General features: G+C 53.7%; 4 protein-coding genes across 8 annotated transcripts in view; 3 read left to right on the forward strand and 1 right to left on the reverse strand.

Moving 5' to 3' along the window:
• Nucleotides 1–8,831, forward strand: part of LOC144734384 (uncharacterized) — a 16,598-nt gene extending 7,767 nt beyond the window's left edge. The window contains exons 9-13 of the mRNA XM_078616540.1: nt 347–513; nt 1,774–1,932; nt 2,594–2,741; nt 3,258–3,408; nt 4,043–8,831. Coding sequence (XP_078472666.1) covers nt 347–513; nt 1,774–1,932; nt 2,594–2,741; nt 3,258–3,408; nt 4,043–4,160 — 743 coding nt within the window. The 3' untranslated portion in view covers nt 4,161–8,831. The remainder of the gene's footprint in view (nt 1–346; nt 514–1,773; nt 1,933–2,593; nt 2,742–3,257; nt 3,409–4,042) is intronic.
• A 4,455-nt stretch (nt 8,832–13,286) lies between these two features.
• Nucleotides 13,287–20,746, forward strand: LOC144734379 (uncharacterized). Its single transcript, XM_078616531.1, has 2 exons — nt 13,287–13,762; nt 20,016–20,746. The coding sequence occupies exon 2, from the start codon at nt 20,045–20,047 to the stop codon at nt 20,672–20,674; it is 630 nt and encodes a 209-aa protein (XP_078472657.1). The 5' UTR covers nt 13,287–13,762; nt 20,016–20,044; the 3' UTR covers nt 20,675–20,746.
• A 9,021-nt stretch (nt 20,747–29,767) lies between these two features.
• Nucleotides 29,768–43,339, forward strand: RCBTB1 (RCC1 and BTB domain containing protein 1). Of its 4 annotated transcripts, none has more exons than XM_078616783.1 (11): nt 29,768–30,026; nt 34,150–34,289; nt 34,654–34,804; nt 35,336–35,502; nt 35,882–36,040; nt 36,625–36,732; nt 38,122–38,264; nt 38,928–39,118; nt 39,773–40,051; nt 40,248–40,378; nt 41,216–43,339. In XM_078616783.1, exons 2-11 carry the CDS (start codon nt 34,164–34,166, stop codon nt 41,354–41,356), a joined length of 1,596 nt encoding a protein of 531 aa, XP_078472909.1. In that variant the 5' UTR covers nt 29,768–30,026; nt 34,150–34,163; the 3' UTR covers nt 41,357–43,339. The 4 variants fall into 4 exon arrangements, with proteins under 4 accessions (XP_078472909.1, XP_078472908.1, XP_078472907.1 ...); XM_078616782.1 differs by lacking the exon at nt 29,768–30,026 and adding an exon at nt 30,033–30,273 and having other exon boundaries at nt 39,779–40,051; XM_078616781.1 differs by lacking the exon at nt 29,768–30,026 and adding an exon at nt 30,035–30,273.
• A 6,091-nt stretch (nt 43,340–49,430) lies between these two features.
• LOC144734417 (neuroligin-3-like) lies at nt 49,431–60,693 on the reverse strand. Of its 2 annotated transcripts, none has more exons than XM_078616599.1 (8): nt 60,639–60,693; nt 56,133–56,282; nt 53,797–53,982; nt 53,358–53,485; nt 52,315–52,611; nt 51,429–51,796; nt 51,056–51,212; nt 49,431–50,348 (listed from the first exon to the last, which is right to left on the reverse strand). In XM_078616599.1, the coding sequence occupies exons 2-8, from the start codon at nt 56,251–56,253 to the stop codon at nt 49,464–49,466; spliced, it is 2,142 nt and encodes a 713-aa protein (XP_078472725.1). In that variant the 5' UTR covers nt 56,254–56,282; nt 60,639–60,693; the 3' UTR covers nt 49,431–49,463. The 2 variants fall into 2 exon arrangements, with proteins under 2 accessions (XP_078472725.1, XP_078472724.1); XM_078616598.1 differs by having other exon boundaries at nt 51,429–51,799.
• Between the last annotated feature and the right edge of the window lie 7,259 nt (nt 60,694–67,952).

A 67,952-nucleotide genomic window follows, 5' to 3' on the forward strand; every position in this document is an offset into this window, starting at 1 on the left:
CGTAAGATTTTTTTTCTTCTTTTGCGTAGTTTCCAGCTCTGAGAATAATTAACTTTGTTTCACCGTCATGCCACAAACTTTTCTCTGTAACAGGGCAGTTGGGAAAGATCTGTCTCCCTACCGTGTGAACCAGATTGTCACTTGAAGAATGGATGTCAGAGGTAGTTCTTTGACATCTGTCACGAAGGGTTGTGCGCACTGCCTTGTGAGAGATTCCAATGGATTATTCAACTCTCGTCGTGACGCCGATGGTGCAATCGTGATAAAATCGTGGGGGGGGGGGGGTGGGGGGTGTAAGGAGTTGTCAATTTTACGACGAATCTGCACGTCGGACATTCATTGGCAGCGTTGGACGAGCCCAGGCGGAAGGGGAGCCAGGTGACGGCGCCCAGCGGCCGTCGAAAGACAGACGTTGGTACCCTGTCATACCAGCCGCAGAAGCGCACGTGGACGGACGATGACTTGAGCCTGCTCTACACAGACTACCTCATGTCTCTGTACACATACTTGCAGGTACGGTCCTGCATTGTAACCGCATTTCATCTTCCCTCCGTGTGTGAGGGTAAATGTGCATTTTTATCATATTCACCTTTTCTCCATTTCCCATTCTCTTTCCTCTTCCCTCCCCCCACCCCTATATGTATTCCATCCCCTGCCCTAACCTCTACTCAACCCTCTATCGTGGACGCCCATTCCTCATCCCTTTTCTCTTTGTTTTAAAGTATGTTAAGAATTATCATTATTATTACTAGGCTTGGTTACCCAAGAAGGTTTCAGAGTCTCAAGACTTTAAGGAGATTCCTGCCATGTGTTTGCAGTAGGGGTCGATACTGCCACTGTGATCCCAATTGAGTAATTTTTAGGTAATTTTTCCAGCATTGGGTATATTTGGCTAATTTACTAGCTACATTGTGTTTATTTGTTTAGCTTAATGGGAGTAAACCCATACTCCCACACGGAAAGCTTCCAGAGTTGGAACACAAACCCAGGCCCCTTCTCGCCGTATATGTGCACATACCCAGCCCTCTTGTCAATCCATTGCTCAATGATGGCCTCCCCATGCCACGCGATTTCGTAGGGGTGGGGTGGGGGGGTTGTTTGACCACACTTCACCTCGCTGGTTCGTTGCGGCTTGATGGAGGTGTCGAGCGTAAGGATACAGTACAGTGATTACATTTGCCCGCTCTACCCCCGCAACTTATAACATCGGTCACTTACCTTCAACCACTATCCAGGCTCAACTACTGCTTGGCTTGTGAGACCTGACGAGACCCGGGTACATTTCGGGTGATTTGGTCACGGGCTGTTTAGCTGTGTGGTTTGTTTAGACCCTTGGCGCAGGTCTTCATTGAACACAGACTTGGCGTTTATGGTTTTAAATCGAATCGTTCACTCAGTTTGTACTCTGTGTCTTAAGCACAGACCAAAGTTAAAAGGTGTGGAATGCGGAGGCAGTTTCATGGGTCGCAGTATCAGCAAGATGGGGCTTGAACCATTCACGCGCCATCTCATGTCTTCAACCGGGCCCACAACTTCATCGTCACCTTCAACCGCTTTGTCCACATCTGAGCGAGTTGTTGCACAAGGAGGTGTGGCCACGCCTCTTACAGCAGCATAGCTCCACCCCTTTCTGGCTGGCTCAACCCACCCCTGCCCACATCGGGATTGTAACAACCAATCGCATTTCGCAATTTGCGTCACGCGATGAAACGCGTCGCTAATGAAGCGCTGAGCGGACGTTGCACGCTGCCGGCTGGCCCTGTGCACGGCCAGGCCGACGAGGGGGCGCGGCGCGTGGAGGAGGAGGAGCGCGAGAGCCAACGCGGCCGCTTCAAGAGGAACGAGCGGCTGGCGCGGAAGCTGCAGGGGAAGCGGGAGCTAAGCGAGAGGCTGGAGCACGCCGTGCCCCTTAACAAGCAGCTCGCCCAACAAGTGCGTGTGTGTGTGTGTGTGGACGTGTTCTGCTGCTGCCCCCCGTGATCCCCCCCCCCCGCTCGCTGTGCTGTTGTCCGCCCCCACCTATCATGGTTGACCCTCATGATGCCCCCGCCACCCCAGTGCTGCCCAATGACTATGTTGTCACGTGTCTTGTTGTGTTGTGATAATGTGTTACGTGCAGGGAAGCGGTAGTGTAGTGGTTATGGTGCTGCGCTACACACCTGGTGACCCGAGTTGGATTCCTGCTCACGGTCAACATCGGTGACGATTTATCTGAACTGCTCCTGGGCCTCCCCCCTAGGTTGACTCCACCTTAAAACTGAGTACAGTATCTGTTGGGGTTGTGTAAACATCGGCACTGGAAGATAAAGGCGCGTGATGTTAGCCAACCATCCTCTTGTGCTCGCTAACAGCACTTGTCATGTGTTCAGCTTAAGGGTGTTGTAGAGAGCCAAAGTGATAAACACGAAATGGCGCTAAATAGACGGAGCCCTTTCGGCTAAGGCGATGATGTCACACGACATCGTGATGATGTCTGGCGACATCGTTCAAGGCGCGACGTAGCCTCGACTACGCGTGTTGGAATGCTCTCCACAATTCATTATTTTTTCTTCCTTATAATGTGGTTTAAAGTAACAAAAATATTTCCCCCCAGACGCAGGCGCTGTCTCCGCTGCTGGAGGTGCTGCCGGGCAGATTCAAAGAGTCGTACGGGGCGTTTGGCGAGGCGCTGGAGGCCACGAGACACAGCCTGCCTCTCCACAACATCCACGTGCCCGACCAGGACACGCAGGCTCTATCAGGCGAGCCAAGGCCACGTGACACACCCTGACAAAGTGGAGCGTCTGACAGAAACGCGCCAGTCACCTATTTATTCAAAGGCCCTGGCGGCAGGCGCTGTGCATTTTCGTGATGACCAAATCACCCGCAGTGTGCCCCAACTCGTCAAATCTCGGAAGCTAAGCAGGCTTGAGCCTGGATAGTGCTCGGATGGATGATCACCACGCATACAGCAGGTGTTATAGGCTGCTGCGTGGCTGTGTGGTGGGCAGGAGATGGCAGTGCAGCAGACTTTCTTGTTATACTCTACTATGCTGCAACGTTTATGCTCTCCACCCCCCCTCCCCTTCACCACCCTGAGCCAGCGTGGTGAAGTAAGGAGAAAACAATCCACGCGACCGACACGGCGTGTGGAGGCCCTCATCCAGCAGTGGACTGGAAAAAGGGCTCGAAATTATGTTTACGATTGCTATTATAATCCTATACCGCTGCTGCTGTGTTTGTGCGCACGCGCGCGTGTGTCTTTGCCCATTCATCAGAGCGGCTGTGCGATGTGTTGGCGGAGACCAGCGCGCTCGCGGCCAACGCTTCGGGGTTTGTGCGCGATCGCCTGCCCGGCTTGACCGACACCTCCGGAGCCCTGGCCGACGTCAAGCACGGCACGCAGGCCTGCGTGGAGGAGGAGGAGTGGTGAGCGACATGGCTTGCGGGCGAGCGGGTGGCCGGGCAGACGGCCGGGCGGGCAGGAGCCGGGCCGGACGGCAGACGTTATGACCGGTAGAGGAGAGGCAACGGGTTAGGGACGACAGTTCCCGCCCCCCCCCCCCGTGGTTATGGAAAGGCTGCCCTGAATGAAGCTTTTGCGAAAATCGGGATATTATTTTCTGGTCTCCTTCTCGACGCATAAGGGCAACAATGGGCTGGGCTACCTGAACAGTGGGCGTGGGGAGTACGCAGGGCCCTACGGGCGGTGGGGACGATAAAAGCAAGAAAGAGTGAGGCCACTTGCTGCTCCAGGGCTAGCGGTTGAGTGGAGGTGGCTATGTACGAATTGACGAGGCTGACACGGAGGGAGGGAGGGGCTGCCCGCTCACGGCCATGTGTCCCGGTTGAGCTCTCTCCTGCCCCCTCGGGTACTTCTTTCTATTTCTCCCCGAGCCTCCGAGCATGCAACGACAGATCGATTGAGCAACAGCGATTCGTAAAGCCCGCGACTCAAACGTCGAATCGATTCATCTCTGCATTGATTCGCGTACAGTTTACGCGCATTAATATTCTGACGACGGAGCGCTCTGCGTCTCCTACCCCGCTCTTCTTCCCCCAGCGTGGAGAAGGTGGTGCTGTCCCTCAACGCGCTCAAGCTCAAGGAGCTCTGCCTGCGGGTGCAGGAGGTCAACGAGGCGGAAGTGCTGCTCCTCCTCGACGGGACGCCGTCGATCTGACGCGTCTAAGGAGCCGGACCGCTCACCAGGCGGAGCCGTAGGGGCGCCAGCGAAAGACGGGGGCGGGGGGTGGCGTCTACCGCGATGTCGCTGGGGAAGAAAACGACAAAAAAAATCCGCTTGAATAAGCGCGGCGACCGCGAAAGAAATCTAGTTCCTGTGGAGTCTAAACACAATGACATTTCAAGATGCTTTCCATAAATGAGACGTAACATTAGCATAGAACGGGGGGCGGGAGGGGTGAGGGGAAACAAGTGAGAGCAAAATTGCGGTACAGCTTGAGACGAAGCAACCGCAGCCCAGCACCAACAACGAGCCTCAGAGATACTCGGGGTTGGCGAGCACGCCACGTCGCTCGCGACGACCGCCAGACTTTGCGACAACAAAACAATATTCGGTAGACTGATGGTTTTTTTGGGCAATGGCCCCTGCTTGAGAGCAGAAATGGAGGACACTTTGGCACGACCCTGACTTTGTCGCACTTCTCACAGCGAGTGCGCGAACGCTACGGCTTTTCCCGAGTTCACGTAACCAGTGCTCTTAGCGTTAGAGAAGTGCTCATGTTGTTTGTATGTGTGTGTAACTTTGGCGCTTTTTCCTAAGAATATTCTTGGCAGTTTAGCTCGGATAATGCCACATGTTGTTGTTGTCACCTTCATTGCGCAATGATTTGTGCGGTCACTTCTCGTTGGCCTCATGTGGAGCGACCGAGCAAGGAGAGAGATAGAGCGCGACAGAGAGATGAGAGAAAGATAAGAGAAATAAGAGACAGATGAGGGACAGATGAGAGAGATGAGAGACAAGAGAGAGAGAGATAAGAGACAGATGAGAGAGAGATGATGAGAGAGATGAGAGATAAGAGACATAGAAAGATGAGAAAAAGATGAGAGATAAGAGAAAGATAAATGAGAGAGAGATAATAGACAGATGAGAGAGAGATAAGAGAGATGATGAGAGAGATGAGAAAACAATGAGAGAGGTAAGAGACAGATTATAGAAAGATGAGAGAAATGAGAAAAAGATGAGAGAGATCAGAGAAAGATAAATGAGAGAGAAAGAGATGAGAGGCTCCAACCCCAACTCGCTCAAAGGGGAGCAGCGGACAGCGACCAACTGTGCGTAGTCAGGGGACACGGAACACTGCGAGGATCCAATGCACCCCCCTCCCCCTGCGCCCCCCCCCCCTCCGCTACAAGGTAAATATTGGAGCAGTGGATGTGCCCAGGGCTGCCTGCACAACAACTGCTGTCCCCCACGACGGAGCAAAACATCAACCCGGCTATGACAACGACGCGTCCCGCTGCACGGGTCGCCTCTCTGTCGGTGATGTGAGAAACTGTCCACAGTGTCCCCACAGAGATAAAGACCTCCCGTATAGCCTTCAACAGGCCTTTGGGACAAGTGCTGTTAGCGAGTAGCACCTATGAAGGCCGACTCGGGACACGAGGGGTGGGTGGCCAGAACAATGCCCGGCCGCCTTTGTCTCCCGAGTGGCGATATTTTCACATCGCTCCAGGTACTCATTTTGAGGCTGATGGCCGATTGCGGAATGGGCAGCCAGGTGACGACCGCCACGGAGATGGAGCGGGCAGATCTGTTCGCCGCGCGCGGTGACGAACGCGAGGATGCCCTCATCCAGCAGTGGACGGGGCATGGCTAATGACGTTGATAGATTCCCATGAGGCTCTGCGAGAACGGGTGGCTCAGAGGTCGGGGGTGGTGGGGACCGAGTTTGCAATTAACCCTCCTGCAGGTTCGGTAAATGCACGTGTGCACAATCTAAATTGCAAACAGCTTGGGATTAATTTCAGCCGGGGTCCGCACGGCTCGGCTACTCGGGAAAAATAGATATCTTCGCACCCGGCACACCACGTCCAGTATGCCTGTCGCTACGCCCGTGGGCTACTGGTCAGGTAACCTCTACTCCGCTTTACCGCCTGACAATCGGAAGGTTTCGAATTAAAACTCTGGTTGTGTGGTTGACTCGGCCCAAACTTTCCTCCTGGGTCGATTCAGCAAGTGCGACTTTGTGGGGGCTGTCAACAGTGGGTTGCCCTATGGATAGACTCGCTCCCGCCATAGCAATGTGTAATGTCCACCACTGATTCAGGGCTGTAAAACAGGAGATAAGAACGGCCTAAGGCTCCGTTGAGCGAGAAATGAACTTTAACCTTGACCGGGAGACCACGTGTACCGCCTTCAACGGCACCTTGACACGGAGAGTCCCTGACGTGGGCTCCGCTCGTTAATGATTATCACATCCGAGGCTTTCCCCGTATTGTTGCTGGTTAATCATTAGCTGAGGTCGCGGCCGGGCGTGGTTGCTGGCCACCCACCCCCTCGTGTGCCACAGTGCCGGCCTTCATAGGTGCTCGCTAACCGCACTTGCCCCAAAAAGTATGTGAAGACTAGACGGGGGGCCTTTGTCTTTGCGCCACCGCGCATCACGAGTGGTTACCACGGTGCTCATTGATTGACGCCTCGCCGATAGTTATTCTGATGGAGGCAATATCACAATCAAAACTTTGTACTGGAGGAATCCGATGAACCTCAAAGCTCGTTTACACATGTCCAGGACGTCATGTCCAGGAGCCAGATGCCAATGTCGAGGTGGTCTGGCATACGACGAGAGGGCTTCGGGAGAAAATTCGTCCGTGTAGTTTTGCTGTTTCTACCTCCGTTGAAGGAGCGTAGATTACGGTGGTTCGTCACGTGGTCCATATTTTTTGTTTTGTAATTGTCACAATCGCAGTGCCGTGGCTTGTGGCTTTAAATTTTCCATTCATAAAGTGGATGTGCGCATCGGCCTGGTGATGTTCTGATGCGGTTGATGTCTATCAACGCCAATGTCTTTGAGGAATGAGAAAGCCAGGACGCTTAAGATGTTTGGGCACTCAGCACCACTCTGTCCCCAGCACCACTCTGAGTGAGTTTTGTGTCAGATTCTCGGGTGGTGACAGCAGCGGCGCGATCCCAGAAGGCATTGCACTCGGAACTTGCGTCGCCATGGTTATTAGTTCTGACCGCGTTCTCCGCATTAAATGCATGCAAACCCCTGGACCAGGTTTCAACATGCAGTGCCTCATCAGCAAAGTCAGACTTTGTTTGAGGCCAATGCTGTCGAATTGCGTGGTCAATTTACGGCTGCGTGTGGTGGTGATGACGATATCAGCCACTGCGATGGGCTCTCACCACGTGTGGCCAGGTGGCCTCTGAAAACGAGCTAACAGCTCAATGGGCTTCACCTGGATTAAAATATACCTTTATCGTTGAGTTTAGCCTTGAGTGTTGTTGCCACGGTGATGGTAGTATTAACAATAGCCGGGTACAGGAGGAGGGGGCGGGTGGTTACAGAGGCAGATAACTCTTCAAACATTGCGCTCTGTCGCAATTCCCTTCGCCGAGTCGCACGATTAGGTTACTTCAGCGACTGTACAGGAAGCAGCGCTGGTTCGCGACCTCTCTCCCTACCGCACCCCTCATCAATGCCAATCCACTGCTGGATGAGTTCAGCGGAAGGTCACTGGACACGGACCGAATGGGGTAGTTGGCCGGGTCCGTAGCGCAGTGTGCTAACCACTGCCCCACCGCTCCATATGGTTTACCCCGTATTCTTGTGCGGGGAAGTTGAGTTTTCAGGTCCATACAGCGTACAGCCGTTTCAGTACGGGCAAAAAATGAATTTGTGTCGATGTTTTGTGTTTCTTCCTTGTGATGGGGCTTTGTAGGATAAACGTCGAGATTTATCAGGACACGGGGTGACCAATAGGGTCTGAATTGGTCTGTAATAAGGTCGGGGGCACTGATAATGGGTTCACAGGTTTGATGCCAATGCCAGTCCACTGCTGCACGAGTCCAGAAGGTCACTGGACACTGATGTCAGCCGTGGCCGGAGGAATACGGACCGAAGGGGGTGGTTGACCGGGTCCTTAGCGCAGTGTGCTAACCACTGCCCCACCGCCCCAATGTAATACTAATTAATAAATAATGTACAAGCACAGCGCCTGGTTTTTAAATCCTTTATATTAAGTTCACTTGCTTGCGCGCTTATGACCGTGCAAATCTTTCGGTCGTTTTTTAACCCATTTCTCGTGATCCAATCGAGCTGACATTTTGCACACAGACTCGTTGTGTGTGACAATTTATTTTCGTGAAAATTATTTTTCAAAATTTTACACTTTTTAGGAAAAAAACAATTATATTTAATTACCAATTGCTTAATGGTGGCAGGCAATCATCTGACCCATAGGTGGCAGCCATCTCAAGCCAGAGGACGAGAGGACTCTAGCCGCTACGCATATAAAGGATTTATAGTGAAAAACTTTGTTTTTACGGGTTAATTTTTTTCATCCATCCACTGCTGGGTGAAGGATGATTCAACCGCGCCCGTGTCTGTCACGGCGGGGAAGGGTTGTTTGACCATACTTCACCACGCTGGTCAACGTGGGTTGGTTAAATTGTGATTGGCACTGCAGGCCCGGTTATTGGCATCATCATCAGTGATAATCACTCCACTGCTGGATGAATATGGGAACTATTGTTTGCTTATTAAAAGGGTCTATGTTAGTTTGTGATATACCAGTGATTGTTTGGTTCAGGTTTGAGTGAAGGGCATGGTTAGATTTTTGTAATTAATAAAGGTTATGTATATTTATACATTCATAATCTAAACACCAAACATCCATGGATTCATTTCAGCCGGGTCTGTCCGGGTCGGTTACTCGGGAAAAATCACATCCACGCACCCGGCACACCACATCCAGTATACCCGCTGATATGCCTGTGGATTAGTGGTCACTTGGCACTTTACTCCAATTCTACCAGCCACCGGGGAAATGTTCATTGATTAATTCGTCCCTGGGACGTACACATGTACACACGCTCAATCACACTGGTGACACATAGACGATAGCCCACGCACGCCAAGAATAGCTTTAAGATCCATCCATAAAGGCTGCGCCAAAAGCAACACCCATCATGCTCTGAGCATGCGCCTGTGACCTTAATCACACGGAATACGCCCGAACTCGTCAGCGCTGAGAAGCTAAGCAGGGGCTTGAGCCTGGATAAAGTGATTGGGGATTGGGTGGCCATCGCCATTGCGTAACGGGTGCTATGGGCGGCACGGTGGCGAGATGTTAACTACCTCTCCTGGTACACAGGAGGTCGTGGGTTCGATCCCGATCCTGACGCCTGCTGCTGTATATTTGGAGTGTGCGTGTCTCATTATCATCACGGTGGCTAGGAGATGTTAACTACCTCGTCTGGTGTGCAGGAGCTCGTGGGTTCGACCCCGACCCTGACGCCTGCTGCTGTGTATTTGGAGTGTGCGTGTCTCTCTCTCATCATCATCATTACGGTGGCTAGGAGATGTTAACTACCTCGCCTGGTACACAGGGGTGGTGGGTTCGACCCTGACGCCTGCTGCTGTATATTTGTAGTGTGTGTGTCTCTCTCTCATCATCATCATTAAGTTGGCTAGGAGATGTTAACTACCTCGCCTGGTACACAGGAGGTCGTGGGTTCGACCCCGACCCTGACGTCTGCTGCTGTATATTTGGAGTTTGCGTGTCTCTCTCATCATCATCATCACGGTGGCTAGGAGATGTTAAATACCTCGCCTGGTACGCAGGAGGTCGTGGGTTCGACCCCGATCCTGACTCCTGCTGCTGTATATTTGGAGTTTGCGTGTCTATCATCATCATCACGGTGGCTAGGATATGTTAACTACCTCTCCTGGTAGGCAGGAGGTCGTGGGTTCGACCCCGACCCTGACGCCTGCTGCTGTATATTTGTAGTGTGCGTGTCTCTCTCTCATCATCATCATTACGGTGGCTAGGAGATGTTAACTACCTCGCCTGGTACACAGCGGGTCGTGGGTTCGACCCTGACGCCTGCTGCTGTATATTTGTGGTGTGCGTGTCTCTCTCCCCGTGGTCGCGTGGATTTTTCTCCGGGACCTCCGGGTTTTCCCCCTCCACATTTAGATTCAGCGTCACGCGTTTAAGAGTGTTTGGCTGCTGCGATACATCTCCACACGGTGATGATGATGATGGTGATGATGATGGTGCTAAGCCGCCACTTCGTTGAGCTATCGTTTGTGGTCGCCAGGACGCTTCTGAAAAATAGCTACTTACGTAACTCAGTCGTGTGCCTGACCTGGTGAAATAAATAAAAAAGCAATAGTGGTTATAAGCTGTTGCGGAGGGGTGGGGGGGCAGAGATGGCAGTGCATCAACATTCATAGGCGGGCCTTCTAGAAGCGTCCCTGACATCCGCCGACGTCACTGACCAGCTGTGTCAGTCATGGGGGGAGGGGGGGGAATAGGGGGGGAGATGGGGAGGTATTGACCATACTTCACCACTCTGATCAATGTGGGTGGGTACAATTGTAAGTGGGCAAGGCAGGCCTCGCTTATTGGAATTATCATCAGCCATGATTCGTCCACTGCTGGATGAAGGATTCAATCGCGCCGTGTTAGTCACGGTGGGGGGGAGGGGGGGTTGACCATACGTCCACATTGACCAGCATGGTGGTCAATCATCCCCCGCGACCACGCAGTGGCTGAGCGCACAGCGCTTGCCTGTACGCGCGCGTGTATCAAGTGGCGTGGGAGGCTCGTGGGACAGACCCAGGCGATGGCAGATGCACCACCCGTGACCCCCCATTGTATCATAGGCACGCAAAGACACCAGGGAGTTGCCTTTAACAGACTGTCGGGGCAAGTGCTGTTGGCTAGCAGCACCTATGAAGGCCGGCACGGCCTGACAGCCTTTGTCTCCCCCAGTGCTGATGTTTACCACACCGCACGAGGTATCCATTTAAGGCTGAGTCAATCGAGGGAAGGCCCCGAGATTCGCCACTATTTGTCGTGATCGGCGAGTCGATCTCGAGCCGCCAGGTTCGTAGCGCAGTGTGCTAATCACTGCGCCACCGTTCCCCACACCACACACACACATCTACGCAAAGCCATTCACACCTACACACAAAAGACAAAGATGTCCCCTATATCCGTACAGACTTTTGGGGGCGAGTGTTGTTAGCGGGCGCCTGTTGTGTCACATCTCATAAGTGGGAGTATGAGATGGGACACATTCCAGGTCACGTGGTCATCAGGGTATTAATAGAGAAGCTCGCGCTGGTAGTTTGCATACCTACACACAGACAAAGATCCCCCGTGTAGCCTTTAACAGACTGCAGAGGCGAGTGCAGCTAGCAAGCATCCATGTCGGCCGGAACGGCACACTAAGGTTCAGTTCATTTATTAGGTATAGCCCTGTGAGCCATTCGGCTCTTGAATCGGGTGCAACCGCAACAAACAAAAACATGAACAAGAAACATCTTAAGGGGGTGGGTTGGCCATAGCCGGGATGTTTACAAACCCCGCCTCCACACACCTATCCACAAAAATAAACCTACACACACAAAGATAAAGATACCCCGTGTAGCCTTAGTAGACTGTTTGGGCAAGTACTGATAGCGAGCACCTACGAAGGCCGGCACGGCACACGAGGGGGTTTACACACCGCACCAGGTACTCATTTGAAGCTGAGTCGACCTAGGGGAGGCCCAGGACCGGTTCATATAATCGTCACTGGTGTTGGCCGTGAGCGGGAATCGAACCCGTGTCGCCGGGTTCATAGTGCAGCGCGCTAACCGCTACACTACCGCTTCCCACACACACACACATACACACACACCCCTACACACACACCTACACACACACACACCTACACACACACACACCTACACACACACACATACACACACACACACACACCTACACACACACACCTACACACACACACCTACACACACCTACACACACACACACACCTACACACACACACACCTACACCTACACAACTATGAACACAAAGACAAATATACTTCTTATTAGACTTGTGGGGGGCAAGTGCTGTTGGCGAGCACCGCCTACTCGTGACTCAACCCCAGGACCGGTTGGGAGAAGGCGTGAGCGGGAATCGATTTCGGCTCGCCGTGCTTTGGAACGCAGACGCGCTAACCGCAACACCACCGCTCCACACATTCCCACACACAGCCCACACACACTGCCCACACACACTGCCCACACACACTGCCCACACACACTGCCCACACACAGCCTGCCCACACACACTCACACACACACACTGCCCACACACACCTTGCCCACACACACTGCCCACACACCCTGCCCACACTCACTGCCCACACACCCTGCCCACAGTCACTCACACACACACTCACAGCCACACACACTGCCCACATACCCTGCCCACACACCCTGCCCACACACACACTCACAGCCACACAGCCTACCCACACACCCTGCCCACGCTCACTCACACATACCCTGCCCACACACCCTGCCCACACACACCCTGCCCACACACACCCTGCCCACAATCACCCTGCCCACACACACACTGCCCACACACTCACACACCCTGCCAACACACACTCACAACAAGTGCTATTAGCGAGCAAGCGATCTCTCTGAAGACCGCCACTGTGGTACACGAGGGGGTGGGTGGCCGGCACCACGCCGGGCCGCCTTTGTCTCCCTAGTGGCGATGTTTACACCGCGCACCAGGCGCGGTGGTGTAGTGGTTAGCGCACTGAACCACGAACCCAGCCGCCCGAGTTCTAGTCCCGTTCACGGTCACCAACACCAGTGACGATTATCTGCACCGGTTAGACTCAGATGACCGGTTCTTCCCTTGCACACAAAGATTCCCCGTGTAGCCTTAACAGACTGTTGAGGCAAGTGCTGTTAGCGAGCAGCACCTATGAAGGCCGGCACGGCACTGCATTGTTTTTACACATCGAACCAGGTACTCATTTCAGGCTGAGTCGACCTCGGGGAGGCCCAGGACCGGTTCAGATAATCGTCACCGGTGTTGGCCGTGATCGGGAATGGAACTCGCCGGGTTCGTAGCGCAGCGCAGCGTAGCGCTAACCGCTGCACCACCGCTCCCCACGCACACACACAGACACACGCACACACAGACACTACCCCAGCACCTTCACGACCACCCCTTCCACCCCCCTCTCCCTTGACTTTGACCGGCAAGGGCTCCATGTGGTGGAATAGGGTTCAGTCGGGGCGCTGATAGCGACAGAGGCGGCTGCGTGACACGACAGAGGGCGTGGGTGGGTGGTGGTGAGGGGTCACAATCACACGCACGCATACAGAGACACGCGCACGCGTACCTTGGCATATACCTGAGTAGACGCTTGCCGATCGCAGCAGACTCACGCTGCGCTTACTCCACACATACACCTGGGCTGTGTCTCTACACATACATACCTGGGCTGTGTCTCTCTACACACACATACCTGGGCTGGCTGTCTATACACATACCTGGGCTGTCTATACACATACACACCTGGCCTGTCTCTACACCTACCTGGCCTGTATCTCTCTCTACACACACCTGGCCTGTCTCTACACATACACACCTGGCCTGTCTCTACACCTACCTGGCCTGTCTCTACACACACCTACCTGGCTTGTCTCTCTACACATACACACCTGGGCTCGGCTCATTTCGGCAACTACCCTTGCTGCCGACGACATTCCTGCATTGATATCCACGTACGTATGATGTGCGACATGCGTGTAGCGGTGATGTGTGACATGCGTGTAGCGGTGATGTGTGACATGCGTGTAGCGGTGATGTGTGACATGCGTGTAGCGGTGATGTGTGACATGCGTGTAGCGGTGATGTGTGACATGCGTGTAGTGGTCAGCCGGCTGCGCTTACCATCACCGCTGCCTGGACCCGGGTTCGATCCCCTGCTCACGGCTAATATCGGTGACGCATGTTTGGGCCTCCCCAAGGTCGACTCAGACTTAAATGAGTACCTGGCGCAGTGTCTAAATCATCGCCAATGGGGAGACAAAAGCGGTCGGGCGTGGTTCTGACCACCCACCCCCCTCTCTCTCGTGTGCCGTGCCGGCCTTCATAGGTGCTCGCAAACAACACTTGCCCCAACAGTCCGTCAAAGGCTATACGGGAGTTAATCTGTCGCTCGATGTGGTTGGTGAGAGCGATGGGCGCAGCGATGGCCACCCACCCGGGTCATGGGTGGATAAAAACCCGATTTTTCCAGCGCAAGGCATCGGGTTTTTTCTTTAATACAATTAAACCCGATTTCGGTGAATTAAAACCTGGTTTAATGAATACGGAACTCTGATCCAAGGCTTAGGCTGCTTCCTCGTCGGTGCTGCTATCGTACTCGGGGCCGTCGGGCACGGGGTAGTCGTAGAATGCGGCGGGCAGGTTGGTGGTCTTGATGAACACGAGGAGCTTCTCCTCCACAATCGTGGGCGCCAGTGAGTTCCTTGGCTTGGAATGGATGAAGCCCATCGGTGAGAAGTTGGCAGAGTGCGGTTCTGCAATTAGAACCAATTAAACCGGATTTCTCCCAATCTCAGATGATCGGGTTTCATATAAAAAGACAATTAAACCCGATTTAAAAAACTCGACTGTGCCACCCTTGACCCGGGTTCGATTCCCAACCACGGCGAACACCAAATAGTCACAAGGCCACTCCAGCGATGCGCTCTGCCGGCATGTGTCTCTCTCTCGCTTCGCCCAACATCCTGCTCAAAGATTAACGTGGGGTGTCACGTAAACAGAGCGTGGCCAATTCGTCACGAGGGCAACACTCACCGGTTGTGTGTTGGAGAGCCAAGCCAAAACACAACCGGTTAGTGCTGGACTAGTGACGAATTGGCCACGTTCTGTTTAACGCGACAACCCTTACTAGTTGGCTGTGTCGGGTGGTGGCGGGTTTTAACGACACATTTATATATTTACGCGATCTAACCCCCCAAAAAAACCCTCTCTATTATGGATATTGGTCGCCAATGCCTACGGCGTGTTAAACTAACGTGGGACGTTTTGATTATTGTGTGCGTGTTCAGACCCACTGTGCGACCCAAACCCGGCTTTTAGTCACGAGTTCGACTCCCAGCCACGGTGACCAATCAGTAAGCCCAGTGGTGTAGGCTACACGGGGAGATCTTTCTCTTTGGTTTTCTTTACGAACAGGTCTCAGCTAACCCGCTTCAGGATGAAGACCTCCCCACGCAGTGTGCGTCATGGGGGGTTAAGTGACCATACTTCACCCCGCTGGTCAGTGCGGGTTGGTGAAGGAGGTGGGAGGGGAGAGACGCAGCAACGCTGCACAGATGTCACTCGCCGCTGTTGATCGCCGTGGTTGGGAAATCGAGCACAAAGTGCGCTAACCACTGCGCCACCGCTCCACACCAATCATACTTCATCACGGGGTCAAACAAGCCCATTGCAAGACCCTCCTTAGCATTTGTCTTGAAACGCTTTCCTAGACAAATGTCATGATATCATCTGTCATCTATGATCATGATTATTAGAGCTGGAGTTCGATGTCTCCCTCGCCCTGTGGCAGAGGTCGCAAACGGGTTTTGATTCCGTACCCGTACCTGGCCGCACCAGGGTCGCAAATGGGTACCCGTACCCGGCCGGGTACGGGTTCCCGTTCCCTACCCGTACCCGTTCCCTACCCGAAATGAGTGACAAACGGTTACTCACCAGTGACTCACGGCCTACCCGTACCCGGCCGCACCAGGGTCGCAAACGGCTACCCGTACCCGGCCGGGTACGGGTAGCCGGGTATCGGGTAGGGTACGGGTATCGGGTACCCGATTGCGACCTCTGCCCTGTGGAGGTTGTGTTTGTGGGGCTTCGCTGTACACGCGACTACCAACTTCTACTCAAAGTTATCCCCACGACGCAGTTTGAATTCACTCGACATCCGGCTATGCGATCGGACGTGGGGCAACGTTGTACCGCGTGTGTGTTACTATGTGTGTGTGTGTTACTGTGTGTGTGTGTGTACTGTGTGTGTGTGTTACTGTGTGTGTGTTACTGTGTGTGTACTGTGTGTTATTGTGTGTGTCCTTTGTGTGTGTACTGTGTGTGCACTGTGTGTGTATACTCTGTGTGTGTACTGCGTGTGTGTACTGTGTGTGTGTATACTCTGTGTGTGTGTGTTACTGTGTGTGTGTTACTATGTGTGTACTGTGTGTTATTGTGTGTGTTACTGTGTGTGTACTGTGTGTGTACTGTGTGTGTGTATACTCTGTGTGTGTACTGTGTGTGTGTGTACTGTGTGTGTACTGAATGTACTGCATGCGCTACTCAGCAGGAGGTTGTCTCCTCGTGCGGTCTCGCTTTGTGAGCCGTTTTTGTTGGAAAGCATCGACCACTACTACCACCACCACGACCACCACTACTACCACTACTACTACCACTACCACCACCACCACTACTACCACCACTACTACCACTACTACTACCACTACTACCACCACTACCACTACTACTACCACTACTACTACCACTACTACCACCACCACGACCACCACTACTACCACTACTACTACCACTACTACCACCACCACGACCACCACTACTACCACTACTACTACCACTACCACCACCACTACTACCACCACTACTACCACCACTACCACGACGACTACTACCACCACCACTACCACCACCACTACCACCACTACTACCACCACCACTACCACCACTACTACCACCACCACTACCACCACTACTACTACCACCACTACTACCACCACTACCACTACTACCACTACCACCACCACTACCACCACCACCACTACCACCACTACTACCACCACCACCACCACTACCACCACTACTACCACTACTACTACCACTACCACCACCACTACTACCACTACCACCACCACTACTACCACTACCACCACTACCACTACCACCACCACTACCACCACCACTACCACCACTACTACCACCACCACTACCACCACTACCACCACCACTACCACCACCACTACCACGACGACTACTACCACCACCACTACCACCACCACTACCACCACCACTACCACCACCACTACCACCACCACCACTACCACCACCACTACCACCACCACGACCACCACTACTACCACTACCACCACCACTACCACCACCACTACCACCACCACTACCACCACCACTACCACCACCACCACTACCACCACCACTACCACCACCACGACCACCACTACTACCACTACCACCACCACTACCACCACCACTACCACCACCACTACCACCACCACTACCACCACCACGACCACCACCACTCCTACGACTGCGTCGAGCGAGTGGAACCCGTGATGCCTGTGTGGCTGGTTCGACGGCTTTGTCCGTCTACGTGACCTGCTGCTCCTCGTGTCTTTCCGTGTGCACAGTGCCGGATTATCCGAGGAGCAAAAGTAGCAACATAAGGCCACGGGCCCCGCACTTTCAAGAGCCCCGCGCTAAATACTTTCAAGCTATCAAATGATTCTGCACTTGCTCTATTACTATAGTACTATACCGTCCTTCAACTTTTATGAACGACTGCGTGTTTAAGGTTCGCGATTTGTCGTATTATCCGTCTGTACAGCAAATGAAACAATACAATTACTTTACTATGCAAGTTTAAAATGTTGTGTTTTAAACTTTACATGTCTCTTTTTATTTAGGACCCCTTTAGAACATCATGCTACAGGCCCCGAAATAGCTTACTCCGGCACTGCGTATGCGATGCCAATTTTGATTGGCGATGGAGGCCTTCATCCGGCAGTAGATAGACCATGACTGGTGGCGATGGCGATAAGCAACGTAGGTCTGGGCAGGGCACGCGTCGTTACGGTTAGGAGGGACGATGTGGTCGAGACTAACAACGGAGCGGCAGCCAATGGACGGAACGCGTCGAGGAGGAAACGGAGCCGATGGCACCGGCTGCTGTGATGGTGCTGCCGGGTCGCGGATTCTGACATCGCGGGATCGCGAGAGGTCTTCGTCATTTATCAGTGGATCGACCATGGGCGCTGCTGCTGCTGATGATGTTGTTAAACGTTCATTGGAGATCTTTTAAAAGCTTCAAAACAGACCTTCGATGGGTAGGGTTGGCTACGTACGGTGCGAAAGAAGTTCTACATGCGTGCAGGGAGAATAATCGTACCAGTATAAATTTTGATTTAAAGCTTTCGTGACTGCAGGGATTCATCTTCTTGGTTCTTTCGGTATAGTCACGTGACTTTACCGAAAGAACCAAGAAGATGAATCGTACCAGTGTCAGCCTCGTGCCAGTCTGGGTGTGGTCGCTGTGTACGGCATGGGGAAGTCCACTCATCACTCATCAGGCCACGTGGAGGTGGTCATGGGGTTCAAGAAGGCTGTGTGGGCTTCAGGATTTCGGGTTTTCTTTTTTATTTAGAGGGACAGATACATTTTTTCGGAGGCAAATTAACTGCTATTTTTAAGTTCTTATTATTTATATTATCTATGACAACGCTATCGGGTACTTTACGTCCCGTATTCGAGTTTAGCGATGAACTGTGACCCATGTCTCATAACGAGGGTTCTTTGCCGATAATCACCTGGCAATTCTTCAGCATTGGTGCAATCAAAGGCTGGCTCTGCCGTTGAGACATTGAACGTCAAAATCAATCTTCGCCTTTAAACGTCTGGCAGTTCTTCAGCATTGGTTCAAGCAAATGCTGGCTCTGCTGATGAGAGACTGAAAGTCAAAACGGTTGAGAGTTCCGCTTTAGCGCGTGTGTTTCGCCTGTTAGTTGCGCAATATCTTTACATAACCCCTGCCGTACTCGCTGTCTGCAATGTTGATGATATTTTTTGTCTTTTTGTTTGTGTTGCCGCTGCTGTGCTCACTCGCCACGGATCTGGCTGAACGGGACCATCCGTTTAACAAACTCTAGAGACAATAGGGTTTCCCCCTTTTTTTCTGGCAACAAAACAGCTGTGTTAAGATGTTAAAACATCAAACTGAAACCTTTAACAAGGCATCATGTCTGCATTAACCACAATGCTTGTGGTCAGAATGCAAATAAAAAAATTACTCTGATAATATATGCATTGTCTTTGAAACTGATTGGTCCACACCAGAGACAGCTTTCTTTTGAGCCTCGTCTCGAACGGTGTTAGACCAGAGGACGCCAAAAGGCGTACGATGTAGAGTCCCTCTAGAGTTATATTTGGTTTTTAATGACGTTCGGTTCAAATATTTGGTGGTGGTTGTGGTGATGCTGATTGCGTTGGCAGTGGTTGAGCAAATAACAACGCAACTCAACATGTTTCGTATCCATACCACAGTGTGTGTTGGCTTACAAAGAAAAAAAACAAGGTATATATATTCTTGGTTCTTTCGGTAAAGTCACGTAGAAGGGAAACAATAAAATAATATATTTTTATTATTTTATATTTTTCTTATTTCATTGTTTCCGTTCTACGTGACTTTACCGAAAGAACCAAGACTATGAATCCCTGCAGTCATGAAAGCTTTAAATCAAAGGTATACATAGTAATGCGACGTTTCGGGCAATGGCCCTTCGTCACAGCAGATGAGGGAGATTCTAAGAGAGGTAATCGATGGGGATACGAGGTAGAGACATACCGTACCCGTACCCTACCCGATACCCGGCTACCTGATACCCGGTCGGTATCGGGTAGGGTACGGGTACCCGATTGCGACCTCTTGGAGGAAGCCATGTTGCAGGCGCGGGTGGGTTGATTCTAGGAACTTGAATTGTGAGAAGAGACAAGACGTTGGAAAATGAGTGACAAACGATGATTCACCATTGAATCACGGCCTACCCGTACCCGTACCCGGCCAGGTACGGGTAACCGGGTATCGGGTAGGGTACGGGTATCGGGTACCCGATTGCGACCTCTGGTAACAACCAACGATGCATTTCCCTTCACCCCCCCTCCCCGCTCTCTTCCCCGACCCCCCTGCGCGCTCAACAACAGGAGGCACGGGTTCGATCCCTGCTGTCACGATGGGCGTTGTCACGTCCAAGGGCGCGGTGAACAAGGCACAGCCGCGGGTGCTGCTCCTGGGTCTGGACGGCGCCGGCAAGTCGTCGATGCTCTACCGCCTCAAGCTGGGCGAGGAGGTCACCACGAGCCCCACCATCGGCTTCAACGTCGAGTCGGTGATGCAGAGCGGCCGCAGCCCGGGCCTCTCCATGTGGGACGTGGGCGGACAGGACCTGCTGAGAAACATGTGGTCGCACTACTACCCGGGCACGGACGGCCTCCTGTTCGTGGTGGACAGCGCGGACGTGGAGCGAATCCCCTTCGCCAAGGAGGCTCTGGTCGTGGCCCTGAGCGATAGCAACCTGGACGGGGCTCCGCTGGTGGTGATGGCCAACAAGCAGGACCTGCCGGGGGCCATGGGGGCCCACGAGGTGGGCGAAGCGCTGGGTCTGGCCGCGTCGTGCAAAGGCCGCGACTGGGTGGTGAAGGAGTGCAGCGTGCCGACGGGACATGGCCTCAGGGACGGCGTGCAGGCCCTGGCGGCCTTCATCAAGAAGCGGTTCAAAGCGCAGCATCTGCAGAAGCAGCAGAAGCAGAAGCAGCAGCAGCAGTCGCCGGGCAGAAATGAGAAGAGCGTGGACGGAGTTTGATCTCAAGCCCTGGTCGCTTCCCAGCAAGGGTTCATTTCTCATGGGATATTTTTGTTTCCGGGAGGAGGTAGAGGGGGGAGGGGGGTGGGGGTATTTTCCGGAGCTATGTCCCGGGCAGCTCCAGCGATGTTTACTGACAATGGGGCCGTGGAGTTGGGGGTGGGCAGTGGAGGAGCCTCCACCACAAGCGTGCTTGGTTGTTGTTGTTGTTGTCTGTGTATCCCACGCACAGTAGAGGGTGGTGTCCATACAGATATCATCCTTTATTCATCATCATCCTCATCATCAGCAACAGCAGCAACCATGATCAGTCCACTTGCTGGACGAAGGGCTCCTCACTCCGTGGTGACGCACCGCATCTTCGCGTCGTCGTCAGCGATGTCCTTCAGCGCAGAAGCTGCTTCGTCCCCTGATACCGCGTCCCCAATTCCGCATCTTGGGTCTATCCGCGGACGTCTTGCGGACGAGACGTCTCAACCTCCTTGTCCTGCTCGAGAACGCCGTGAAACGTTCTGGGCGCGTGTCCTGCCGAACGCGGCAAGTTTCGGAAAAGGGTCTCCCGAAAACGCCATCGCCATTGCAACGCGTGTCAAAGTTCCGTTCGATGAGATTGCGTGTGCGCGCGTGTGTGTGGCGCGCGTCTCAAATCAAGCGAAGTTTGATCTTGTAAAGAGCTTTGGCGGGGGAGGGGGAAGAGACGGTTGAAAGGAATTCCGAGGAGTTTCGTTGTTAAAAATAATGATAACGTGGCGTTAAATTTCGATTTAAAGCTGATTTCGTGACTGCAGGGATTCATCTTCTTGGTTCTTTCTGTAAAGTCACGTAGAAGGGAAATAATAAAATAATAAAAATAAAACAAATAAAATAATTCTCACGACGTTTCGGCCACAACGCAAGCAGCCGTCCTCGGGTGAAGACCAGGTCTGTCGGGGAGAGACCCATAGACTCACACAGAGTTACAGACGCTGTCTCCCCGACAGACCTGGTCTTCACCTGAGGACGGCTGCTTGCGTTGTGGCCGAAACGTCGTGAGAATTATTTTATTTGTTTTATTTTTATTATTTTATTACTTCCCTTCTACGTGACTTTACCGAAAGAACCAAGAAGAACGTGGCGTTACTCTACTGTAGAGAATGGAATCTAACCCAACATGAGTTACATTTGAACCGATACGAGGAGTTTCTTTTTTTGTTGTTGTTTTCAAAAAAGTTTTGGGGAAGGGAGTTTCGCGAGAAGGCGCGAGATTTGTTTACAACGTCCGTTGCGTCGGACGCACGGAGATTTGAGAGACATCGCGACCACTCGGTGAGCGGGCGGCTCAGTGCGGTCACAATGGACAGGTCAGACGGCGATCTTGAGGCCGACACTGATGACAATCCTCCGGTGTTCGAAAGTCATGTTCACCAACGCGTCATTACACCGGGATCCCTCCCTGCCCGGTCACCAGGGACTCACACAGAGACCCGTAGACTCACACAGAGACACACAGACTCACACAGAGACCCGTAGACTCACACAAAGATCCATAGACTCACACAGAGACCCATAGACTCACAGAGACACACAGAGACACACAGACTCACACAGAGACACACAGACTCACACAGAGACCCATAGACTCACAGAAAGACACATAGCCTCACACAGAGACCTATAGACTCACACAGAGTTGCATAAACTCACACAGAGACCCACAAACTCACACAGAGATCCATAGACTCACAACAGAGACCCACAGACTCACACAGAGACCCATAGACTCACACAAAGACACATAGACTCACACAAAGATCCATAGACTCACAACAGAGACCCACAGACTCACACAAAGACCCATCGACTCACACAAAGACACAGCCTCACAAAAAGACTCATAGACTCACATAGACGGAGCTGTGATTAAACTGGAATCATTGAGTTGATGATCTCACACACACACACACACCCGCCATCACGTTAAAATGTGGTTCTCAACTTAACTTGGCTAAAACTCCATCTCTCAGGACTGCCATTTCGGTTCCAACCTCTCCACGTTGGCGAACATCTCTCATCTCTCTCCAGCCAGCACAAGGTGGTCCACTTGTTTCTGGGAAGGTTCCGAGCGGGACCATTCCCCGCCGCGCCTGGCGACGCGGGCCGTGCCAGCTCCGTCTGGCGGCTACGATTGTGGCGCGGAGATCAAACATAGCCCCGACCGCCAATGTACCTTTGTCACTACTTGTAAAGATTAAGCTGTGAAACGTTTGATAAGTTAATAAATTAAATAAACCAAATCTTGACTGTGTGTGTGTGTGTGCCAGTGTTCCACGTTCTTTGCGCAAAGCTGACTCACGCCCAGGCACCCCGACTGGACACCTGTGATAAAGAGATAATAAAATAATTCTCACGACGTTTCGGACACAACGCAAGCAGCCGTCCTCAGGTGGAGAACAGGTCTGTCGAGAAGACAGAGTCTGAAGACGGCTGCTTGCGTTGTGGCCGAAACGTCGTGAGAATTATTTTATTATGTTTAATTTTTATTATTTTATTATTTCCATTCTACGTGACTTTACCGAAATAACCAAGAAGATGAATTCCTGCAGTCACGAAAGCTTTAAATCGAAATGTGATAAAGAGCTTCACGGCTCATTGGCTTCATTTCGTCCAGTGGTTCTTCTTGACCTGGGGTGCACCCACTGGGGGTGCGAGATGCCCTTTTCTGGGGGTAGCGAGACAGCCGGGATTTTGTAGAAGGTTAATCGTCGATAACACAAATTAAGCAGGGGCAATCTTGATTTGGAGCTTTCGTGACTGCAGGAATCGATACTCTTTGTTTTTTTCGGTAAAGACACGTAGGTAGAAACATAAAGTAATAAAATAAATCACGACGTTTCGGGCGCAACACAAGCGTTCCCACCTGATGACGGACGCTTGTGTTGCGCCCGAAACGTGTCCACGTGTGTTTGAAGCTCCCTGCGTTGCTGCGATTGCGTCAATTGTCACCCTGGACAGGCGAGTTGCTACAACTCGCGGATACGGAGTGGATACTGGGAGGTGGGGACGCCACTGTACCCCATGAGGCCTGATGGGAATGATATTACGGTGTAAAGTCCAGTCTCCAACTCTTACGGATGCACTCTCTGTGTCTTAGCCATGGCGTAATGATAATATATTCATAATACAGTTTTTGGGTTAGATGGCGTTATTTATAAATGTGTCGTAACCCTCCACCACCCGACACGGCCAATCAGCAAAAAAGTGTCACGTTGACAAAAGACAAATAGTTCACTACTTTAGCCCACCGGTGTGTTGAAGAGTGAAACCACAACATTTACAATGTTTTAGTACGACGTTTCGCTGGTAATTGCATCCAGCATCATCGGGCAATTCGCCAGAACACACCGGTGGGCTAAAGTAGTGAACTATTTGTCTTTTGTCAACGTGACAATGTTTTGCTGATTGGCTGTGTCGGGTGGTGGAGGGTTACGATACATTTATAAATAACACGATCTAACCCGAAAACGTTTATTATGAATAATATTGGTCGCGAAAGCCTAAGTGTTAAACTGAATTATTATATATTGGGGACACACACACACACACCCCCCCCCCAATAATCAAATATGCTTAAAATGTCCCCCCCAATATATTGCTATAAAAATATTGTAAAAAGTAACTGCGATGCTATGTAAATAAAAACAACAATTTGCTAAACCTTGGCCACAATCTGGACTTGTCTTCATATAACAAAGCATAGATTTCTGTTTATATGATTGTGGTTATGGTTGTACGTTATGAATCCCTAATCTCTGCCATTACATACAATGAAACAAGGAAAGGTAAAAAAGAAAAAACAGAGCAATGTAATACAATACGCTATTAGACATTATTGTAAAAGAATATTAAAAAATTCATCGCATGTGTTAGTGACTTTTTTATATTTTAGGCAGGAAATGAGTTTTTAAATTTAGATTTTTTTTTCTGGGGGGGGGGACCCCACACCCCCTGGAAGATTTGGTCCCCCCCAATGTTGACTCCATGGCTACGGCCTTGGTCTTAGCCTCCTCTATTCGTGTGCTGAGGAAGGGCCATTTCCAGAAACGTCGCCTTAAATATTGTCTTCTTAGGCCACACGCTGTGATTATTGACGGGAGGTGTTGAGGATTTCTGTTGTTGTTGTTGTTAATTGTGCTTGTGCGCCTCTTGCCAACGCAGCAGTAGCAGCAGCAGCAGCATCACCACCAAGCAATCTGTTCCATCTGTGTTTGCGCACGCTGAATTTTTATCGTAGCCAGCCGTGCTTATCGAACGGTTGAGATGAGTTGTTGCAATGTTACTGCGTCTTAGAAATGCCGAGACGGCACTTTAAGCGCATACCGCAAATGAACATCTTATCTTTGGGTTCTCGCATCTGAAGTTGCATAAATACCGACCGGGCGTGGTGCCACAGTGCCCGGCCTTCACAGGTGCTGCTGCTACTCACCAACAGCACTTGCCCCAACAGTCTGTTAAAAGCTATTCGGGGAATCTTTGTCTTTGGTGTCACTCATATACTCCCACGGGTCGGTGCGTACGCACTCTGCGTTTATTTTTGTCGAACAGAGTGAGAGCTCACGAAATCAACGTCGCATCATATTTTGTTTTATTGCAAGCGTCAGCGACCTACCTGTCTTGTGCCGCACAAGGAGCAGTTGTGGGGGAATCTCCCCCCGGGCCAAACTGCCGCAGGGCAATACTGAGACGCTTCTTTGAGACGATAACCTCATTTGCAGGCCACTCTGCTTTGCCGAGGCACTGCGTGAGCCGATCCTCGAAATATCACGACATGTGGAAAACGATTCCAATGCGGTGACGGAAATTCAATTTATATTCTCACAATCAGGGCCGGATGAAGATTGTGTAGGCCCCTGGGCTACGGATACTGTGAGGCCCCCAGTAATATTTTCCAACGGAAAACAAAGTTAAAGAAAAATAGAATTTATCTTTACAAGGCTAACAACAAATACAATTCAGCATTCACAAAATGAAATCACTTTTCACTTCATCTCTGGAGGAGGCCCCTGGGGCTTGCAGCCCCTAAAGCCCTGTGCCTTAATCCGGCCCTGCTCACAGTCAACTTATTTTCCACTTTTGTAAATTCCTCGTCGGTAGGAAAATCAACAGTTGCTTCCGTGGCCCAAATAGTGAAATGTCGATCGCGTTGCGGGCTCCAACGCCGGCCCGACCACTCCATCTGCGTTGGCGGTCTAAGGTCAGCGTTGTCCGTCACTCCGCGCTCCTAGCACGCCCGCTGTTATCACCGTCAGGAGACTTGCGACTCGAGAAAAACAGGCAATAAAGCAACGATTAAACGGCCAGTGTGCGTGTGTAGTGTGTGCGTGTGTAGTGTGTGCAGTGTGTGTAGTGTGGGGGCCGATGCAAAGACACAGACGCCCGGATAACCTTCACTGACCGTTGGGGCAAGTGCTGTTCGCGATCACCTATGAAGGCAGGCACGGCACACTAGGGGGGTGGGTCGGCTGGCAGCACCACGTCCAGCCGACTTTGTCTCCCCCCCGTGCTGATGTTGTACACACCGCGCCAGGTACAGTTTTCATTTAAGGCTGAGTCGACCTAGGTGAGCTTCAAATATTCAAACATTCACCACTGTTATACTGGTAGGAACCTCCTGGTTACACCAGCCCACAGGGGATTATTGTGTCCGTCGTGCAGGGAGGGGCTGGGTGGGAAGGGGAGGGTGGGGCTTGGGTGGGGAGGGGCTGGTCACCCCGTGGTGCCCTTATAAAACTCAACGTTAAACCTACTCACGCCGGCTTGTGCCCACCCTCACAGTCGGGCATATTTACGGAATACACCACGCCGCCGTTGACCCTGGCCATTGACCGAGCAACCCAACGTCCCTACCAGCTCCCTCCGCAGGAATGTGTTTCTTTAGCCGTGAGCGGGAATCGAACTCGGGCGCCGAGTTGGTGGCGCAGTGCGCTCAACCGTCACGCCACACAACACAAAGACACGCGCCCACGCGTACCGGAATAAAACACGCGACCACCCCTTCCCCCCAACTTTTGTTGAGAAATATACTGGGCAGGGAGGGGGGGAGTGGGGGAATGATGCGCGTCTTCTAATCCGGACAATACGTGAATTACAATACAACACGAATGGTTTATACCTCGAGTCCATCTGGAGGTGGAGCTGGAATCTCAATGTCCGTTCCAGGGTCGGCCGTGACCTCCGAGACAACCCCCATAACCGCCACGAACAGGACGTGGGTACGAGATCCCCCCCCCCTCCTCCTCCCCTCACCCCCACCTCACCCCCCACCTCACCCCCACCTCACCCCCACCTCACCAGTGGTAAACACAGCGACGGCTGCGGCGCCACGGATGTGCAGCCAACCGTGTGACACTCACGGTAACTCTCAAGTGCTGTCACGCGGTTCAATGCCACGCGTTAACTCTGGGCCACAAGGTGTTAAACCAAGGCCGTAGCCATGGAGTTAACATTGGTGGGGGACCAAATCTTTCAGGGGGTCTGGGCCCCCCCGGGTCTGGGCGGCCCCCCCCCCCCCAGAAAAAAAAAATCTCAATTTGAAAACGAATTTCCTGCCATTTCCTGCCTAAAATATAAACAAAAATTCACTCACACTTAGGATGGACTTTTTATTTATTTTTTACAATAATGTCTAATAGTGTATTGCATTACATTATTTTTCACCTTTTCTTGTTTCATTGTATGTAAATGTTAATGTTGGGTTTGAACTAATACGGCCACGTGGTGCAGTGGTAGAGCGAGGGGCTAGCAATCAGATTGCGAGGTAAAATCCTGAGCTTCTGGGGGTTTGCAGCCCATCATCCTTTTGGGGCCGATACAATTTGCTACAACTTTGTGTGAAAGTCAACAGCGGTTTTCCGATTGATAAACTCACCCACTCCCGCCAAAGGAATGGGGAATGTGCGCCACTGGTTCGGGGGCTGTAAACAAGAGATGAGCACCAGTCAAACGAGACTCATTTGATCCGGAAATCACTTGAACTTTTGCAACTGGGTCAACTTGCATTTGGGTCATTTTCATGTAGACCATAATCCTACAATTAGGTCATTTTTTTTGTATGAACATCCAACCTCAAGCCCTCTCCATCTTTCTCGGTCACGCGATGCAAAAATCCGTCGAGTTCTCGGACGCGAGTTGATTTCATCAACTTATAATTGGCTCGGCAAATGACATATACGGTCATTAGCTTACAACTTGCATCATCATCATCATCCTCATCATCGTCCTCGAAGTGGGTCATTTTGCAATTGGGTCAGCGATGTGATTAGCTCGTGTGCAGAATGCTAGTTGGATTGCTGCATCGCAGGGCCTGGGGAGGCCTCTATCCAGCTGTGGATTGACCATGGGTGATGATGATAATCGGTAAGTCTAACGGGTATCTCTTAAGAGCACAAACACGGCAACACGTGACCAGGGCCGGATCAAGGCGTGGGGCTTTAGGGGCTGGAAGGCCTCCAGAGATTTACTGAAAAGTGGGTGACGACTACCTTTGAGCGTATGGATACATAAGAATATGTTTTGACCCTTTCTGGCAAATACAACAGGAGGTGAAAAGATGTTCAAACACCAAATCGAAACATTTTTGTAAGGAACCAAGTACTGTATTGCAGTAACCACAGATACTTGTGGTGGACATGCAAACCAACACGCTCTGATGATATCTGCATTGCCTTTGCTACTGCTTCATGGCCGAGTGTCACCACCAGCGTCAGAGCAGAGAATTGCCAAAAGGCGAACGGTAAAAATGCAACGCAGATTAAAACAAATACATCTACTGCAATATTACTACTATCCAGCAGTGGAGTGCATACCTGTCAAACCCCTGTCAGTGCCCTAACTTATTACAGACCAATTCAGACCATATTGGTCACCCCCGTGCACTTATAATTCTCAAAGTTAATCCTACAAAATCCCATCACAAGGAGAGAAACACAAACGAATAGACAATGTTTTTTTTGCTCGTATTGAAACGGCTGTACGCCGTATGGACCTGAAAACTAAATTTCCCTGCACAAGAATACGGGGTATAAAGCGTATGGGTTGACAGGTATGAGATTGACAAATGGGATGTCTAAAGTGAATGACAATACTGAAATTAAAATTTTATTGCGCCGTCTAGTGGCTCGGCACACGAAGAGGGGTGGGTGACCAGCACCACGCCCGGCCGCCTTTGTCTCCCCAGTGGCGATGTTTACACACCAGGTACTCATTTGAGGCTGAGTCGACCTACGGGAGGCCCAGGACCGGTTCAGATAATCGGTAATCGAACCCGGGTCGCCAGGTTCGTAGCGCAGCGCGCTAACTGCTGCACCACCGCTCCGCTCCAATACCAACACAGCCGCTATTTGCCACTAAGTGACGGTGACGCCACCACGGCGCCTGTGCCAGGCTAGGTGCACGTTGAGGCCACGTGAAGTGTCCTCAAAGTGCACCTAGCCTGGCACACACACACACACCGCACGGTGCTTGCTGGGAAAGTGCATCGGCTCGCAATGGTTGCTTGCACGGTACGAGCGACAACAACTGGGCCCGGTTTCGGTGTTTCAGTGGATCATCAGCAGCGTCTGGGGCCAGCCAAGGCCGCAACAATGCTGGGCTGGAGGTGGGGGTGGGGGGGGCAATTGTTTTGTGTTTCCCATTGTTCTGACTTCGATTCGATCCAACACACAAAGAATCGATTCCTCCCCCACACACCGCCCCATTGTGCGTTGCATTGCCCGCTATGACGATGACAGGGAATCGATTCGTTGTGTGCGTGAGTTATAAATAATCGGTTCCACCCTCCCACTGTGCAACTCATTGTGCGTTGCATTGCCCGCGATGACTATGACAGGGAATCGATTCGTTGTGTGCGTGAGTTATAATTAATCGATTCCACCCTCCCACTGTGCAACTCATTGTGCGTTGCATTGCCGACGATGACTATGACAAGGAATCGATTCCTCGCGTATATGATTTATAAATAATCGATTCCCCCCTCCCATCGTGCAACTCATCATTGTGCGTTGCATTGCCAGCGATGACTATGACAAGGAATCGATTCCTCGTGTGCGTGACTTATAAATAATCGATTCGACTCCCCTTGCCAGTGTTGCATCCAGCACGCCTCAGCGGGTTGTTGCTACTTCCTGTTGTTGTTGTTGTTGTTGCTGCTTGTTGTTGTTGTTGCTTGTTGTTGCGTGCAAAGTACTGTAGCGTCCGCTCGTCGTCTACCACCGCCCACTGACGGCCTCTTCAAACGTTGAGACGGCGAAGTCGACGAGGAGTAGGGGAGGTAGCGACGAGGGGATTGTTGATCCCCCGGGGTTGCAAGCAACTCAAGGTGACGGCTGCTGCTGCTGCTGTTGTTGCTTCTCCCCCACGCCTCACCCCCGATAGCCTGAAGTTGCTCCAAGCTCTCATCATCATCATCAGTAGCGACGCTGAACGTCAAGCTCCGTTTGCAACGTTGACCGCCGTCGTTGTTGTTGTTGTTGACCGAAGCCCTTTGTTGTTGTTGCGACCCGCCTGAGGCAACTTTCTTTGTGTTGACGAGGAAAGGGGACGAATGTCGCAAGTGAATGTCGCAGGTTCGTGTTGCTGGTGACTTTGTTTTTGTAATTCTCGACGAGTGCCGGGCTAAGCTAGTGCGGGGCCTGTAGCATTTGTTATTATAAAGTGGCCCTAAATGTATAAAAACAAACTTAAATATGAAAACACAAATGTTTAACTTGCATAGTAAAGTAGTTGTATGTTTTCATTTGCTCTACAGACATTAATACGACAAATCGCTAACCTTAAACACGCGGTCGTTCGTAACAGTTGAAGGCGTTATAGTACTATAGTGATAGAGCAAGTGCAGAATCGCTGAACCCATCGCGGGGCCCTTGAAAGTGCGGGGCCCGTAGCTACATTTATAGCTACTTGTGCTACTAGGATAATCCGACACTGCTCCAGCCCGGCTTTGATGTGGTTGGTGATGTGTCCGTGGTTAAAAGTTGTGGTTTGTGTTCAACAACAACAGCGGCAGCTACAACAACAACAAACAACAACAGTGGAACCGCGTTTCGGGTTTCTTGTTGTGTAGTGGTGCTGCTCTGGCTGTTGTTGAATGGTTGTGGAGTCTGTGCTCGATCAGCTTGGTTCAGGTAGCAGTAGCAAGCAACAACCGATGGATTTACTATCCAGAAAGAGCTGCAAGGTTGATTGGTTGTTGTGTGGTAGTGTTGTGGGGTTGTTGTGTGTGCGTGTTGTGCTAAATGGTTGTTGTGTGGCAGTGTTGTGCTAAAGGGTTGTTGTGTTGTGTGGCAGTGTTGTGCTATATGGTTGTTGTGTGGCAGTGTTGTGCTAAAGGGTTGTAGTATTGTGGGGTTGTTGTGTTGTGTGGTAGTGTTGTGGGGTTGTGTTGTGTAGCAGTGTTGTGCTAAATGGTTGTTGTGTGGCAGTGTTGTGCTAAATGGTTGTTGTGTTGTGCGGTAAAGTTGTGCTAAATGGTTGTTGTTTGGTAGTGTTGTGCTGAAGGGTTGTTGTGTTGTGTGGTAGTGTTGTGCTAAAGGGTTGTTGTGTTGTGTGGTAGTGTTGTGCTAAACTGCTAAAGGGTTGTTGTGTTGTGTGGTAGTATTGTGGGGTTGTTGTGTTGTGTGGCAGTGTTGTGCTAAAGGGTTGTTGTGTTGTGTGGTAGTGTTGTGCTAAAGGGTTGTTGTTGTGTGTGTTCAGCGTTGTTGAGTGCAGTATAACAACCACAACAACCACAACATACACAACAGTGGAATCGAGAGTGGTTTGGAGCCTGTTGTTGTTGTTGCAGTCTCGCCGTCCTGGTTGTTGAGATGTTATTTTAGTTTGCGTTCAACTTGACCGAGCACCGTACAACAACCAAAACAACAACAACAGTTGACGAGCCGCTTGATTGATTTTGGTGTTGTACAGCCCTGATTGTGGTGATCCTCTGGTGGTTGTTGAAAGGTTCGCATAGTACAGTCCAACAGCAAAAACAATGGACGAGAGAGAGAGAGCCTGAGGGCTAGACGAACGCTATTTGGTCATGGACAACGATAGCTTTCACCACGTGTACATATACAACAATGATTTTTTGTCCGTGAGCATCCTGCACCGATGTTGCTTATAATGTACAACAAGCTACAGTGTCAATTCACTGCTGGATGAAAGCCTCCCCACGCAATGTGTCTCTGGCCAAGTTTGCGTTATCACCGAGCCACTGATGTTACCCGGGGCCTGGAATTGAACTCCGGGTTGGTTGATAACTCGGTGCGCTAACCGCTGCGCCACCCATCCCTCGCTCCCTGTCAGCTGATATTAACACCATGCAGGAGCACAGTCGTGTAGCAGCATTCCGCAGTACCAGGGGGCTTCAAAAAATGTGAACACTTACATGAGGCTGTCGTTTTTAATGGATAAATAATGGATAATAACACTGACGTGATAACAAATGTAATTCTAGATTTGAAGCTTTCGTGACTGCAAGGATTCATATTCTTAGGTTTTTTCGGTAAAGTCACGTAGGTAAAAAATTTAAATTAATAAATGTAAAATAAAAATAGAATAAAAATCACGACGTTTCGGAGGCAACAAATGTAATGTTAATAGCTTCAAAAAGTCAAAGAGTCTCTCCCATTTGTTCGCCATCGTTGTCAACACTTGCCCTGGAATCTTCTCCAGAGCAGCACATTTCATGTGGTGGTTGTTGCAAATTCTCAGAAGCGTTCACATTTTTTTAAACACCCTGTATTGTACTGCATATGTTTACGCAGATTTTAAAAAACCTCACTTATACCGGTTTCGACCGAACTGAGGTCCCATCAATAGAAGCGTGGCTTGCGAAACTTTTGTTGGCCAGAGTTCCACGTTCAAACAGTTCTTAGTCTATATTCATGGCATGTGTTATCGTCTCACGACTTGTGCAAATAAGGGTGTATCAATGATGTCCTTTGTTTTCTCAAACCTTGTGGGCCGGGGTTAATGTGTCACACTGGTGAGCCCTTATCAAGGTCACATCTCTGCCTTGTACACGGGGGAAGAGGTGGGGGGCGCTAGTTCTTCACTTTCCTGTCTGTATACAGAACCCCAGACGCATCAACAATGGGGTTCGTTTAAGTCAAGGAAATAAATATGAACATTTCGTCACATAAACACGTTTGGATAAACAGGCCGTGTCAAACCAGGTTTCAACGGGGGAAAACGAATCGTGGCTTATAAAACCAATCGTAATAGTTTATTACAGCTTTTTTGGCAATCCACTACTGGATGCGGGGCTTATCGAGCCGTGTGACCATACTTCACCACGCTGGTCAGTACGGTTTGGTGAAGGTGGTGAGGTCCAGGACTAGTTTAGATATGAATCGCCACTGATGTTAACCGGGGCCGGGAATCAAACTCCAATAGGTGGGTTCAGATCACGGTGTGCTAATCGCTGCGTGAACCGCTCCACCAATTTTAAATGACCTCTGGTCATTTAATTATGGGGATGCTGCCGTGTGTGTGTGTGTGTGTAATGGTGATTACGCTGGACTTGGAATCCAGAAACCACCGATTCCATCTCGCGATGCGGCAGTCGAAACGATGAGGCAAAGTTCTTAAATCCCCCCAACCCGCCGCCGCCGGCTCTGTCTATCCAGTGGTGTGAGTGATGGGCATATCGCGTGTGATGGGGTAAATTGTGGCTACTCCCACAACGTCTGGCCATGGTGGAAGAGTAGGCCAACACTCTCCTCTTGAGGGGGGCTCTCTAGAGCTCTCTAGAGTCCCCCCTCTAGTGGAGGCTCCTTCAGCCAGCGGTGGCGTAAGAAATTGCAGGGCTGCGCCTTTATCATGTAAATTGTAATGGGGAGCAGTTGTGCAAGGCAGTTTCGGGTGCCACTGTTTGTTCTCCTTCACATTCCGTGTTCTCCGTGGCTCGGTTGTGTGCAGTGGATGGAGTGCCGGCAGAGAGACTGAACAACAACAAGAGGCCAACCGCTAAAGGGGTTATGGCCGAACCACGTTTAATATCCAACTTAAGCGCGGAAGGCAGTGACACACAGATACGATTTTAGGAACAATCCAAGCCCTGTAGCACCGAAAACATTCACTACTACCCTCTCAACACACGAATCTCAGAACACCGATCTCAACACACACTGATATGAAGAGGCAGTGAATATCCCAGCCCCCGGTATCACACGAAACATCGCCACTGTTATCTTCCGTCATGACAAAGCCGTAATCTCCACTCCAATCGGCTCTGAAGTGACACCCGTTTTGGTTTTCCAGCTGTCAGTGTTCCCCCTCGGAGCAGAATCGCACCAGCCAGGCCGCCCTCATTCACAGACGGCTCCGAGCATCCACGCGTGAATCGCCGGATGATGTCGAGCTCCACAGCTTTTGTTTGTAACCGCAAAGTCGGAAGAGTGTGACAGACGCGTAGCTGCAGGCACCGCGCCCTGAAACTCTCTCCCGCGTGCTCGCAGCGACGGCTCACGCGATGCTGGACGTCTGCAAGTGGCCGATCTTCGCGCTGCTTCCCACGGACGAGGTGCGCAGGATCCGGCAGGCGTGCGTGTTCGGCACGTCGGGAAACGAGGCCATCTTCGTCACTGACTCGGATGAGGTGAGCACGGCTCCCGGACGAGGTGACGTTGCCTACGGCCGTAGGCGAGCCACAGCGACGCGACGATCGCTTTCCACGAGCGTCCGGTTGTTGTGCGGTGCGGCCACGCTCTAGATTGAGAGCTATACCCACACTTTACCCCACCACACTTGACCGGCCGATCAACGAACTGCGGCGCCCTGATTACTACTGCTTGGTCGACAGAGGTGGTGGCGTGGAGATTTAATAAACTTGCACCGTTGTTTCAACTGCCGCGCCGGGAGATCGAATCGAACAAGTGACCTCTCTGTTGCTGCCTCCCTCGTCTCAATAACAACAACACCCTCACCCCTCCCCCCGCCCCCCTCCCGTCCGTCCCTCCCAGGTGTTTGCGATCGGCACCAACTGCAGCGGCTGTCTGGGTACGGGCGACGGGCAGAGCACGCTGGAGCCGTGGCGCGTCGACGCACTCTGCGGCAAGAAGATCCTCTCCGTGAGCTACGGCAGTGGACCCCATGTGCTGCTCGTCACCAGCGGTGAGGGGGGTGGCCGGGAAGTGGCAGGCGGGGAGAAGAGGAAAGGGCTGGCTCGGTAGAACCGCCGGTGCCGTCACCGGTGCCGTCACCGGTGGGAGTGCGGTGTAAAGCGTTGTGGTCGTGCAATATTGGTCTTTCAGCCGTTGGCCCGACAACGGTACCACACATGGTGGCTAATGCTACCATTGATTTTCCTGAAGCGTTTTGTCTCTTGATAACGAATGTCTATGACAGCAAGGTGACCGTCATGGCTTTTTTTTTTTAGTGGGAATAATTCTTCAACTTAACCCACGAGTCAGCTGAAACGATAAATATTGGCGCGGTTATTAAGCGGCGCTTGTACGCCGTGTGACCGTTTAACTTGTTTGGCTGTGTCGGGTGGTGGAGGGTTCTTAGCGACACAAATCTGGCCAGGTCATTTCGTAGTGGCCTTACCCCAAAAATCAGTTGTGAATTAAAATAAAACATTTACGACCAAACTTATAACTCTGGCCCTCGCGTACCCGCGGCTGCCCCCCCCCTCCAACTTAGACGGCGAAGTCTACACGTGGGGTCACAACGGCTACAGTCAGCTGGGGAACGGCTGCATCAATCAGGGCGCGGTTCCCTCGCCCGTCTCCACCAATCTGGCGGGCAAACGAGTCACCCAGGTGGCATGCGGCTCCCATCACTCCATGGTGCTCACGGACGACGGAGAGGTACGTGGCAGAGGTCGCAAATGGGTTTTGATTCCTTACCGGGTATCGGGTAGGGTACGGGTATCGGGTACCCGATTGCGACCTCTGGGATGAAGCCATGTTGCAGGCGCGGGTGGGTTGATTCTAGGAACTTGAATTGTGAGAAGAGACAAGACGTTGGGAAATGAGTGACAAACGGTGACTCACCAGTGACTCACGGCCTACCCGTACCCGTACCCGGTTAGGTACGGGTAGACGGGTATCGCGTAAGGTACGGGTATTGGGTACCCGATTGCGACCTCTGCTAGAAGCGCTCTCCCCAACAGCCTGTAAGACATCTACATGGGGGAGCTTTGTCCTTTGTGCGTCTCCCCACCCACCCACCCACCCCCACGTGCAGGTGTACGCGTGGGGCTACAACAACTGCGGGCAGGTGGGCTCGGGCACCACGGCGAACCAGGCGACGCCACGCCGCGTCATCGCGTGTCTGCAGAGCAAGGTCGCCGTGAGCATCGCGTGCGGGCAGACCTCCTCCATGACCGTGCTGGACAACGGAGAGGTGAGAGGCTCTCGCAGCCAGCCCGAGCCGGAGCCTCCGGGAGAGACGGGGGGGGGGGAGGGGAAGTTCCCACAGACATCGTTACGGTGGTTGAGGCGCGGCCCTGCAGTTTCTCGCTCGCACCACTGTTGGCGGACGGGCATCCACTAGAGAGAGCTCCAGAGAGCCCCTCTACAGCGTATTTGGCCTACTCTTCCATGCAGGCCAAACATCTTAGAACAGGTGGAGTCAACCACACCTTGCGCTATCCAATGCTAGATGGATAGAGACACTGGGAGATTTAAGAAACTGGCTCATAGACTTACACGGTGACCCATGGGCATGCAATGGGACACCTATGTATGTAGGTACTGTACATAGCCAACCGTGCTAATTGGAAGTGTAGGAGTATATGGTGTGGTGTGGTGTGTTGTTAACATCGCCACTGCGGAGATAAATGCGGCCGGGCGTGGTGTTGGCCACCCTCCTCCCCCTCCTCCCCCTCGTGTGCTGTGCCGGCCTTCATTGGTGCTACTCGCTAACAGCACTTGCCCCAACAGCCTGTTGGGAAAGGCTATGATGGGGGTCTTTGTCCTCGTGTGCAGGTGTACAGCTGGGGGTATAATGGGAATGGACAGCTGGGCGTTGGCAACACTGTGAACCAGCCTACGCCCTGCAGGCTGGCGTCGCTGCAGGGCGTCTGCATCGTGCAGGTAATTGCGCAACGGGGGGGTCCCTTACCGTCCCGCTCACTTGCTCGGATAAGGCACCACGGTGGCTATGAGATGTTAACTACCTCGCCTGGTATGCAGGAGGTCGTGGGTTCGATCCCGACCCTGACGACGCCTGCTGTATATTTGGAGTCTGCGTCTCTCTCATCACCGTCATCATCTTGGTGGCTAGGAGATGTTAACTACCTCGCCTGGTATGCAGAAGGTCGTGGGTTCGATCCCGACCCTGACCCCTGCTGTATATTGTGCTCCCCATGGTTGCGTGGTTTTTCTTCGGGTCCTCCGGTTTTTTCCTTCCCTCCACATTTAGAAATGTGCATTTAAGAGTATTTGGCTGCAATAAATTTGGACACAAGCCACTTCTTTGACCTTTCTTCTGTGGCCAGGTCGCTTTTGAAAATGAGCTACATAGCTCAGTGAGCCTCGCCTGGTAAAATAAAAATAGGTTCTTTTTTTACGGCGGTCCAGCAAAGTGCGAACAAATAACATTTGTTCCATCTGTATGGGATAGAGTGTTGCCCCCTCGCACGTGTGGGATTTCTGCGGGTGCTGTGGTTTCCTCCCACGTGTATGAACACTCATTGAATGGCCTATAACATATTCATATCCACGCACCTCCTTGTGTCGCAGAGTACGCAGCATAATGAGATGCCGGCTTGTTAGACGCTCATTACTTCTGGACCACACTAGGGGGCAGCACTCACCCACCTGCCCTCCGACAGTGAGTAATCTTCGTCGTCATGGCAGTCGTATCGATATTTTTATTTCTCTCAGAGCTGGAATTTAGCCAAAGTTAGTGCAGAACCATAATGTATTGTCGCTCGCCTTTTTTGTGCGGCCATATCGCCTCTCTCACAGCCTGTACGGGGAAATGTTGTCTTGTGTGTGTGTGTGTATACATACATGGATTTATAGATTAACTCGTGTACACATGCAGGTATATTGATGTGTATATACGAGGAAGGGTAGTGTAGAGGTTAGCACGCTGCGCTACCAACCCAGCAACCCGAGTTAGATTCCCGCTCACGGCCAACAACACCGGCGACGATTATCTAAACCGGTTCTCGGCCTCCCCCAGATCGAGTACCTAGGGCAATGTGTATGAAACATGAGCACGAGGGAGACAAAGGCGGCCGGGCGTGGTGCTGGCCACCCACCCCCTCGTGTGCTGTCGCGGCCTTCATAGGCCTTAATAGGTGCTACTCGCTAACAGCACTTGCCTCAACAATCCTGTTTTACGTGGGGTCTTTGTCTCGGTGCGTGTGCGTGCGTGTGTGTGTGCGTGCGTGCGTGTGTGTGTGTGTGCGTGTGTGTGTGTGCGTGCGTGTGTGTGCGTGTGTGTGTGTGCGTGTTTGTCACGCACGACGACAGGTCGTGTGTGGCTACGCTCACACCATCGCGCTGGCCGACGACGGATCGGTCCACGCCTGGGGCGCCAACTCGTACGGGCAGCTGGGCATCGGCAACAAGACGAACCTGCAGACACCCGTCCAGATCTCCTTTGAAGAGGAGAGGTCAGGGATCACCCTCCCCACCCACCACCCCCTCCCACCGCCCCCTCCCCCCACCCACCGCCTCCTTCCACCGCCCCCTCCCCCCACCCACCACCCCCTCCCCCCACCCACCACCCCCTCCCCCCACCCACCACCCTCTCCCCCCACCCCCTCCCCCCACCCACCACCCCCTCCCCCCACCCACCACCCCCTCCCCCCACCCTTTTTAAACCCGACAAGACGGCTTGAGGAGGCCTTCATCCGGCAGGAGATAGATTTGTGGCTGATGATCTATCTCCTGTGTGCGTGCGTGGGTGGGTGCGTGGATCGGTGTGGGGTGGTAATATAGAGGCTTGCACGCCGCACATGCGAACCTGGTGGCCGGAGCTTCGATTCCCGCTCAGCGGTGACAAATATCTGAACCGGCCCTGGGCCACCCCTAGGTTGACTCGGCTTTAAATTAAAACCTCGCAGAATCTGTTAACATCACCATCGGGGAGAGAAAGGTGGCCGGGCGTGGTGCTGTCCACCCAACCCCTCGTGTGCCGTGCCGACTTTCACAGGTGCTACTCGTTAACAGCACTTTCTCCAACAGTCTATAAAGGCTATATGGAGTGTATGTGTGTGTACGTGTGTGTACGTACGTGTGTGTACGCGTGTGTGTGTACGCGCGTGTGCGAGCAGGTTCACGGAGGTAGCCGCATGCCACTTTACGCACACCTCGGCGGGCCGCACCTGCTCGGGCTCCGTGTACATGTGGGGCCAGTGCCGGGGGCAGTCGGTCGCGGCGCCCAGACTCACGCAGTTCGCCAGCACCGACGACGTGTTCGCCTTCTTCGCGTCGCCGCCCGTCATGTGGCGCCTCCTCGCCATTGGTGAGAGAGCGGCCCCGCCCCTCCACGGGGTGGGGGGGTGGGGGGCAGACCGTCCGGGGCCCACGAGATTCGGGGGTTGAGGGAGAGGTGGGCCGGGTGGGTCGGTCGGTCGGACGGACCGAGATGCTGAGGCCGGGTTCCACTCCGGGTTTCGGCCACCTGGTCGGTAACGCCCGGGGTGGCGAATTCCAACAGTGGCTTGCCCTGAAGAATGTTATCTCGAGGTCACAGTTGTGTGTGATGGCAAGGTTCCCGTCGTGACTTTTCACGAGGGAAATGCCGTGAGGTAGCCGGGCGGCTCGGTTGTCGGAGCGCTGAGCTTGCACCGCTGAGAGTTCGAGTCCTTGGTTCAGCCACTGCCTGTGATTAAACAGGTTCGCAAGCAGAGTAAATTGATGGTCTCGGCCCACTCGCCAATGACGTACATTTCAGCGCGTCTTGTAATCCGGTAATTTGAGTAATTTATAAAATGTTACTAATTTGGAGCAGGGGGCTCGACCAGGTGAGGGACACACTGTCCAAATCTTTACGACCAATCGGCGATAACTGCCCCTCGCTCCCCCCCCCCCCCGATTCCATTGTGACCTCTGCGTGACCCCCACGTGACCCCCACGTGACCCCCACGTGACTCACGAACGCCTCCCTCTCGGCCAGACATAGATGACCACGAGACGATGGCGCAGTCGATGAAGAAGGAGTTTGACAACCCCGAGACGAGCGACCTGCGCTTCTGCGTCGACGGGCGCTTCATCCACGTGCACAAGGTGGTGCTGAAGATCCGCTGTGAGCACTTCCGCTCCATGTTCCAGTCGCACTGGAACGAGGACGGCAAAGACGAGATCGAGATCGAACAGTTTTCCTACGCCGTCTACCGCGCCTTCCTGCAGTACCTCTACACGGACACCGTGAGCCTGCCGCCAGAGGACGCCATCGGTGAGGCCGGAAAGGGGTGGGGGTTGGGGGCAGTGCCGTGTTGCACCGCGACCGGCGTTTTTTTTTTCCCGACGCCATTGCCAGATTTCCTCAACGGGGAAAACTCGTGACGGCGGTTTTTGTATTATTGTTATTATTTTATTATAATTTTTATTTACTGTAGTGTGTGTGTGTGCGCGCGCTCACGTGTCGCCAGGCCTACTCGACCTGGCCACGTCGTACTGCGAGCTGGGACTCAAGCAGCTGTGCCAGCAGATCATCAAGAAGGGCATCAGCATCGAGAACGGCATCATGCTGTTCGCCGCCGCCGTCAAGTACGACGCCAAGGTACGAGCTCCTCGCGGCGATGCCGTAGTCGCCCATCTTCGTCGTCTTCTTCTTCCGCACTCGTCCAAGGGAGGGCGTGCCGAGTTATTGGGTAGCACACGGTGTGAGCAGAGGTGATGGAACAAAATAAGTTTCTGGCGTGGATATGAATATGTTAGCGGTGGTGGAGGGGTACGGTGCAGCGGAAGCCGAAGGGAAGTGGACGTGGCCTGCGCGAGAGTTTAATGGATGTGAATTGTGGCAGAATCGCTGGCAGCGCGTGCGCGGTCTCATCAGGTCTCGGAAGCTGAGCAGGTTAAGTGCTTGGGTGGGTGTCCGTGGCGCGCAACGGGTGTTGGAGGCTTTTTCGGGTGCTATCTTGTGGCGAGCAGCGGGGCAGCGCAGCAAAATTCAGTGGTGCACTTGTGGCAGCACGTATTGAAGTTCAATAGATGCTGCCACATCTATTGAACTTCTTTTTGCACCGTACGCCGACAACCGCGCTCATCAGAGGTGCGGGAAATCTATGCTGCCTGCCTTCACAAGCTCACATTGACCAGCGTGGCGAAGTAATTCTCACGACCTGCATGGCCTGGGCCTCATCCAGCAGTGGACTGACATAGCTGGAGCTGTAAAAACACACAGGCAGTGCCACGAGCTCACGCGAGCGAGCGAGGGTGTGCGACGACCGTGTTCGCTGCTCACATTCGATCCCCTTCTCTCCTGTCGCACTGGGAGGGGTAACCTCCACGCCTCACCTGCCACACCGCCCGGCGCGGCCACCCAACCCCTCCGCTGCCATCACCGGCCTCCAATCACCGACCGACCGACCGCCCACCACCGCCACATTCGCACCAGGACCTGGAGGAGTTCTGCTTCCGTTTCTGCGTGAACCATCTGACGGCCGTCACGCAGACCAAGGCGTTCGAGAGGCTCGAGGAGCCGCTCATCAAAGACTTTGTCGTTCGCGCAGGACGCGCCGGGGCCTTCAAGTACTGAGGCCGCCCCCCTCGCCGTACAGGCAGCTCAAGGTCTTCCCCTGCCCCCCCCCCCACCCTCGCTCGATCGCCGTACCGGTGCCCCCGCATCTGTCCTTTCACGGGGCCTTTGGCAGTGCGCGTGTGTCACCGGCGAGTTATCTTAAACCGGCCTCGGGACTCCCCAAGGTTCACTTAGCCTTAAATGAGTATCTTATGTAAACATCAACAGGTTGGAGCCAAAGACGGCTGGGCGTGAGGCTGGCCACACAACCCATCTTGTGCACCGCCAGCATTCTTCGCGCTTGCCCCAACAGTCTGTGTGGCTACACAGGGGAGGGATCTTTGTCTTGACGTATTTTTTGTTTGTTTGTGCCTGTGAGTTAGTGAGCACAAGGTGGCTCTGCCGTTCGTGAAGAGCGGGCTGTTCAACCGAGGCCAGCTGGCTTCGCAGCACACTATACTTATTACAGTACCACTGCGACCGCAATAGAGAAGCGAGTACACAGAGGTGAGGATGCGGAGCTGCTACCAGCACCAAGACGATTGCTCACCCAGCTGTGGTTTCTGTCCCGAGACTACCTCACGATGCATCCCACCTCACCTCACCGTGCGTTTCACCTACACGTGTCTTCGGCTCCGGTCGGTCGGCATGTCGTGGGTTAAAGTGTATGGCTACTGCCACCTATTCCAAGGTGTGTACTGACCAGCGTGGAAGAGTAGGCCAAAAGTACCTTCCAGCTAGCATTCGATTAGCTGGTGTAGCTCTACTCATAAAACTAGCTTGCACTATCCCTGAGCCTAACCAACTAGCCATTAGTACTAGCCCTGCTTCCAACCCTAACCAACTAGCCGTTAGTACTAGCCCTGCTTCCAACCATAACCAACTAGCCATTAGTACTCACCCTGCTTCCAACCCTAACCAACTAGCCATTAGTACTAGCCCTGCTTCCAACCATAACCAACTAGCCATTAGTACTCACCCTGCTTCCAACCCTAACCAACTAGCCATTAGTACTAGCCCTGGCTCTGACCCCACATCTGCCACTCTGGCAGGGTCTCGCACCGCACGGCTTGCTGCTTGCTGCCACATCTATGCGATGAGCCCTGCATTTGCATCGCAGAAATTGGCGAGGAATTCGCCCCTTGCCTGTCTCAGCCACGACCCCTGACTCCATGTCCTTGACACCCATGTGACCCATGTGACTCATGCAAACGGCTCTGAGCCGCCGTGCGGCATTGGACGGTAGCAAACAATGGCACTTAGCTTTATGCTCGTTTATCGGCGAGAAATATTGGGTTTGTTATTAAAAAAAAGAAGACTGTGAATTCAGGAAAGTTCAGGGAGTGACGTATATGGTGGTTGTGCGTTATTGTTGACCAATCAGAGCATGAAGAGCCGGTCCATGACTTTGTGCTGCCTTTGAAAGTATTAGTTTTGCTCTTAATTTTTTTTTATGAATTACAATCAGTTTGTTTTGTGTGTTCATACGGTTGATCGATTCCTTGTTTAAAACTCTTCTGTCTGTGATATCGTATTACTTGGCATGGGCAGCGGAGAGCTCGTTTGCGGTGTGGCCACAATGAATTGCATCGGTTTTTTTTCCGCACGTCACGTCGAATCAAAATATCCCAAAAATAATCAATCTGTGGAACACTGATGCCAGTCACACCCTGGTTATCTCTCCGTCAATGTGATTCACGTCCACTTTCAGACACGTCGGAAAATCATGGGCCTTCCATTTGCCTCTGTCCATGAACTTTGCAACACAAACTCCCAGTTGTTTAAATTTCCACGTGTACCAAATGACAGAGATCGTACTTGTGAATCCAGTTTGCTTACTTGTAATGAGCTTGTGGCAAGCATTTATGTTTTTATACTTTATACCCATTGTTGTTGGAAGGTTGATTATGCTGTAGCTTAACTCTCACGCCGTCCTAGATATCAATCGCAGTCGCTCATATTTTTAATTATTTGCCAATAAATGTTCAGTTTGTGAGGTTAGTTGTGGTTGGAACGGACCTGATTATTTCGTCACGAATGTTTCACGTGCAGAGACTGACGCACACAGAAAGAGGAATGTGTGGATTTGAGAACATGCACAAGTTCGAGAGGTCATCTCGACCGTTGTCACCTGTCCACACGTGACCCACCTGGGCAGTCCAGGTTATGGCATCTGAGTTCAGGTGGCAGGAATTGTTTTGAGTATAGACCCAGTGCCTACCCTGAAACATGTGAGTGTTTGGTCTGCGGACAAGGTGTCAACCTCAGACGATGGTCCACTTAACTATGGAGTGGGCAGCCGAAGGAAAACAACCATGGGCAAGAGGGCGTCGGAGACGGAGTGATTAAATTGGCTTGTGTGCAGCAGCGAGGCGGACTGATGCATCGAGAGACGGCGGACGTCTTGGAGAGCGAGAGGCCTTCATCCAGCAGTGGATTGTTCACGGACGATGCGGACGAATGTCACTCCCGCAGCTTGAAGAGAAGGCGCTGGGACCAACGTGGCGATACCGAATCGGACTTTTATTGGAATTCGCCGGCAGATAAAAACTACAGCCGGGTAAACGGGGTGACCATTCACAGCATCGCACAAATAAATAATGTTCCTAACAGTAGACGCTGCAGCTTCTTGTGCTCAAAATTATACAACTCTGGTTGTGTCTGTGGATGATGTGGAGTGGCACGGAGTGGCACGGAGTGGCGAGGATTGGGAGGCACGGTTCCCATTTTAAGATGAAACTGGATTCGGAACCCAGCCGTGATTCGTCGTGAAGCCAGGGGTCTGGGTGTACGAGGTGAGAGGCAGAAAGAGACTTCCCTTTTTTTGGGTTTGTTTTTGAAATGACGATAAGTTTCGCTTGTTTACCCATGAAAGCTTCACCAAGTCTCAAATCTTTTTTCAGGAGAGTCCTGTCAATTTTTGTTTACAAAAGGGGGCAATCTTGCTGCTGTGGATAAGCCCACAATTGGGTTATTTGCAAGATTTTTCAGCATTGGGTTATTTGGCCAATACTAGATACATTGTGTCTTCTGTTCCCATTAAGGTAAGGCCCCCCCGTTTGTAAAGCTTGACATTTCGGTACCTCCCCACCTTCCCTTTTGTAAAGTTTCTCCACCATCCGCGTCTGGTCTGTTTACATTTTTGTTGGGGAAGATGAAAGGATGAAATTTCCGTGTGCGACATGAGTCTGTGGTCCGTGTGCGGGGGTGGAGAGAGGGGGGGGATGACGCGATCATCTGTAAGACTAGTAACGAGCGCGAGTCTCTGCGAGCATTCCAAATAGCTGACGAAGAATCCATGTGGTGGGATGAGCTGGTGAATTCCTCGTCCGAGAAGAGCCGGTCAGAGGTTCTGCGTGGACCCATGGGTACCTCCGCGTTATTCAACGGGTTCCCCGCACACTATTTTGACAGTGGCTCCTGTATAGCGGCCGTCTGGTGACATCGCAAACGTCCTGTGCACACGCGGGACACGGCCATCACAGCGGCGTCGTATAAACCGCGGGGGAAAAAAAATCTCGGCGATCCCACACCGTCGCGCACGCGTCGAGTGCACATGCCTCCGCGTGTACGGTACACCGTCACGCATCCGACCGTCACGTGTCTACCCCGAACCGATTAACCGCCCCCCCCCCCTCGCACCCCCCCCACGCCCCCAGGTGCAATGTGTGCACACATGGTGTGACAAACGTTCACGATTCTGACCCTCTCCATGCTCGGTAACGCGTCCTGAACCCTCGCGCGATACACTTGCCTTGCTTCGAGAGCAGCCTGCGTTTTACTATTTCGCCACGGTACCCCAATTTGTGGAAAACGATTAATCGTCTCCATGGATGTTCCCATATTCTCCCTTTTCCCAGGGTCCGCCTATCAACATTGTCCACACGGCGAGTCGGATACGCGATGTTGGACCGCTCCACGCAACCCACCGCACCGCCCTCTATATACACGTTGACCCCACCCCGCCCGGGATTCACCGTCTCTCGCTACGATAGTGGGCCCCCGATGCCTGCAAAGTGAGAATAAGAATAATAATAATAATGATAATAAAAAACCCTGTCGTGCTTCGTAATCAGATTCACTTCACACGACAATCGGAGAACTGTGGCTGGGAAAGTGGGTACCAGCAGCGGGGTGGAGAACAATCCAGCCCCGTGCCAGATTCCCACCGGCTGATTTATATAATCCGGCGCACGACAAGGTTTTGCCACCTGCCCGAGGCAATTGACATCTCTGTTCGGGTGACCAGGCACTGATTTCGATCGAGGTTCGGCTCCGGTGTATTTGAAATTCACCACAAACTAGAATCATCATCATCATAACAGATCCAGTGCCGACTGAGAAACACGTGCGGGTTTTGGTCTACAGTCGATAAATGGCAGCCCCCACCCACCCACACGGCACGCAACTTCCATCATCACACAGCCACGCTGAGGCCTGCCGCTTCTAAACGGCCCAGAGACGATATCCGCCACTGCAAGCATGTTAACCACACTGATTTTGGGTACTTGGGGGGCAATATTTTGTTCGACTTGGCAAACGGTGGCGGTGGGCCCTTAATTATCTTTCGCGTTATGCTTTATTGGCACTAACTTTTTGCGTTGATGTGTTGCTCCGACCAAAACTCTTTTTGAACGCTCTGTATAGACCCTCGGTAAGAGAACGGTTCCCCACTCTCCCCGCCCCCTCCACCACGGGAGAGGATACGATCGATCGGACGGTACGATCTGTGGAAATCTGCGCTTCAGATAAGCCGCCTTTCCCGGGAATTTGTACACATCTGAACTTAAGGATGAATTGCACTTGACGTTCCAATTGGGGGAGATTCCCATGACGGCGAAAGACGGGACGCGTGCGCGAGTGGTGAAGGAGAGGTTTGCGAAACGCTCGTTAATGGAGTTGGCCAAACATGCCAATAGAGGATCGCAGAGCTGGGGCAATTTGTTTGTAGCACCGGTTCTGGGGCTACGGACACCTTCCCCGCGTCTCTCCGTGATATCCTGCGCCTCGATTCATTATCTCACGCTGAGAGCGAACGAAAGCTGTCTGGCGTGTTACACACGTGCGTATTGGGAGGAGGGGGGAGGCCTTGTTACGTTTCTTTTGGGAATAAAACGGTTTTGGAAAGATTCTCACGGAGAAACTTTCTGACCGTTTTTCTTCCGTCGCTACTTTTTGTTAGTATTGTAAGAGAAAGCGTTCGTTTCCACGGTAGATCGAAGTTACTTGACGATTAAAATATAAAGACTTCCAGTTATCAACGCACATTCCATAATTCGGGGCAGGTAGCTCAGCGGTTTGAGCAAGCAATCGGAAGGTCGCGAGCCTCAGATTCTGGTTACGGATCAACTCAGCCCATCATCCCTCCGAGGTCGTTAAAATGATGTACCGATGGCTCTGAGCTTTGCCTCGGCTCATTTGAGAAGGAAATCACTTTGACCTTGACCCTAGGTGGTCAGCGTGAAAGACCGCACAGCTTTTATCAACTTTTACCAACGTGTCACTCGTGACTTGGTAAAGGTGCCGTCGACATGGGAGGGCGAGTGTCGCTGGTACCCAAAGTCCTGATCTGGAGCGCCATGGGGATTCCGTTGGCATGGCGCAGCACTAGCGGATAAGCTTGGCTCCACCACAGAGCGTCACTCAGCTCCACTCCACCTCCACAGAGCGTCACTCAGCGCCACTCCTCCACCACGGAGCGTCACTCAGCTCCACTCCACCTTCACGGAGCGTCACTCAGCGCCACTCCACCACCACGGAGCGTCACTCAGCTCCACTCCTCCACCACAGAGCGTCACTCAGCTCCACTCCTCCACCTCCACGGAGCGTCACTCAGCTCCACTCCACCTCCACGGAGCGTCACTCAGCTCCACTCCTCCACCACGGAGCGTCACTCAGCTCCACTCCACCTCCACGGAGCGTCACTCAGCTCCACTCCTCCACCACAGAGCGTCACTCAGCTCCACTCCACCTCCACGGAGCGTCACTCAGCTCCACTCCTCCACCACAGAGCGTCACTCAGCTCCACTCCACCTCCACGGAGCGTCACTCAGCTCCACTCCTCCACCACAGAGCGTCACTCAGCTCCACTCCACCTCCACAGAGCGTCACTCAGCTCCACTCCTCCACCACAGAGCGTCACTCAGCTCCACTCCACCTCCACGGAGCGTCACTCAGCTCCACTCCTCCACCACAGAGCGTCACTCAGCTCCACTCCTCCACCACGGAGCGTCACTCAGCTCCACTCCACCTCCACGGAGCGTCACTCAGCTCCACTCCACCTCCATGGAGCGTCACTCAGCTCCACTCCTCCACCACGGAGCGTCACTCAGCTCCACTCCTCCACCACGGAGTGTCACTCAGCTCCACTCCTCCACCACAGAGCGTCACTCAGCGCCACTCCACCACCACGGAGCGTCACTCAGCTCCACTCCTCCACCACAGAGCGTCACTCAGCTCCACTCCTCCACCTCCACGGAGCTTCAATCAGCTCCACTCCACCTCCACGGAGCGTCACTCAGCTCCACTCCTCCTCCACGGAGCGTCACTCAGCTCCACTCCACCTCCACGGAGCGTCACTCAGCTCCATTCCACCCACCACGGAGCGTCACTCAGCTCCACTCCTCCACCTCCACGGAGCGTCACTCAGCTCCACTCCACCACCTCCACGGAGCGTCACTCAGCTTCACTCCACCTCCACGGAGCGTCACTCAGCTCCACTCCTCCACCTCCACGGAGCGTCACTCAGCTCCACTCCTCCACCTCCACGGAGCGTCACTCAGCTCCACTCCTCCACCTCCACGGAGCGTCACTCAGCTCCACTCCTCCACCTCCACGGAGCGTCACTCAGCTCCACTCCTCCACCTCCACGGAGCGTCACTCAGCTCCACTCCACCTCCACGGAGCGTCACTCAGCTCCACTCCTCCTCCACGGAGCGTCACTCAGCTCCACTCCTCCACCTCCACGGAGCGTCACTCAGCTTCACTCCACCTCCACGGAGCGTCACTCAGCTCCACTCCACCACCACGGAGCGTCACTCAGCTCCACTCCACCACCACGGAGCGTCACTCAGTTCCACTCCACCTCCACGGAGCGTCACTCAGTTCCACTCCACCTCCACGGAGCGTCACTCAGTTCCACTCCACCTCCACGGAGCGTCGCTCAGCCCCACGGCTGCCAAGCCCCCGACGCGCGCTCGCCCGTGACATCTGCCATTTCTGTAACTCCGTTACTCACTATGTTAGTCGCTTTCCAAATGTACGGGTAATTACCAATTTACATAACATTATTACCGTTATGCTATATATATACTGTATATAAAACAAATACACAAAAACACACATCACCCATAGCAGCAGACGCGTCGCGCCGTGTTGCCGCAGGGCGCACGCGCGCAACGCACGGGCACGTTTCACGGCGTGAACTGGAGGGGGGTGGGGGGGGGCAGCGGAGAGGGGGGGGGGGGCCCTGTTGAGACGCGAGGTCATGACCTCGGCTCTCCGGCTCTCCGCGAGCCTTCCGCACCGTTCCTGTGGCCGTGGCTCGTCGCCGTGAATATTCCCCTCCGCCTCCCCCGAACTCGATCTCGACTCGGACAACACGAAGTGGCGGCCGCTCGACGCCTCCCAGACGGCGACCAACGCACTATGCACCGGGGAGTTCCATTCCACGGCGCCGTCGATTTTTTTAGCCGCAGCCCAGGGAACGGCGCGCCGTCTTCTACTTCGGCGCTCGGCCGAGCGTCCCCCGAGTCGTCGCTCGGCTTTACGGCAGCGCCGCGGCACCAGCTCCGTCGCCGGTGGTCGATCTCGCCGTCGAGCGGCACCGTCCCGTTCTCGCGCGGGAGAACACCGCCGACCGTCCGATCCCCTCCCGTCTCCCCGCAGGTCCAACTCGGGCGGCGACGGGCGCGCGGCCCTACGAGACCGGCGTGCGCGGCCGCCTCCAACCAGCCGCGTGGAAATCTCCGGCGAGGCGATTATTGTTACTCTCCCAACGGTCGGACGGGGAAACACCCCGCTTGAGTCCGTCCGGGCAAACGCGTCGGCGCGTTTCTCCGCGCGTTCCGCCCTCCCCCCCCATCCCCTTTCCCCCCCGCCGCCTCCCTTGCACCGTCGACGCGCGCTACACCCGGGTGGTCGAGCGCGAGTGCGGGAGGGTGGCGCTGTTAATCCCCGCGGCGCCGACCCCCCCGGCGGACGGCGGGCCCATGCCCGTGCCCGGCTGCCCGAACGCGCCGAAGGCGTGAAGCGGCTGCGCCTGCGAGAGGTGCAGGCCGTGGTGGAGCTGCTGCTGCTGCTGCTGGTGGAGGTGGGCCACGCCGGGCGCGAGCGAGTTGGGGATCATCGCGATGGTGCTCGGCGTCATGAGCGGAACGTCGTCCGGCGAGCGCCGCAGCGCCAGCGTGTAGTCGGGCGGGAAGCCGCCGCCGCCGCCGCCGCCGCCGCCGGGGCCGGGCCCGCCGTAGCAGCCGCCGGGCGCGCCGGAGCCCGGCGGGGGTTCGCCGTCGCGGCCGCCGCCGTGCTTGAGCTGCAGGGACATGATCTCCTCCTCGGGCGGCGGGTGGCGCAGCGACAGGTCGTTGGCGGCGCCGCCGAGGCCGCCGTGCTGGGGGCTGCGGTGGCGGCGGTGCGAGTTGACGACGTAGCGCTTGTCCTTGCGGTAGTAGAGCGCGGCGAAGGCGAGCACGTTGAGGAAGAGCAGCGAGGCGCCCACCGCGATGGTGACGCTCAGCTCCGTGCTGTAGTCGCGCTGGCTCTCCAGCAGCGCCGGGTTGGGGCCGCCGCCGACGCCAAACGTCTTGCGGTCGTTGTCCGGGGGGTTCCGGGACGCGAAGGGCGGGGAGCTGCCCAGGCCCGGCCGGTTGGTCGGCGTCACCCACTTGTTGGGCCGCATGGTGGGGTAGCCGCCGCCGTGGTCGAGCGACGGCACGCGCGTCGTGGTGGACAGGTACGGGTTGATGTCGTGCAGGCTGTGCAGGTGCGGCACCAGCTCCAGCCAGAACGCCACCTGCGGACGGCGGGCGCAGATCGAGCGAGAGAGAGAGAGGGGGGTGGGGAGGTGAACGGGGACGCTGGGGGGCGGATGTCGCCGCGCGGCGCCGTGCGGTGCGAAAAAACCGCAGCGCCGCCACTCCTCCCAACGGTGGCAATGAGGTCAGTAAAAATCTGGCTAATGGTGACGCTGGCACACATTGGCCTACTCTTTCCTACTCCTTTCTTGAGTAAAGTCACGGAATCTTTACGGCGCGGAGATTTTCTAGGGACGACACCGCAGCCTCCCCCCCCCCCCCACCGCGTTATTAACCAGGGCAGCCTGCCGAACCCGAACCGCGAACCTCCGCAACGACGAGGGGCAAGCGCGTGACCGCCGGTAACCAAGCCCTCGCGCTCGCGCACACACCGGCAACGTTTGCTGAACGGAACTCTTCGGCCGGAGTAACGCACGCGTCCCTAGTGGCGCGCCAGCAAGCTGGGGATACTACCACTACGATGGTTCGGTAGTGCCCCGGGTTACCGGTGCTACTACTACGATGGTACCCACCTTGTTGGCGTGGTAGTGCCCCAGGGTTACCGGTGCTACTACCACTACGACGGTACCCACCTTGTTGGCGTGGTAGTGCCCTGGGGTTACCACTACTACTACTACGATGGTGCCCACCTTGTTGGCGTGGTAGTGCCCCGGGTTATGGGTACTACCACTACGACGGTACCCACCTTGTTGGCGCGGTAGTGCTCGCGCACGCGCGGCTTGAGACCGATGTGCAGGTAGTGCTGGTCCTTGGGATTGTACTTCGACCAGGCCACCTCCTCGAAACGGTTGGGCTTCGTGTGGATGAACTTGGTGTCCTGCGGCACTGGAGAATTCGGGTCTCTGCGCGGGACACGACGGGAGGGACACGACGGGAGGCAACAACGCGAGGTTTAATTCCGTGCCGGGACGGGCGCGCTTCGAGGCCGTGTGAAGCGTCGAAGGCTCCGTTGGCAGGACGGTCACGTGACGGCCCCAGGGTGCCACGGGTTGACCGTCCGAGATGACCGCCGGATACACGCACACGCACACAAACACACGGGCCGCAGCTTTGCTCACCCGGTCTTGGCGAAGTTGCTCCAGTAGGTCATGACGACGGCGCTCAGCATGACGTCGTTCTTGGAGAAGTTGCAGGGGAAGAGCTCCGTGGGGCCCACCATGGGCACGCCGAACACGTACGGGATCTCGTCGCCGTGCGCCGCGTCGGCCCATGCGGGCTTCATCTCGCTCTGGCAGTGGTGGTAGAAGGCGTAGACGTAGGTGGGCGAGCCGTACTGCGCGTGCAGGTCGGCCGTGGCGACGGCGGGAGCCACCCACTGGTGGTCCGTGAAGAGGGCCAGCAGCGTCTTGCGGCGCGTCTCGGCGTTGTCGCGGTCCGCCCAGTCGGTGTACATGAACTTGATGGTCTCGCGAAGCTCGTCCTTGCCCTGCTGGTAGCGACGGCGGCGGCGGCGGTGACGACGATTTACAAGGTAAAATGAAAACAAATACTTCATGTGTGTTCTAGATTTGAAGCTTTCGTGACTGCAAGGATTCATACTCTTAGTTTTTTTTCGGTAAAGTCACGTAGGTAAAAAAAAGGAAATTAAAATTAATAAAAATAAAATCATAAAAATGACGACGTTTCGGAGACTTGTGTTGCCTCCGAAACGTCGTGATTTTTATTATTTTATTTTTATTAATTTTAATTTCTTTTTTTTACGTGACTTCACCGAAAAAACTAAGAGTATACTTCATGTGTGGTGTTGCGGGCAAAAAGGGCCCTAAACCCTTAACCCTTAGGCCCCGGTGTTCCTATTGGCAAGCTCATTGGTGCTGCCCGGCAGACAGGCGGTGGGAGTTCGGGGGATTTGAGAGGCTTGCACAGCTGTGGAATCATCACGCTACAGTGGTTGTGTTCACTCAAACCATGCCCACGTCCTTCACCCCCCCCCGTGCCCCTCACCTCCGGGTAGCCGTAGAGGTTGTCCACGAAGTTGGAGACTGCAAAGTCGAAGTCGCTGCTCGTGACGCCGTCCTCGCCGTCCACCATGTTCTCCACGAACTTGAAGCCCTCGCCCTGGTTGATGCCCATCATCACGTCGTAGTTGAGGAACTCGCCCTGCTCCATGAGGATCTGCGGGTCGTCCGGGATGACGTCGCCGTCGATGACGGGCCCGAAGGCGATGTGGTAGCGCGCCGGCTGCACGTCCTGCTCCACGAGCTCGCGCGCCGACCTCGAGCGCAAGCACTCCACCATGTCCTGCGCCAGAAGAAGGCAGAGAGGCAGATGGTCTCCCGCCGCCACCGCGACGGGCTGTCGGGGCCAAGTGCCCGCGGTCGTTATTGCGCGCTCCACCCTCTCTCCGGCGCCTGCAGGCAAAGGCGAAGGCTTCCCCCCAGGTGGCCTACACGGGCTGTTGGGGCAGGCGCTGTCCGTCATCGTCATCATGCTGAACGTGCACGCGCAGAGTGCCAAAGTGACGTTTGGGCCGTGAGCGGTGGCACTCGGAGGCACGCACGCGCCCACGCACGCACGCGCCCACGCACGCAGTGTCAGCAGCGGTTAGCAGATTGTGCTGCTGAAGTTGGCAGCCCGAGTTCGATTCGCACTTTCGGTCAACAGCAGTGACAAATGACTGAACCGGTCCCGTAACTGCTTGCGGGGTGTTAGACCAGAGGACGCCAAAAGGAAGTTTAACACGTAGCAGGTGTACTATGGTCTAACATCTTAACACCTACTTTGTTGCCAGAAAAAAGGGGAAAACCTATTCTCATCTACAATCTTGAGTACGACATTTCGCTGGCAATCGCATCCAGCATCATCGGGCGTTTTGTTGACATGACAAATCCCTTGCCGATTGGCCGTGTCGGGTGGTGGAGGGTCTCGACACAACATTTATACTTAACGCGACCTAACCCAAACACCTCTATTATGATGTCGAGGCTATTCGGGGTGGGGTGGGGGAAGGACCTTTGTCTCTGTGGGTGTGTGCCGCGTCACGCTACCTGCGTGTTGAGCGGCGCGCCGCAGCCCACGCGCGTCGCCAGCGTGTGCGCGTACTTGCTGGGGTCGTAGTTGATGGCCCAGCTGGACAGCGCTGTCCCGCTCTGCGTGATCGCTCTCTGGAAGAGCCCTGCTCCACGCCGTAGCGAGAGAGGGCCAGGAGACGGAGGATAGAGGGAGGAGAGAGAGAGAGAGATAGGAGCCAGGAGGGAGGGAGCGGGAAGGCGCACGCATGGACAACACATCGTCATTCACGTCCAGGCGACATCAACGATGTCTGGAATTGTTCGCAAATAAAGTCGAGTTCGGAGGTGGCAACGGTCGATGCCCGTCGCGGTATTGTGCAGGGCGGCCGCCCTGGGTTGCTGGGACGGCGAAGGGGGTCGGCTCCGCCGGAGGAGACCCGCTCCCCCCTACCCCCCCTCCCCTCCCCCCTTTCACCTTCCGAGTGGTGGGACAGCGTGAGCAGGTTGACGCAGGAGGCGCCGGCGCCGGAGCCGAACACGGTGACGCGCTGGGGGTCCCCGCCGAAGCCGGCGATGTTGTCGCTGATCCAGCGCAGGGCCTGGATCTGGTCGAGGAGGCCGAAGTTCCCGCGCGCCGACTGATCGTGCGTGCTCAGGAACCCTGGGCGGGGGGAGGGGGGGGGAGACGGACGGGACGGACGGACGGGCGGCGATGACGGCCGCGGCGGCGTTGGTCGCACCGGGGCGCTGTGCGCCGCGTGCCCGTGGCTCTGGCTGTTTGCGTACAGGGACAGCTGCCGCTGGGGGTGCCCTAGGCCTGGTGCCGAGTCACCTCGTGCCGCTGGGGATGCGATGATGCAAGCCGCTTGCCGCGTGCACGGCGCTGCGAGACGCCGCGGCGTAGGCGGAGGGCGGCCTCCGTCGAAAACCGGAGATCATTCTTCTCGTGGGAATTATTTATTCATTTCAACATCTCACGCGGTTGATCCCCTCGAGACGGCACATCTCGTTTGCGAGGGTGTCCAGGGACGGCGCGCGTTCTACCTGTGCAGTTGCCCGCTGTGTCTGGTGACGCGGTTTAGCGTTGAGCGTGCCAGGGTCCGAGTGCGCGAGGTTCTTAACGTGGATGACGCGGCGATGTCAATAAGAAACAAAGGGAACGGTGGACAATGCAGACGATGGACAATGTACACAACAAGCAATGCCAGTGGTGGACAATGCGGCCGAGAGACTTGAGAGTGATGGACAACGAAGGTGAATCAATGCATTTGAGAGACAATCTTCGTGCTGGAAGATGACGGTGGCCACTGCGGCCGAGAGACATCGAGAGCGGTGGACAATGGTGGCCGAGCGGCGAGCCCCCTCGGCTGTTCCCGCGGTCACCCTCGGTGCCTTGCGAGGAGCGCACGGCGGGGGCGGTGCGATCGTTGGAGGAGGGGGGGGTGGTGGCGACCCACCATAAATCACTCTCCTCGCGCTCACCCCCTCGCCCACTCTCCCCCCAGCCCGCCCGCCCGCCCGCCCGCCCCGCTCTATGCTAATGTAATCTACGGCGATCGAGCGGCATGGCGCGGCGACGGCCAGATGTGCCCGGCGCTCGCGCCCGCCCACCGTGACCAGCCCCCCACCTCCCACCCTCCCCCCCCCACCCCCCACCACCATCGCGCCCCCGCTCCCAACACCTCTCCAAAGCCGAGCAGGCATCGGAGCCCGGGCTAACCGCCTGCAACGGGACGCTGCCCTGGCCGGGAGCAGGCGCTGAGTAGGATAGGGCTGACGCGGAGACAACGGTGGATTCTTGAACGCATCTGTGTGGAACTTTGGGCGCTTACCCCCCCACCCTTACCCCGGCCTCGCAGGCAATGGTTTTGTCCAGGTACACTGCCTCATCCCGATGCGTTCGTGAGCGCCAGACACTCGTTAATTTATATTGGACAGTTATCCAATGGGGGCGATTGCCCCCACCCCTCCCCCACCCATCCCTCGGCTCCCTCACCCCCCACCCCAGATACCCCAAACTATTGATTGATATTTACCAGATAAAATACACTAAATGTTTATTTATTATTAATACAGGGCCTAATTAAAAATCTTGACATTTCCGTATCGACCGCCCCCCCCCCCGCCCCCCCTCTTGGGACGTTTCTAGATCCACACCTCCGAATCTCCGTGTCGCAGGACCCTCTGGAACAAGTCTGCAGACTCTCCTCGATTTTAACATGGGGGGGGCCCATTGTTGTTGGTGCTGTTGTTATGACGAGAACCGCAGGGCAGGGCATGGACCATTGCTCGGGTGACCCCCCCCTCCCCAGTCACGTGGCCCCCAAGGTGACCTCGGCGATGGACGCCGTTGACCCCGTTGACCCCGTTGACCCCATCGCATTGCGGGCCGCGTGGGCGGAGTGTCCCGCGCGGGAGCGACCGTCGCCGCTCCGCACGCGAATCCCTGCGAGATTTCTTCATCGATTCCTCATCGCAAGGCACGAAGCCGATGGAGGGACGCAAGCACGGGGAATAAAATTGACAACAACAACAATAAACACACTCCCACCCCACCAAAACAACACTAAATGGAGGCTACGCTTCGAAAACGGAGGGGGCGGAGGTCAGATGGAGCAGAGTGGCACGGGATGACAACCTGGAGGGCGCGCCGCGCCTCCTCCGTTCCTCGTCCCAGATTCTTTACAAGATTCTTCTTGCAACAAAGAATCTGGGACGAAGAAAAATCGAGCAGTGCCGGCACCGGAACCCGTCCGGCACGGCTCCGGCACGGCTCTGGGACGGCAGTGGAAACGCCGCGCCGCGTCTCACCCAGCACGCCGAGGCGGTAGTTGATGGTGACCACGATGACGTTGCCATAGCTGGCGAGGACACTGCCATCGAACATGTTGCCCGTGCCCTCCATGTAAGAGCCGCCGTGGATGTAGACCATGACGGGGCGCGGGCCGCTGTCACGGATGTCTGCGGGAGCACACGCAACGCGCCATGCACTGCACGGTATACACCGCACACCACGCCACGCATTACACGCGACACGCCACGGTACACGCGGGACACGCCACAGCACATGACACACGCCACGGTACATGACACGCGGGACACGCCACGGTACATGCGGGACACGGTACACGCGGGACACGCCACGGTAAATGACCAATAACACGACCAATAATAGTGGCGAATAGTTGAACTGGTCTTGGGACTCCCCAAGATCGACTCAGCATTAAACTGGTCTCTGGTGCCGTCTGAAAACATTGGCACTGGGAAGACAAACGTGGCCGAGCATGGTGTTGTAAACCCATTCCCCATGCCGGCCTTCATAAGTGCTGTTCGCTAACAGCACTTGCCCGAACAGCCTGTTAAAGGCTATACAGGGGATCTTTGTCTTTGTGAATAACGCTAAGCATGATAGCGCTACTAGCCCGTGTCGAAACCCACCACCACCCCACACATCTCTCGATGATGCTGGATGTAATTACCAGCGAAACGTTGAACTTAAATTGTAAATGTTGTGGATTTACTCTCCAACACACTGGTGGGCTGAAGTAGTAACTAATTGCTACGTTTTGTTGACGTGACAAACCGTACTGGTTGGCTGTGTCGGGTGGTGGTGGGTTACAGCACATTTATATCTATGCGATCTAACCCAAAAACCTTTATTATGAACGTGATAAAGGTTATCGCTCAATATCTGCTACCACCATAATAGTAATTTAAACTTGTACCAGGCCACACGATCCTCGCTCTCGTAGAGAGGCAGAGGAGGAACCACAGATGAGCGGGAAGGCAGCAGCACCCACGCGGTCAGGATCCGGCGCCACCAACAATTGCCCAAGCTCTGCAGTCCTTTATATATGAAGGTGTTATCGGCCAATTATTGAGTGTTTACGCGCGGGGAAAAACACCGGAGCGAGCTGAGCAAAACCCACGCGTGCAAGGGTAAAGCACTCGATCCCACAAGCAGGTGGAGTCCACGTTTGTTGCCGCGCCGCCTTCTCCCAGCGAGAGCCAGGGTACCGCTTCCTCATCGACGCGCGCGAAACCCACCAACCCTCGCTGCCTGGACAACCCTCGCCCGCGGGGCCACGTGCATGGCCACGGCCTACCGGGGGGGGGGGGGGGGGGGCACGGACGGCGCTGCGGAAGCGGCGGTGGTGGAGCCCCGACTCGCGAACGGGTCCCGGTGGTCACCGAGTGGGTTACAGACGGGAATCCGCTTTGCACCCCGCACCCCCCCCCTACTCCATGAGGGATAAGAGGAGTTCTCCGGCACCGACTCAGGTCACCGGGGGCGCGAACTGCGTGGCCAGCAACGAGGCACGGAGCCGGACGCTCCGTGGATCTCAACGCTTCCGTCGCCAGCGGGGACGCCGTTTGCGTCGCCGCCTTGTTGAGCGGACAAATGGTCAAAGGTGCCCCGAGTTTTGTTCTAAACGTTGTGGGGGAGGGGGGGGGGTAGCGTTGTCTAAATACGCCGGGGGTGTGCGGACACCCACGGCGCCCACGGTGTCTGTGCCCCCTGATGACCGCACGGGGAGAGAGAGAAACGGAGGCGTGGGATTGTTTATTTATAGAGACAGAGAGGGAGGGAAGCAGGGAGTCGGCCATAGGCAGCGGAGGAAGGTAGTCGGCTTGGACTTTAACCGGGACGGGGAGCAGACAGCACGGATGGCTGGGGGGTGGGGGGGGAGCAAAGGAAAAGTGAGCGACCTCTCACTGAGCAATCTGCCACTTCTCCCCCAACAGACGGGAGGGAACGTGGGTGGAGCTGCGGCAGAATCAGGAGGGAAGAGGCAGGAGAGTGCGTGGAGGACGCTCGGTACATTAATAAACAGGATACCTACAGCATCAACCAATAGGACACTCAGTACATCAACCAACAGGATACCTACAGCATCAACCAATAGGACACTCAGTACATCAACCAACAGGATACCTACAGCATCAACCAATAGGACACTCAGTACATCAACCAACAGGATACCTACAGCATCAACCAATAGGACACTCAGTACATCAACCAACAGGATACCTACAGCATCAACCAATAGGACACTCAGTACATCAACCAACAGGATACCTACAGCATCAACCAATAGGACACTCAGTACATCAACCAATAGGACACACAGTACATCAACCAACAGGATACCTACAGCATCAACCAATAGGACACTCAGTACATCAACAAATAGGACACACAGTACATCAACCAACAGGATACCTACAGCATCAACCAATAGGACACTCAGTACATCAACCAACAGGATACCTACAGCATCAACCAATAGGACACACAGTACATCAACCAACAGGATACCTACAGCATCAACCAATAGGACACTCAGTACATCAACCAACAGGATACCTACAGCATTAACCAATAGGACACTCAGTACATCAACCAATAGGACACACAGTACATCAACCAACAGGATACCTACAGCATCAACCAATAGGACACTCAGTACATCAACAAATAGGACACACAGTACATCAACCAACAGGATACCTACAGCATCAACCAATAGGACACTCAGTACATCAACCAATAGGACACACAGTACATCAACCAACAGGATACCTACAGCATCAACCAATAGGACACTCAGTACATCAACAAATAGGACACACAGTACATCAACCAACAGGATACCTACAGCATCAACCAATAGGACACTCAGTACATCAACCAACAGGATACCTACAGCATCAACCAATAGGACACACAGTACATCAACCAACAGGATACCTACAGCATCAACCAATAGGACACTCAGTACATCAACCAACAGGATACCTACAGCATCAACCAATAGGACACTCAGTACATCAACCAATAGGACACACAGTACATCAACCAACAGGATACCTACAGCATCAACCAATAGGACACTCAGTACATCAACCAATAGGACACACAGTACATCAACCAACAGGATACCTACAGCATCAACCAATAGGACACACAGTACATCAACCAACAGGATACCTACAGCATCAACCAATAGGACACTCAGTACATCAACCAATAGGACACACAGTACATCAACCAACAGGATACCTACAGCATCAACCAATAGGACACTCATTACATCAACCAATAGGACACTCATTACATCAACCAATAGGACACTCAGTACATCAACCAATAGGATACCTACAGCATCAACCAATAGGACACTCATTACATCAACCAATAGGATACCTACAGCATCAACCAATAGGACACACAGTACATCAACCAATAGGATACCTACAGCATCAACCAATAGGACACTCATTACATCAACCAACAGGATACCTACAGCATAAACTAATAGGACACTCATTACATCAACCAACAGGATACCTACAGCATAAACTAATAGGACACTCAGTACATCAATCAATAGGACACTCAGTACATCAACCAACAGGATACCTACAGCATCAACCAATAGGACACTCAGTACATCAACCAATAGGACACGCAGTACATCAACCAACAGGATACCTACAGCATAAACTAATAGGACACTCAGTACATCAATCAATAGGACACTCAGTACATCAACCAACAGGATACCTACAGCACAAACTAATAGGACACTCAGTACATCAATCAATAGGACACTCAGTACATCAACCAACAGGATACCTACAGCATAAACTAATAGGACACTCAGTACATCAACCAACAGGATACCTACAGCATCAACAAATAGGACACTCAGTACATCAACCAACAGGATACCTACAGCATCAACCAATAGGACACTCAGTACATCAACCAATAGGACACGCAGTACATCAACCAACAGGATACCTACAGCATCAACCAATAGGACGCTCAGAACATCAACGAAAAATGACACTGTACATCAATCAATAAGACACTGTACATCAACCAATAGGACACTCGGAACATCAACCAAGAGGAGGACCCTCTTATCAACCGACATGCGTTTCCAACTCGCAAGCCACAGAGTGAAACGATGGGGATCAACCCCAAACGACATCACCAGCGGGACTCTCCCGGCGCGAGACCCACGCTGGGCGCCAAATCACGCGGACCTCTCGTCGGCGTTCTGCGAAACCCAGGCGACCATCGATGTTTCGCTCGCGTCAAAACCATCCGTCGCTCCTTCCCCAACCCAGGGGGGGGGGGGGGGGGGGCCTCCCACCTCCGCGAGTTCCGGGAGGGGGGGGGGGCGGCTGCCGGCGGTGAAGCGGTGAAAGGGCCCCCCTCCCCCCCCCCCCCACGTGGGGGAAAGGGGAGAACAAAAAGTTCAAATTAAAAAAGTGGCGAGCTCACAAAAAAGAGGAGAGAAGTACCTTGCTGTTCCTCGCCGGTACTAGCGGCCGAGCCATCAGCTCGCTTCCTAGCGGCACTTCCTGCGGGCATGGAGCGGGGGGTGGAGACAAGACAGGAGGAGGAGGAGGAGGGGGGGGAAAAGTGCGTTCAAAATTCCCCCCAAAAAAAAGATTCTCTTTTTCTTTTTGTTCCAATGTGTATCCAGTCGCGAGGCGATGAAGGGAAATCCGCTCGGGACGCTCGCAAAAAAGTGTGCGGCGCGCGCCGGCTCCTTCGGTGTTTCAGCAACGGGCAGCACACAGAAGTGGATATCACAGAGCCACCTCCGAGATTGGGGTCCACACGTACGCGGTAGGAAGAGGGAGCGTGGCACTTTCCCGACCTTCCCACCGCATAACGGCAGCCGAGGTTTCGTCAATTTTTTTAATTCTCAGCGGTGGACTTCAGCCAAATTGTGTCAGCGAACAGATCATCGACCTCACAGCGCCTGACATGTTTAGTGTTATAATGTTGATTAGTGGGTGTCAAAAAAAAAAGAGAGAATCGGTAGAAACACGTTTGCTCTTCCCCCCCCCCACCACCCCGAAAGAAAGACGAAAAAATCCACCACCACCACCAAGAAACCGCTCCGGAATGTTAGAAAAATACCCAAACGTGTCCTCCCGCAGGATCTGCAGAGGAAGAAAAAAAGTTACGTTTGCAAAGATTAAAAAAGAGAGGCAACCATCAAAAAAAGGAATTGGTCATTTCGACGGGTGCAGAGGTCCGCCGGGGTTTACATCTGCCGCGGCCACCCTGGTCAATACTGCCCGGCGCGCTAACCGTCGGCACGCGCCGTCTGCTTCGCGGCGGACGACGTCCAAGATCCCCGGCGATGTTGTTCGGATCGCGCGCGTGCCCTGGCGTCGCGCTTCCCAACTTTTGCCGAACTTGTAAACAAAAAAATGGGTTCCCAGAAATTACTCGGCAACATCCGCCCCCCCCCCCTCCCCTTTTGCCAAACCACAGCAGACGGCGAAATACCGCAGCGCCCCCCCCCCCGCCCTTCGCCTCGCTGCGATTGGAGTATCGTGAACAGGTCCCTCTTTGGGGTTGAGGGCCCAGGGCATCTCACCCACCGTGTGCCCCCCCCCCCACTCCCCGAGGCTTTGAAACTAAACCGGGAGTATGGGGGGCCCCCCAAATCGTGGGGCCCGGGGCGGCCACCCCGATTCGCCGTGTACCCGAGAGAACGGCCCCGGGCGAAAATACCAAATGCACTCGTGATTTGAGTGCAGTGGGCAGCAGTAGCCCCCACCGCTGCTTGCCAGCGAGGATTCATTCCAGCCGCGTCTGGGTGAGGCAGCCTGAAAATATTTCCTTGACAGACGCACCCACATCCAGAATACCCCATCGCGATGACTGTCATTGCTGGTCACGTGCCTGCTCCAGTCTTCCGGCGACTCGGAAACGATTCGGTGAGAAATTAATCCCTGGGCTGAATGCAACGGCGTTCATCATCATGGCCTGGAGGGCAGGCACGGAGGGGTAATTGGGCATTGATCGTGGGCCCTGCACTGCCCGGATCCCGCAGTTACCCCCACCCCCAACACCCAGTGCTTAATTCGAGCTTTTGTGAGAAATAATGTTGACACGTCACATCCATCTCACTGCCTTTATATGATCCTCATGATGCTGCGGTGGCGTGTGCGGTTGTGGTTGGTGTGTATAGGATTATAGGAATACATGGTAGGATTATTATTATTATTATTATGCAGCTGGCACTAGTGGTAGTGCCTTATGCCGATAATCCCTGCCCCTGTATCACTCGTGAAGCCTTTAATCATACGCTGAAAAACACAGAATTGTGTTTTCAGCCCACGACGTTCGGCGTTTTGAAATGAAAACTAAAGACGTGCATTTAATCACGCGCATTTATAAAGCAACTCTTTTCAGGTTTCACGGACTTCGTTCAAATCTGTGACCTCCGCGACAAGTCTTCCCTCCTCGATCACAGAGACTCGTGTGCAACAGCAAATCTAAGAAGAAGATGCGGGTGGCAGCGCAGCGGTGACACCAACGCCTCGCGGCAAGAGGGGCCCTGGGTTCGATTCTTGACTCGGGCATCGTTCTCTGTGGAGTTTGTACGCTCTCTCTTTCTCTCTCGCCTTGTTCTGCGTGGGTATACTCTGGGCTCTCTGGTGTTACAGCTAAACACACACACACACAGGATGCAACTGGTACTGGCCAAAACAACCCGAGGCTGATAAATTCCCTGCAAATTACTTAACTGGGATCGTGCACAGCAGCAGAAGCATCTCCCCCGACTGACTCTAACTTGGCAGGAAGAGAGTCTTGACACCCAGTGAATCTTTGCCAGCTTAACAAGCGCAATAATGGATATTAATAATGCCAAATGATTACCGATGCGTGCTAATTATATACGCCGTCGTTATTTTTCAATCTAGTTCGGCTGCAAGTGGGTTTCGAACAACGTCGTAGAGACGAACATATAAAAATTAAGCCGTAAAAACAAAGTTTTTCACTATAAATCCTTTATATGCGTGGCATCGGTTTGATTTTATTATTCATTTCTGTTTTTCTTGAGTAAGAGTTTCATTTTTATCACATTGGTATTTTAAATTAAATATGAGAACATTTTTTTCCTAAAAAGTGGAAAATTTAGGAAAAAATTTTCACGAAAATAAATTGTCACGCACAACGAGTCTGTGTGCAAAATGTCAGCTCGATTGGATCACGAAAAGTGGGTTAAAAAACGACCGAAAGATTTGCACGGTCGTAAGCGCGCAAGCAAGTGAACTTAATATAAAGGATTTAAAAATTGATTCGTTTCCCTGAATCGTGGGAATTTGTCGAATTAATCGAAGAGTTTGGAGGAGATGTTGGGGTGCTGGGTGGTGTTGGATCGTTCAATTCTTACTGGGGGGGGGGGCAGATAAATTGGCGGGGGGGGGGGGGTCTCGTGGCAGCAGCTTCACTGTAATTGGCCTCCCTCCTGCACGGACCACGTGATGCCACAAGTTGGAGGGCGGCAGCGGTCCGTACGCATGAGTCGGGGGCGGCTCGGGCTGTTAATTGCGCTGGGGCCCAGGATTGTCCCCGGCAGCTAAAAATACGACTGGCGGGCAGAAGCGTGTGAACTACGTCGCGAGGACGTGCGTGGCCGCGAGCCCGCGGGGAACACGCTTCCGCGATAATGCGCCCGTTGTTCAAGGCGGTGGAGTGCCCACACTTTACCCCGCCGGACGCGACCTACCGGTCGACTCACGCCGGTGTGCCCCTGGGGGGGAAGTGTTCCAGATATGTACAAACATTTCGACGAAGCTCGGAACATTTTTTCGGACGATTCCATCTTTTTTTGCTTTTGCTTCAGACCCCCTAAAGTGTGACGTCACGGGAAGATGCGTCAAACGCCTATGACGTCACTCCACACCAAGAGGTGGGTGCCACGCGGCGCCGGGCGACGTCGTTGCCGTTGGCGCGACAGGGGGTGGGTCACAGACGTTTACGAAAACAACTCGTCTCCGATGTTTGCCGTGGCTTGGAACTAAACCCAAGTGGCCCAGGGCTTCGCGGCGCGCAAGCCGCTCCGGCGCAAATCGCCTCGTTGGCCGAGATAATTTTTTCCTGGTTATCGGAGCGACGCGCGGGGTCGACCTCGCCAATATTTTGTTTAGTTTTTGTTTTTGTACGTCTCTCCGATCCCCGGGGCACCTGGTGTGTAAGAGAACCAAGCAAAAGGCCGAGAGAGACCCAAGTGGCTCAAGGTGGGGAGGGGCGGATTCGTGACGTAATAATGAGGATGATGATAACAGCGGTGAACCAAACATCAGCTCGAAAATCAAGTGGTGCAGCTAATGGGAGTGTGAAGGCGGTGCAACTGCGCCTGGACCCACGGGCCGGAGGGCGCCACGGGCGGGAGAGGCACAAGCGCCAGGCTACGAATGGAGGAGAAATTGTGCAGGCAAAGGGCACATTCATTCATCCCTTGCTCCAGGGCCCATCGTCGAGCACACGACACCACTGAGACCCACAGGTTTACATAGAGACGTAGATTCACACAGAGACCCGTAGACTCAAAAAGAGACCCACAGACTGACTTATAAGAGCCAATGACTTACACAGAGACCCGTATATACTGCCCTTACAAAGAGACCCCACACACTAGCACCGGAGCCATATACGAACATGAGATATATTGACTAAGCACCCATGGAGTAGAGGACCTGCACACTAACTTAGAACCCTCTAGGCAAGCAGACGGCCACTAGACTGGCACCCCACGACAGGACCGAGTGGTGGAGCTACCGAGTGTGCAGACGGTGCAACTGCACCGGCGCCCATTGGCTGGAAGGGCCCGGGGGGGGGGGGGGTTTGAAATGGAACAGGGAAGAGAGGTCCCACATCATTCCTTGTGCCGGTGCCCGTGCCAACCACCCACAGCTCCGCACCAGGGAAAAGGGGTTGCGGGGCTTTGGTTTGGCACAACCGCCGGCCAAAGACGATGACGCCTGGGATTGGCTTGGCGCCAATTTCTGGGAAGGACGTGGTGAATGATGATGGTGGTGTGGGGGGGTGGGGGGGAAGGGAGGATGGGCGGCAGTGGGGGGGGGCGGTGAGGTTATGATTGATGGAACATCGCGGCATGATTTGCGAAGCACGGATGGGGAAACGTGGGCATTGTCAAAGCAAATTGGAACAAAAAGGAGTGCAAAGAAGAATGGAGGGGTGCATGCTGGGAATTCCACCCAGACACGGAACGATGGGGACACGTGACTCGCAGGACACCGCGAGCTAAGAGACGGCGGCATTCACTGCAACCACCGAAGTTTGTACGCAGAGCTCGGGCAGGGGCCGGGTGGGGACGATTATCCGAGCCCGTCCTGGACCTCCCCTAGGTCTACTCGGCCTCAAATGAGTGCCCGGTGCGGTCGTGTAAACATTGGGGAGAGAAAGACGGCCTGGGCGCTGTGTTGGCCACCCACTCGCACCTCCCACTGTCACAGTTGGCTACGTACGGCGCGAAAAAAGTTCAGCACTCATGCGTGCGTCGTCGCGAGAAGGGACGATGGCCGGCACGGTTGACACTAACGGAGGATTTACACCATGAGACATCTCCTTTACCAGTGGCAAAATATAGTAATAGGTTTTCACCCTTTCAACTGGTACAAAAACTGACACCTTTATACAAGGCATCATGTTTGCAATAACCACAACACAAGCAGTCAAAATGCAAACAAAAAGAAACAACTCTGATAATGATATGCACTCTCCTTGAAGTTGATTGGTCCACACCCGAGACAGCTTTTCTTAGAGCCTAGTCTCCATTGGTGTGGGACCAGATGACGCCAAAAGGCGTACAACTAAAAAAAAAGCTATTACTATATCTTGCTACTGGCAAAGGAGGTCTCATAGTGTAAATGCTTACCCCGAGCTCTCAATACTCTGATAGTGCACTGTTTATGAGTTGTACGCCTTTTGGTGTCATCTGGTCCAACACCATGTGAGACTAGGCTCTAAGAAAAGCTCTCTCGGGTGTGGACCAATCAACTTCAAGGACAGTGCATATCATTATTATTACCAGAGTTGTTTCTTTTTGTTTGCATTTTGACTGCTTGTGTTGTGGTTATTGCAAACATGATGCCTTGTATAAAGGTGTCAGTTTTTGTACCAGTTGAAAGGGTAAAAACCTATTACTAACGGAGGAGTAGCAGCCAACGGAACAACGGCGAGAGGGCGCCCGCCACGGAGATGGAGCGGATGGAATTGGCCTGGCTCGGTGGGTCATTACGCTGTAGGACCGTGCCAGTGGATCGATCACGGGCCCAAGTGGATGATGTTAGATTGTTGCGTATGGCAGCAAGGTATACAGGCGCTAAGATGTCAATGTTGAGGTCTGCTGCTGCTGCTGCTGAGAGGGCCTCAGGAGTGAGAGAGAGAGCGTTCGCGTCGTTCAGCTGTTCCTCATCCTTCGTTGAAGGAGCGCAGACTTGAGTGGTTTACTTGATGGTCTGTGGTTTGGGTGCATGGCCACAATCACACGACTGTGGCTTGTGTCTTTATTGTATCTCTATGGGATTAGTTTAGGATTCATAATCTGGGTTGCATCGCCAGTCACACTCCTGTGGCTTGTGTCTTTAATCTCCAATTCACGGAGGAGATGCACGCATAGGTGCGTTGATGTTGGTTCCACCACTGGGGCATTTGATCTTGACGATGACTCATTGTGCGTTGCTTGTTGCGTTCTTGTCGCACTCCGGCAAAGTGCCAAAAATCCTGGACGCTCAACATCCGGGCGCAAGGCAGGGTGGCGACGCAGTGGCGACACCCGTGCTCAACTCGAGAGCTTCTCTGTTTGGAGTTCCGATTCTCTCCCCCTGCACTGCGTGGAGTTTATCCGGATTCTCCGGTTTCCTCTAACAGCTCACACCCCCCCCCCGCTCCCCTACACTCACACACAACGTAACCGGTTATTGGTCTAAAACATTGTTGAGACTCAGTGAGGGTCTCCTGGGTAAATAACCACAACGACAACAACAATAATCCCAATGCTGAAAAATTACCTGCAAATCACTCAATTAAGATCACACACAGCATCAGCAGCATCGTGCCCCCTACTGCGAAAAGCTTTGGCATGAGCATCCTGAAAACTCGCCTTGAGACCCAGTGAAGCTTTCCTGGGCAAACAAGCGTAGTAGTTGTAGTAATAATAATAGTAAGAGCCAGGGTTGTGGAACCTTTTCTTTAGCAAGGCCCGAATGGGACTTTCCAATATCTTTGGTGAACGAGCAACCCACCTTGAGACACGCACCCTGCTGTCATCCAGCCATCACGCGGACCACTCCGCACGTGCCGACCCCGACGTGGTGAAGGGCCCCCCCCCCCCACCCCACCCCGCGGTGACAGAAGCTACCGAGCGCGGCGGTAACTCCGCAAACGCCGCCGCGCCACTAGCGTTTCGAATGTCGAAAAGATTTCCCTCCAGTGCCCGATGAATATAGATAATTAATCCTTGCATTCATATCGGTGCCCATAATGGAACGAAAAGGGTCTCCGGGCGCGGATTGCTGTTTTGCTTAGGGGACACCCTAATGGCAGTGTTAGCACGGCTAAGATGTTTCAGCGGCGATGGATGGATATCGGTTGGGCGAGGGCCCGTTTGGAAGCGTGTGGGCACGGGCCGCGTGAAATTAAGTTGCGGTCTGTAAGCTTCCCCCCCACCCCAGACGTCATTAAATTGCCTGACATTATCTCCATCATCATCATCATCCAGCTATTGATCTACTTAAGAGATGTTTGTTTTCTTCATGGGTCAACATTCGCGGGCAGGATTT

This window comes from Lampetra planeri, chromosome 51 (genome assembly GCF_965212315.1).
Source record: "Lampetra planeri chromosome 51, kcLamPlan1.2.h2, whole genome shotgun sequence".
NCBI lineage: Eukaryota > Metazoa > Chordata > Hyperoartia > Petromyzontiformes > Petromyzontidae > Lampetra > Lampetra planeri.

Coding starts and splice junctions, on each gene's coding strand:
- LOC144734379 (XM_078616531.1), top strand. CDS start 20,045: ATGGGCGTTGTCACGTCCAAGGGCGCGGTGAACAAGGCACAGCCGCGG.
- RCBTB1 (XM_078616781.1), top strand. CDS start 30,252: ATGTCGCAAGTGAATGTCGCAG. Junction 35,503..35,881: donor TGCTCACGGACGACGGAGAG/GTACGTGGCAGA, acceptor CCCCACGTGCAG/GTGTACGCGTGGGGCTACAA. Junction 40,052..40,247: donor GCCGCCAGAGGACGCCATCG/GTGAGGCCGGAA, acceptor ACGTGTCGCCAG/GCCTACTCGACCTGGCCACG.
- LOC144734417 (XM_078616598.1), bottom strand. CDS start 56,253: ATGGTCTACATCCACGGCGGCTCTTACATGGAGGGCACGGGCAACATG. Junction 53,983..56,132: donor CTACCGCCTCGGCGTGCTGG/GTGAGACGCGGC, acceptor CCCCCCGCCCAG/GGTTCCTGAGCACGCACGAT. Junction 52,612..53,357: donor GCGCGCCGCTCAACACGCAG/GTAGCGTGACGC, acceptor CTTCTGGCGCAG/GACATGGTGGAGTGCTTGCG.